This window comes from Parasteatoda tepidariorum, chromosome 7 (assembly GCF_982258835.1).
Source record: "Parasteatoda tepidariorum strain Cologne lab strain chromosome 7, Ptep-v5.0, whole genome shotgun sequence".
NCBI lineage: Eukaryota > Metazoa > Arthropoda > Arachnida > Araneae > Theridiidae > Parasteatoda > Parasteatoda tepidariorum.
The window spans coordinates 80,312,035-80,371,355 of record NC_141761.1 but is presented as its reverse complement, the minus strand read 5'-3'; the positions used below and the strand labels follow the sequence as shown (position 1 = coordinate 80,371,355).

General features: G+C 30.6%; 2 protein-coding genes across 2 annotated transcripts; both read left to right on the top strand.

Moving 5' to 3' along the window:
- Positions 1-4,140: 4,140 nt before the first annotated feature.
- LOC107457095 (uncharacterized) lies at positions 4,141-31,868 on the top strand. Its single transcript, XM_016075157.4, has 7 exons — positions 4,141-4,295; positions 10,308-10,440; positions 12,577-12,704; positions 22,260-22,380; positions 24,470-24,588; positions 28,067-28,214; positions 30,585-31,868. Exons 1-7 carry the CDS (start codon positions 4,259-4,261, stop codon positions 30,748-30,750), a joined length of 852 nt encoding a protein of 283 aa, XP_015930643.2. The 5' UTR covers positions 4,141-4,258; the 3' UTR covers positions 30,751-31,868.
- A 1,693-nt stretch (positions 31,869-33,561) lies between these two features.
- On the top strand, positions 33,562-57,108 carry LOC107457083 (uncharacterized). The gene is made up of 5 exons (XM_016075142.5): positions 33,562-33,757; positions 43,937-44,075; positions 53,383-53,528; positions 54,380-54,515; positions 56,777-57,108. Exons 1-5 carry the CDS (start codon positions 33,643-33,645, stop codon positions 57,027-57,029), a joined length of 789 nt encoding a protein of 262 aa, XP_015930628.2. The 5' UTR covers positions 33,562-33,642; the 3' UTR covers positions 57,030-57,108.
- The last annotated feature ends 2,213 nt before the right edge of the window (positions 57,109-59,321 follow it).

The window sequence follows — 59,321 nt, the reverse complement described above, 5'->3', positions numbered from 1 at the left end:
AAAGAAACTAAGTTCAGTTAAAACACGTTCGAGGGTCTGCTTGGTCGACTGGTTTTGCTGTTCCACCAAACTCTCGCTAGCGCTGCGGTAGCAGGTTCGCATCCCGGCGCCCCCCTAGATTCATATTTGTAGTGTGCCTCTCGTTTCTGCAATCTGTTTTTCAACTCGACGCTGGCTAATAAGCTGTATTTAACACAGAAGCCTGCGTATATCAGTAAATAAAATAAGGAAACTAATAAAATAAATAATTAAAATGAAATATGTTTATTAATTTAAAAATTAAATTAAATTAAATTAAATTAAGTTAAATTAAATTAAATTAAATAATAAAATAAAATAAAATAATGAAATTAAATTAAATAATAAAATTAAATTAAATAATAAAATTAAATTAAATAATAAAATAAAATTAAATAATAACATTAAATTAAATAATAAAATTAAATAAAAAACAACGCATCTTTCATGTTCACTCACAATGAAAAAGCAGTGAGCTCACAATGTCTATTGCAAACAACATTTTTTGAACTGAAATTCGTTAGCCTAGTTAAATATTTAAAATTTTAAGGCTGGAGGATGCAAATTTCCTTAGTGATGCTTTCTATACTGTTCTTAATGTTATAACAAATACTAATTATTATAATTTATAATCGTAAAATTTCAATTTTTTGTAATGCTTTGAAAATATTCATTTGGAAAACTGACTGAAAGTAATCGAAACCAAATAAACGGTATTCGTAATTTATTATCTTAGGCACTTTTTAAAACGCAAAAAGATCGAAATGAAACGGGAATTGGTGTTAGTTTATTCAAAAAGTCTTCATTATAGTGAATTAGTCACAATGCGGGATCCGGGTGTTTCCTTGTTATCTGGGTTGGGTTCAAAATTACAAGACTATGATTTTGAACAGAACATTGATAGCCACAAATCAATTTTGGGTACATTAAAAAAATCATGTAATTATAGATCTTATAATTTAACTAAAGTGCTTATTTTTTAAATCTATTTATTTGTTTATTATTGCAATTTCGTAAAGCTGATGTTCTATGAATATCTTTAGAAGATGGTATCCAGCTGATAGTTAGAGGTTATCCGTATTTTTATAAGAACTACTTTAATCCTAACAACAAAGTAGCAGATACTTAGCATTTTCAATTTAGGGATAAAAATATCTTGAATTCAATAGAACTATCTATTATCAGTAATTTATATATATATATATATATATATATATATATATATATATATATATATATATATATATATATATATATATATATATATATATATATATATATATATATATATATATATATATATATATATATATATATATATATATATATATATATATATATATGTATGTATATATATATATATGTGTGTGTATGCAATCTGTATAACTAAACTTCTGTTCAACTTCAATATAATCAATTTATATTTTTTAATTAAATTTTTTACAGACATTTGAATAATTTATTCAAAATTTTTATTAAAATTTTCGAATCTGCTGAACCGTGAAGTCGCTAAGTGGAACTTTGTTACCGTATTTCTTAAAGCCTGATATTGCTTTCAGTTAGGACGAATGCATGGTTCAATTTAACCTTATTGTTGTTCTGAGGTACCAGTATTACGGTTCAACTCGGAAACAATTTTTTTAGCCTCATGTTTCAGCTTTTTTAATCAATATCTTAATTATAATAGTATGAAGTGTACAATTAGAAAAAAAGTTGGTAAAATAACAGTACTGTATAGTAATAATTTTTATAGTAAAAAATTAATTCTGATCTATGAAACCAAAATATACAGTATTCAAAGCGTTTATTCAGTAATTTTTTCCTTCATATAATAATGGTTTGCTTTAATTTCCAGAGTTCTGATTACGATATATTTAATAAACAATACAGAAAGTAATACATAATAATAAACATTAGTTCCGTATGGTAGAGTTGTGACATTTCTGGTAAAAATAAAATGTACTACCTCACATTTAATGAAAAATACCAAATTAAAAGGTAACTTTCACCGAATAAATGGCTTTTATGCCTTGTTAAAAAATATGATAAACTACATGATAATACCTTATGAGGGTCAATGAAAATGCACTTGTATTTTTATAGTAGCACAATTTAAAGAAAAATACATATCCAAATCTTAACAAATAAAGAAATAGCAATGACTTGGTATTTTTACTGTTTGCTTCAGAGTAATTATTTATCTATATTACCTATCTATGTTAAAAAATCGTAAATGCGCTGCTGTCACTGTTTTTGATATTAATCTTTTGTTGAACATTTTGTTTTACGGCACAAAAACTGTTGAATTTAGAAAGTTATAACAATAAAGGATTGTTTAAAAATGTTTGATGAAATAGACAAATTTAATATTCGATTCCTGGTTCGGAAATTATTAATTGTTAAACTTTTCATTAAACATAACATGCGAGCCACAGTATCGCAGAAATGCAACTGCATAATTTAAATTTTACTTGTTAAAAAAGACATATCTGTCTATGAACTTAACTCAAGTTTTCTTTTTTAAATTTCATTTTGATCGAAATTTATTACAATTTTAAGTGATTTATTTAGAGTTTTTTTTCACTTAGTTATTTATTCACGTTACATTTTGTTTTGCTGTTCAGAAACTGTAAGACTTTAAAATTTCACATAATGATGGAGTCTAGAAAAATGCATAAGATATAAAGCGGAATATAAAAATTTGAAATTTGATTACTTGTTCGAGATTTATTAACAGTTAAACAAGCTTGTAGAAAAGAAATGCTAAACGAGTTGATCAGCTGCGCTCTTAAAATGCAACTACGGAGTTGAAATTTGTCTTGCTAATAGAGCTATTCCTTTTTCTCTTTTTCTTTTCCTTTTTTTCAAAATTCTGTTTTGTTTGAAGGTTACTGAAATTTTAAATACTTTTTTAATGAATTTTTCTTAGTCTTTTTTTCTTTAAATATCAATTATTTATTCAATATTTTAAATTTTGTTTTCATCTTACGAGATTTTTATTTTATAAGTTCACTCTTGAGTTAATGTCAAAAGTAGCAGAAATGGACAGAGAAAGAGAGAAAGAAAGAGATATATTAGTGGTTGTCAGATAAAAATCTTAAAATTCATACTGAAATTTTTTGAAATGAAATATATTTTAATGCAAAAGCGATAACAAAATAGTTCCATATTTAAATATTTGTCTTCTAATTTTTTTCTTCTTATTGAGTCTCACAGTATATATTTCTTAGGTTATTTTATTTTCAAAAACGGATTATTATCTTTCAAATCTAGAAATTGTTTATCGGTGACGATTAACATATTAACGAAATGTACTAACATAAAACAGCAATAAAGTATATTTGGAAAACAATATGTTCTTAGTTGAAGACATTGACTTTAAAGAAAAAAATGAAGGATGACGAAAGAAAAAATATATAATTGTTGGTTACATTAAATATTTTCTTTGAAATTGATGAAATGTAATCATTATTGCTTTTAAACTATATTAAAAATTTAATCTAGATGAAAAGATTATAATTACCAATAATCGTAGATTTTTTTTTAATGTAATTGCAACTTATTATTGCTTTTCTGCTACAACTTATACAGCTTTTCTTAAACCTAAATAAATTAACCTATATTAATATCACTCCAGAATGACACTAACGAATGTTTAGTGAATGAAAAACCGGAAAAAATGTATTGAAACATATATCTTCACATAATTGTAGCTTATTATGGTTTTTCTGCTACAACTTATGCAACTTTAGAAAATTAAGTTTTTTTACACCTAAATAATGTAATTTATATTAATTTCACTCTAATGTGTCACTAACGAATGTTTGGTGAATAGGAAACCGGGAAAAATTCAATGAACTCATATTTCTTTAAGAAATATAAATGATTATTTCTTGCAGCTCGAATTTAAAAAAAATACTAACAATTAAAATAATCAATATGAACAATTATGTACGCAGTTATTAATCAGAAAATGAATAAAATACTTCACTTTATAGGAAGTAGGAAAAAAATGAATTAATTAGTCAAATAAATCAGACAAATCTCAAGGATTAACTTATTTATAATTTAATTGAGGAAGCTTGTTTCCGATGTGATCAAGTGGCCCTAATAATTCCTTGATAATAATATAGCTTCCCGTGGCAAGAAAAAAATGTAAATTGAAAATATTTAAAAAAGCATTTATGTGATAAGAAGTTTTTGCTTAACTACCATAATAAAGCTTCCAAAATTCTACGCTATGTATTCAAAATTTATATTCCTGTTTTTTCTAATTGGTAAGAAACTTTTGAACAATTTCTTTACATAAATTTAAATTATGCTATATAAAAAAATTAATATCTTATTTTAGGTAAATTATCATCAATTCTTTACTTAAGGCAATTCTTTATATTTAAATATTTTCAAATATTGCTTTCATTCATGCAATCAATTAAAATGTGCAATCATTTCTACAGAATTTGTTGCTATTCTGCAAATAACTAAAACAAAAGTACAGAAATGAAAATTCTTAAACTGTTTAAATCTTAACTTGAATTAAAATATTAAATTGAATTAAAATATTAAATTGAATTGAAATATTTAATTGAATTAAAATATTAAATTAAATTAAAATATTAAATTAAATTAAAATATTCAATTTAATTAAAATATTAAATTACTTAATCGGAATGCCATTTTAAATTAATGATATTTAAAATATTTTGGTAGTCATTATCTTTTTTTTTAAAAATGAGTAGCTAATTGGTGCAATATTTCCTGGAAGTGGAAATTTTTACTTCACATAGTACAATCAGGCTGCTATTTAATACTTGAAAATTTATCTAATTAGCGTATAAGCCAAAAACGTTGTACCAATTGACTGATCTAGCTACTTAAAAAAGGAACTATTTGCTTATTAGCACTGTATTTACTGTAATGCCAATATTTATAAGAGAGAAAACATTGCAATCGATTTATTGCGATGTCTCGTTACGCATTCAATTGTTATTTTTTTGATGTTGTTCAATTGATGTTTGTCCTCTCTCTATTAAATGGACAGGTATAATTTTTGATTCCTGCCAATAGATGTTACTGAAGATGTCACAAAATTGATTTCTACCCCTGCCCTTCTGTATACATATTTATATTTAAATCACCGTTAAGGCAGTAATTATGAATAAGCTCATCTTAAAAAGAGCATAAAAATATTTTAAATTAATGTTATCTAAAAACAGGTGAAAAACTATCAGATGAAAACAAAAAGTAAAAGCTCAGTCGTAAAAGCAATTAACTTCAAATTAGAGAGGCCAAATTATCATCCATCTAGGAGCAAAAGCTTTTCCTTTAATAACGAAGAGCTACAAGAACTGACAACTTATCGCTACAAACGACGATAACCTCCACTATGGGATAAAGCGTGCTAAAGAAAAGCGTGTATTGATTAAAATTCTTCTTCGGAGACTTTTTTATGCTTATACAAATTCACTGTAAATTTTATTATCAGTAAAAATTGTGTATGTGCTTCATGCCAATTAGATCAATCTTTTTCATAAGTGATTTCAAAGTAAATTTCGCGCGAAATTTTATATTTCTGTTAGATCTGAGTTTTTCAAATTTTTTTGAACAGAATTAAAATAGGAAAACAACATGTTTTGGCCCGAAATGTTTTTAAGCATGTTTTTACAATCGATAAAATTAAATTTATAAAGTAATATTCTAAATGTAAAAGTCTACAATCATGAAAAGTAATAAATTTTGTTTCAAAATGAAGAATTAATTTCAAATTAGATTTTTCAATTGAGACATTGAATTTCTTTTAAAACATAAAAGGACAAGACGTATTAAGATTTTAAGCCATTATTATTATATAAATAGAATAAATAGAAACAGCAGTTTTATGGGGAGGGGAAGAAACGACGCGTGATAAGTTAATCTATTTAAGTTAACATCTTATTTCAAATCGCATTTTCATAACATTTATTTAAATAAGTAGTACATAAATAAGGAATACAATTTAAGAAATATATCCATATATTATTTATTACTAGATAGAAATAGCTTTTTTAAACATTTTTGGTTCTTTAAATGTTAAAAAAAAATAAGCAAATGGAGAGGAATTAGTAAATTTGTGCTTGGTTTCGATTCAAGCTTATCTAAAATTGATTCAGGTAGAGGACAGCCTATTCCTTTCAGTCATTTTTGAGGAATTTTTAAAGAACATTGAAAATTGGTGGAATAGCATCGGGTCTTAATTTATTGTTACCATATTTTCAATTTATTTCTAATTGAGATTCTTTAAAATGAGCCTGCGAAAATATTTAGAATACTTTTTTTTATTTTCATACTTAAATCAAATCACTTTAAAAAAATTTGGAGCTTTCAATTTTTAAACATACTCCCATGAAATTTTCTAACACCAAAACTAATTATTTCAGCAATTAAACGGGAAAAAAAACAAATATAGATCCAAAAATACATGAAAGATCGCTTATTAAATAGATTTCTTATGTTAAATGTAAACAAATTGCTTAAACTTCAGGCGATATATTACCACAAATAACTAAAAAGCAAGCTTAAATGAGCCAGGATTACTTGATCTTAGTGAAATAAAAAGGAATACGATAAACATATGAACTTTTGAATTATTTGAACGTAATGGTGAAAAAATAACTCTAAATCAAACTTAATAAACAACGAATCAAACATTGATACATAAATTTTACAAGAACTAGAAAAAATTTTGACAGCAATCAGAAATTAAGACATTCTCAACAGTTTTAAAGTTCACTCAGCATTTATAATAATATTTTATATTTCATAAAAGTATATAACGACATTATTAGGAAAAGTAATATCTGTATAAAAGTGTTATGAATAATTATAGATATATTAGGGTATGATTTGCAGCATAAAGCTCTTAATAATTCCGTAATATTTTCCCCAAATAGGTGCAAGACGTACTGAGCAGCTTCCTTATCACTATGTTTCGACAAAAATGGCATTAGCAACTTTTATTACTTTAATGATTAGAAAAGTGATTAAGCCATGTTAATAGTTTCTTTGACAAAGAATTTGACCATTTCAATTCATTAATAATGTTCACAATTAAGTATCTACTACAGCATTATAAAAAGTTACAAGCTTTTAATAAAATTCGGGAGTTTAGAACTGAAAATATCTAGAACACAGGAAACGGTGCAAACTAGACATTTTTTTAGAAGCCACTGGCCTCGAATATATTCGGGTTTATTTAAAAGAGCCTATCAATGCTATACTTTGTAGAGTAATTCTTTTATTATTATTTTTCTGAAAACTCTTAGAATTTTTTTTTTTTGAAAATTATATTGGTTATTTTAAAATGTTTAACTTTTTAGAAAGAAAATTATGATTTTTTGAAACGTATTCAATAGATTTTAAAATTTTTATACTACTCATAAAAGTACAGTGTAACCACGAAAAAGGGTATAGAGTATTAGTTGTGCATTTCAGTGGAAAGAAATGAATTCATATATAAATTTTCCCGAATTCAAAATAGATTTTTCAAAAATCGAACTACACTGCTATACAATTGCTAAGAAATAAATGATTTTTGCAAAGTAGCGTTCTTGACAGCCGACCAATATCAGTAAAATTAAATGTAAAGAACGTGATAGAGCAGTACTTGTTATCTGTATAAGAGGCAGTGCACACAATCTCTTGATTCTTTCGAAAATTCATAATGTTAGGTATTTGACTAAAATAGCACCATAAATAGTTGAACTTATTTCTATGAAATTCAGTGTGGTGCTTCAATAATTGTGTGCTAAATGTTAATAACATATGATTTGAGTTCTTTCGATCGCGGATGAGCAGTTAGTCAAATGGAAGCAGGTCAAAATACCATCACTAAGGTCGCAGTATTGTTTGAAAATATTTAAAAAAGTGTCATCTCACGATTAAAAGAGACCGCAGAAGGTGGAAATGATATGCGATAGCATGCTGGTGGTCATTGTATGAAAACCACACCTCAATAGCATATATCCCCAGTAGTGAAACGGAACAATAATGTCCCTCCTAGTTACATAGCTGCAGACCTTGCATTAACTACCAGTACACACATTTCTGTCAGAACCATTGCAACTATGGTAGATCCAGACTTGCTGTTTATGGAAAAAAATGTGTGACCACACAAGTACACTGAAGGATCGGACACATTAGAAAGTAAAGATTTTGACCCTATGCCATGGCCCGTGTGCTCCTGAAATCTAAATCCCATAGGGTATGCCTAGATTGCCTTTGATAGACGTGCTTCACTAAAAAAACACCCGTTCCAAGCCATGCAATAGCAGAAAACTGCATTGAGGGAGGAGTGGGATACTATCCCGCGAAGACTCTTCGATAGTTTCGCGAGCAGCATGAATAACAGATGCAACATATGCGTTAGTGTCAGAAAAAATAGCACATCTTAGTGAAATACTCATTTCCATTTCATTCTTTCAAGACGACCCATTTTTCATGGTTGTTTGGAAATCCTTCAACAAGCATCTTTTTCGTTTTTAAATGAATTATTTTTTAATATGTCAATATTTGAACTATTTTGCATAATAATAAATTGTATCGAATAAATAGGTACGAAGCATTATTTCATCAACCAACATCTATTATTAATTATCCCGAAAAAAGTAACTAATCCGTAGCAATTGTCAAACAGGGTACTTTCTTATCAATATTGTCCCATCAGTATATCTACATTTTAACAATCATATCAATACTTTCCAATTTTATCAATATTTTCCCATTTATCAATATTCTTCCATCAATCAATTTATTTTTTACCATTGAAAATGCACTGCTAACGGCCTATACCTTATTTTGTGGTTATAGTGTACTTTTTTGAGTGAAATGAAAATTTAAAGAAAAATCTAATGTTCTCGACAAATAATAATATTTTTTAAAAAAAATAATTAAAACATCTATTAAAAAAACTTTTAATTTTTAAAAAAATTCGCTCCAAAAGTGAGGTCAATTTTTTTATTTTATCATCCTTTAAAATTTTATTTTTTGAAACATATGTACCCTCAGATTATCATGCTGAAAGGAAGAATTACATGGAATTATTGTAAAATCAAGCAATTTCATTTTCTTTTGTCCCGCAGTGGACTGATCGTTAAGACTCCGTTCCCAGCAAATCAACGAAGTCAAGCATCACTGGCTGCGGTCAGTGTGCGGGTGGGTGACCACTTGGATCAGTCTGCGTAGGGACCGAGGGTGTGCGGTATTGGTTCTCGTTAAACTGTTCTACCGTAAAGGGCTCGACTTCGAGTGCAGGTCGTCAGGCTACTGAATCAGGGGTGAAAACCGCTCTGCAGAGGATCAAAATTGTGATGGCGTGTCTTCGTATCATTCTCAGGGATGTTTCCCTGACCGTCGCCTATAGCCCATTGTGCAGCTCTAGTGTGACGTAAATGAACTATTACAACAAAATTTTCTTTTATTTAGAATAAAAGATGCTAAATTATTTTCTTTTCCTATACAGAACCATTGCTTCTCGAAACCTTTAAAATTCAAGCCAACCTTATTTTGATCTAATATTATTATTACAATAAATATGTTCCGATTTTTACATTCTCTTTACATTATTTTTTTCGATTCTAAGCTTTCTGCATTCTTTAAGGTTTTTATCGTTAAAAATTTTTCATAAAAAAGTCACTTAAAGGAAAATCATATTTCTCATGGTCTTTTCTTGAAAAAGGGGTGATCAAATGTTTTAGTCCGGCTATTATCTGTAAAATTGAAATTTCAGGCCTTGCTTTAAAATATATATGAAAGCTTGATATAGTGTTAACTTGAGATAAAAAAAAAGTTTCAGAATATTTTGATTCGAAGAGGTATTGAAGCCCGTTTTTAGAGTTTTGGAAATAATACCGTTCTGTTTTATTTAAAATATTTTTCTGACTACTGAAAATTAAAAGTTTCAATTTTATAGTATCGAATAATTAAACAAGAATTTAACTGACAATTTCGCAGGGTTATTCAACATGGATGTCATGCTCAGCGATTTCAAGCATTAATTAAATGATAGTTACTTCACATAAACTAAATATTAAGAGCTTTCTTGCCCAGTTTCTAAATTTCGAGTCAGTTTTGAAGACCAATTTTTATCACAGAATAGTAAATATTAATCTCTATTATTAACATTTAAAATATTTTAATGGATGTAATTTTGTGATACCGAAAAGAGGGACAAATGAATTGGCGATCGATTCTTAAAAGAATCATAGAAGTACAGTTACCTCCATATGATTTATTATTTTCTGTCATTCATCCAGCTGTAGGTAAAACTCAAGCGAGAAAGTGTAGTTCCGAAGTCATTGAAACACGAGGACAAGAATGCACTGAGAGTATGCGCGAACTGATTATTACTTACCATCAAAACTTATCATCAAAAGCTGATGATTGCCAGTAAGTCCTTTTTCTCATCTCTTCATAATTCTTATAAAAATAAAGAGAGTCATTCAAAATATAAAGGGAGTCATTTTCACTTCTCATAAGAAAAACCAAACATAATTAACAGAGAATGGCTTTTTTCAAGAAAAACAATAATCTACTAGACTTCTAGTACTCTTGCTTACAATTGGGTAACTTGCTGTTGACAAATCGACGTATGTTGATTCTTTATTTTACACACGTTTTTCGAAAATTAATTTTACCACGACCAATAAAAAGAAACAATCCATAATTGCCTGAAAAGATTTAGAAAGAAGTTTCTTCTTCATGTAAAAACGACCTGACTTCTAGCACTTGTCATAAGGTTGGAAGACATTTTGTGCGTTTACTTACAGTTGAGGAACTTTCTGTTGACAAATACGCACATGCAGTCTCATTGTTTTACACACGTTTTTCGAAAATTAAATTTACCACGACCAATAAAAAGAAACAATCCATAATTGCCTGAAAAGTTTTAGAAAGAAGTTTCTTCTTCATGTAAAAACGACCTGATTTCTAGCACTTGTCATACAGTTGGATGACGTTTTGTGCTTTTGCTAACAGTTGAGGAACTTGCTGTTGACAAATACACTCATGCTGCTTCTTTATTTTACCAACGTTTTTCGAAAATTAAATTTACCACGACCAATAAAAACACTTGTCATACTGCTGGAAGACTTTTTGTGCTTTTGATTACAGTTGGGTAGCTTGCTGTTGGTAACTTGTTGCTTTATTTTTTGAAAATTAAATTTACGACGACAAATAAAAAGAAACGAAACATAGTTGCTTGAAAAGATTTATTGCAGAAGATACAATAATAGTTTCGCTTCTTCTCAACATAAGAACCAACTAAATAGTAACAGTTGTCATTACATAAAATTAGTTTTCAGTTTATAAGATGTCAGCTGGGAATGGAACCAATGAGTCAAAGTTGGAACCAATGAGTCAAAGTTGGACTTCTTTTCTAAGAAAATAATGACAGGTTAAGAAATTCATCAGATTTAAAAACGGGAACAAAAAGGGCAACTTTGGGTACAAAAATAGGTGTATTGCTTCGTGATGCCAGCAGCATAAAACAAATCCCACATCCATAATCATCCATTTTGTACCCCTGATCATGCTCTTCTTGACTTCTATATGTTCTTGAATGGAAAGAAATCTTCGCCAAGGCATTAGTTTCCTACAGACGAAGACGTGTCGTGACATGCTAGATCCATTCCAAGGTGAACCTCTATGATAAGGACCTCTATGATAGCAGACTTTAAAAACTAATTTTACGGTATTGTAGTTTTAATATGTCGATGATTCCTTTGTTGAGAACAAAAATAGTGCTATATTTCTGTAACAAATATTTTCAGGCAGTTACATTTTATTTATTTCTATGGGTCTTGGTAAATTTATTATCAGAAAAATCTTAATAAAGCAAAGCATCTGTGTGCGTCGATTTACAAAAAAAAAATTTTTCAGACATGAAACTAAATTTCAAATTTATATTTTACGCTTCTTACGTTGTTACGTCTTTTACTTGTTACGTCTTTCTTACGTTGTAAGAAAGAGTGCAGACACATACGAAAAGTGTTTAAAAAAATTAGTCTTCAGTTTAGTGATCGTGCATATTCTTTATTCTGTTAAAAAGAACTCTAGTGATTCGAAGGCAAAAATTTTTATAGGCTTATGATGGAAACATTACTTTCTATTTTTGTTACATTGAGAAATCCTATTAAAATTGAATTATCTCGTTGTACTATATTGATTAAAAACGAAAAAAGTATTTAAAAAAATTTTTTTTATCATATTGCTCAAAAAGTAATCCCAAAAATTGAAATTGCTTTAAAATGATTAGAATTCAATTGTAAAGACAGAAATAGAAACCAATTAAAGACATTTTTTATTAAAAAATATGACTTCCAAAATTAATTAAAGAAAAATTAAACCAATAAATTAGTTTTTATTGGAAGCATAGTGACACTTAAAACCATAATGAGACACCCAGTAATCAATCGATTCCATCTGGAAAAAAATTTATATTTGTTTCTGAAACTTGAAGATTTAGAAAAAAATTGGAAATTAGTATGAAAATATTCAAATTATTTATTTATTTATTATTTTTAGAATAGCGAAGACTACTGAAAACTGTTTGAGATCACTCGCCGATGATTGTCTAGATGAGAGTGAAATAGCTCAACTAGAAAACACATTTCATGCAATAGAAGTCTTAACGCAAAATTGCCCAGAAACAGGTATGGTGTTTCATGACTGTACTTGAGAAAAATTTGTGTCTCATAGATGAGAAAATATACGTCTCATCAGAAAAATATGTGTAGTTTGAAAGATGACTTCATATGACTTCATGTTTGAATGATGACTTCATGTGACTTCATGTTTGAATGATGACTTCTATGAGGCTCCACCCCTGCAAGCTAACGCTCGTTCGCCCCAGAACTGCTTTCGTAGTTCATTTCGAATTGCTTTGCTCGGTCAATTGGATAAATTTTTTTCATCCAGCTTTGCACACTTTTTTGCAGACTTAAGTTTAGAAAAAATAGTTCATAAAACTTTTTTCTCTACAAAACTCAAAATATGTATTAAAAATAATTATTAAAAATTAGTCATGCAAGAAATTATCTTTGTATAAACGAATTTTTTTATTGTGAGCAAAAAATGTTTCAATTCTTTAAAAAAAGTTCTCGAAATATGGTGAATTAAGAAAAAAGCAAAATCAGCATTAACGGATCAAACCTTTGACCATTCTTCTGGCCGAATTCATAGGACCATATTTTCCAGAATGCGGATACCTCTTATACTTTGCCGGTTTGGAAGAGAAAGTATGTTTTTGAGTCTGAATTCGTTTCTTAAAGTATTAATTAGCATATTTGAGGTCCCCCCTCGAACCATTAAGAATGAGTCCTAGAACGAGAAGATCCGATTATTAGCTCAAAATATATTCGGGGTGGTCCATTTTTTCTGGTACATTGCACTGTAAAAATATTTTTACATTGTAATTTGTATTTATTAATATTGAGAACAGAAATCTATGGTACTTATTACGGAGAGAATAATTTTATAATACTGTTGGTAAAAATTTTAGCATTGGAAGATTTTCATGTTTTTCTTATCATGTAACTCAAATGCCGTGTAATTGCTATAAAACAAAAAATACCCAGCATGAAAATGAATTTATATTAAAACTTAAAAAAAGTTAATTTTATTTGCTCTAAAAAGATATCCCATGTGTGAAGGATCATCCCTCATTATTTGTTTTTCTGGTCTTTATTAAAAACCTTAATCATCTCGGCAGCACTGTTTTTTCCTGTAATAATTTATGGCGTTAGTAGAGATCCTGTAATAGTTCACTTTTTTTTATATTATCATAAAAAATTACTTCAGTAGATACTTCATTCACTCAACAAAGAAAACTGATCTCGTGTGATATTTTACACATGATAACTTAAGTTTTTCTTTTCTGTATGTGTAAGATTTTTAAACTTACTTAATCGTTTTGTTTCATTTATAGACTTTAAGTCCCAAATTTATAGTCATGTTGTTCCTAAAGAATTGTTGAACGTGAAAATAGTAAGCTGGAAGCAGATTTTTTTAGTGATTTTGAATACAATACAAGCGTTAATGTGAAAGGCAATGTGAAGGGAAAATAAAGAGATATTCACAGAATGTAGAAAATCAATCACACAATTTAATTGATACTTCACATTTCAGTCTTCTTTATATTTTTGTCACATAAGCATAAAAATTATATTGACTGAGAATAGCAATTTAATTTTTTTAAGAAATCAGTATTATATATATATATATATATATATATATATATATATATATATATATATATATATATATATATATATATATATATATATATATATATATATATATATATATATATATATATATATATATATATATATATATATATATATATATATATATATATATATATATATATATATATATATATATATATATATATATATATATATACATATATATATACATATATATATATATATATATATATATATATATATATATATATATATATATATATATATATATATCAGTTTTTAGAACTCTCCCTCTCTATATCTTAAGGACAAATCGCTTTTCTAATTGAGGTCAAACTTAGGTCAAGAATTTTCTGGAAGAATTTACTGGAACATTTTTTTTGTAACGGACACTTTTGTTTGCTGACCTCTAGAAAGTTTGGAAGCGTACAAACTATAATACCGAAGATTAAAAGATGAAAAAATTAGCTCATAGCTTACATGGCGAGAAAAACTTAAAATTAGGATTGAAATGGAAGTTAAAAAAGTAAAAATGCTCAAATGAGTATTGGGTAACAAAAGTGGTAGAAGGAAAAAATGTGTGATGAAAAACATCACAGAGATAATTCGCGATCTCAACGCTAGAGAATGCCCTCTAGCGGGAGCATAAAAATATCAGGCACTTATTTATTAAGTTTTCCTTTAGTTCCTTCAGAATCAATTTCAGAGTTAGACTCCATTTTCAAGGCGGCAAACAAGAAGCAAAGTTTCTCGAGAGCCAAAGAACTTGATAAACTCTCCAGAACATTTGTTAATATTTCGCAACTTCTGCTGCGGTGGCGTTAGTACGTAAATACCAAAAATTCGGCAGGAATTCAACTATTCTGTTTTTAAGTTACATATCGAAATTCATATTGAGATCTAGCAATTATAAAATTTCATTGCGTGGTAAGTCATCTTAAAGTAATGAAGGGATAATCTGTGTACATATTATTTGAGAAGAAAGTTTACAGATGAAGTAAATATTATTTTGGAATTCTCCGGCTTTATAAAGCGGGTAAGTGTTATAATTAATAAATTGAAAAATTTTACTTGCAAATATTTTTTTTCTTATTTGATGATAATTTTCTGTAGAATGGTTTTCTACTTCCGATTATAAATTTTAAAAAATAAAAAAAAACATGTAAGTTTTTTTTAATGTGAGGAATTTTTAAAATTGTTTTTTTTTTTTCGTAAGCATTCCTTATTTTGCGTTTTTTAGTTTCTAAATAATGATTTTTATTAAAACTTAAAATTTTTTGATAAAAATTTTTATCAAAAAACATTTTTAACAAGATTAAATTATTTAAAATTATGAGGCTTATGTATACTTTTTGCTTATTTTAATGTTTGAAGTAATATGATTATGGAACGTAAAATATTTATAGGCGTTTCAAATTATATTATTAAATTTAGTATAACTATTTCTCAGGCGTTAGGTTTTAACTCTAACAAGGAGATACATATTTTTTTCCATCTATTTACAAATATTTTTCCGATGTGTCTTGGATGTTCTTTCTCTAAAAAAAAAAACGAGATACCATTTTATTTTCGTTGGCATAAGAAAGAATATCAAACATTTTTCACTTTTAAATTTAATACGCCACAATAAATAAGGAAGGTAACAATGCTACACGCTACATTACAGACGTCTCCAGAGTAACTGAATGACTGTTCATGTATAAATCGCGGATATACGTCTCATACAACAAAGCCCCCTATAGTTCGTTGAGATCGCGAATACAGAAAAAGATAAAGAAAACTTAATTGGTAATGGTAGAAAATGCTGAATCTTTGTATGACGGCGAATTGCTTAGCGCCTGCTGGGATAACCATAAAAAGAATTTGTGCTTTAATTTCCAGTTCATCCGAATATTTTCTCACAGTTAACCAATCTTAATGGCACGATTTCATATAATCTGAGGAAAGAAATCTTAAAAATATTTGATAAATAAAGTTTGTTGAAACAGTGTAAATACTTCCATCCACTGTAGGAATGGAAAATTTTTATGAAGGCTGCTCCGTGAAAACTTCCCTTAATAAAAATTTAAGAATCCTTATAGAAATGATAACGAAAAAATATGTCCCTTTAGAGTCTCAAATTACTATTAAAAAAAATAATCGAAATCCCCAATCAAATCGCAGTAAAAGAAAGTGAATGTAATAAACAACAAGTCTGGTTTGATTGCGGCTGGAAGCAAAGAGGATTTGCAAAATGAGTGTTAGTTTCAATTCAAGTTTCAACCTCCATTTAAACCTATTACGATGTTTTGTCACATTCACCTACTTTTACAAAAAATCATCAGATTTAGATCGTGTTTTCGTTTATTCCTAGTTTAAATGTTAATTTGCTATCCCCAATGTATATGTTTTTTTGCTTACATTTTTGTGGATTCTGAAAATAAATATGAGAGATGGTCTTAACGGAAAATCTTGTATGTACAAGGAAAACTGGTAATAAATATATTGCGAAATGCACAATAAGTACCTATTAAATTTGTAAGAGGCCCCGCAATATTATTTAAAATTACTGGAATAATAATAATAATAATAATTTTAATGAAATATGTGTTCGTAACTGTTATTATTCACTTCATCATCTCATTCTTATCTCATTTACATATTTTAAAATAAATATTAGATTTTTTTAAATAAATGTCATTTATTGAATCCACTATGCCGCTCTCTGGAGTTTTTAAGTGGAACCTTTCAAGGGTTAAATAGTTAAAAAGGTTAAATGGATAGCATGGAGTCCTAAATTTAATTCTTGGCCGAAATATATCTATGGAAATGATATAAAATGGACCTTCTATGGAATTTGTTTTCGAGGGAAAGATCTATTTCACGATAGTACTTTAAAGAATTGCGAAGTAAAGACGGGCTTTGATGAAAGGATTAAGTTAAGTCTTATAAATTACGACAAATATCGGCAGTAAAATTTCCTGTACAAACCAAACTGCTACGAAAGATTATTTCTAGTGACAATTTAAACAACTTAGTAGTCGTTGAGTTGAATTTGAGAATTTGAGAGGAATTTTTAGGTTTTTTCTTCCTCTGACTTGTGACTTGTTAATTTTATTCAAGATGACGAGGTAGCATGTTTTTGCTATTAAAAGTTGTTTAGTAGGTTGTAACCATATTACGTAAAATCTTATATAAAAATCTCTTGTCACAGTTTTAGTGGCTGTTTCACATTCCGTCATCGTTCACGGCGCTCCATGCCTCTTATGCCCCATGCCCCATGCCTCCATGCCTCTCACTCATATACCACACTTACAATAAATAAGATAAATTTTCATACTCTAGAAATAATTCATATGGCGAAACAACGTTTGCTCGGTCAGCTAGTCTATATATATAAAAATCTCTTGTCACAGTTTCAGTGTTTATACTCCTTCGAAACGACCTGACCGATTTTGATGAAATTTTGTATGTATATTCAGTAGGTCTGAGAATAAGTTTATAACTAATTTTTTTTAATTTTTTGGTCGGATTTAACGTATATTTTAAATATATCTTTATTTAATCGTCTTTGACTAGACATAGAAACATGATAAATCAGAAACAATATTCACGCACGTTGCAACAAGTCACATCTAACTCTAATACTTATGCTCGCCCTTAAAAGAAGAGTATCAAATATATTTGCAAGTATGTGAATAGAGGCAGTGATATGGCAGTATTTCGAGTTGAAAATACCAATGTGACTGCTCTTCCAGTGAATAACAACGATGAAATAACGCTGTACCTTATTGACCGGTACATCAGCTCCAATAAAGCTGTTTGGCGTATCTTTGGTGTCCCAATTCGTGAACGGGATCCAACCGTTATTCGTTTAGCCGTCCATCTTGAAAACTGTCAGAGCGTATATTTAACGAACTAGACAACGATTGACTGAGCTATAAATCCACCAAAAACTACTCACCGAATTTTTTGAATAGAGTAATCGTGTGGATATTTTGGTGCCTTTGCATAGACATTACTCTACTTAAAAGTACCACACTATTTCACAAGGGATCAAACAAAAAAATGAACACCCTGCAAGCAAGTCACACCGGTTGATGCATGTCCCGGTTTATTCAAATCAAACGCCTTGGGGAGAGTATTTACAGTCAACCCAAGGCAGACTGAGTGCTTTTATTTTCGACTGTTGTTGGTTAATGTCACCGGCTAATTGTCATTTCAAGATATACGTAAAGTCGATGGACATCAGCATCCATCGTATGCATGTCTTGCACTCGGCTTGCTGGAAGACGACAACCAGTGGGAATGTATGCTTGCTGAAACTGTACTGCAAAGCAAATTCGTCTACTATTTGCTATAGTATTAACTACGCGTTTCCCGGCCCGTATAGAAACATTATGGGGTAATCACAAAGATTCGATGACTGATGATATACGGTATCAACATAGCACTCGTTGTAACGATCTAACGATAGCATTCAGTCATGCTATGTACAATGAATATTATTGCCAACTTGCCACTCAGTCATTTCGGTATGCTTTCGCCAAATCGAAGTGCATCTGATTTATTAAACTCTGACATGAGTCGTGAACTTCATTACAATATGATAGAAATGACAGCGATTGTTACTCGCAATGCTCCACTAATGAATGAGGAACAAAGGAACATTTATGACCGCATTATGCTCGCAGTTTCGGCAGGATAGGGTGGATTTCTTTTTCAGATGTACCAGGTGGAACTGGCAAAGCATTTATTATTTTGCTAATTCTTGATGAAATACGATCAAATAATGGCATCACGTTGGCCGTTTCATCATCTGTCATTGCGGCAACTTTATTGGATGTAGGCAGAACAGCTGATTCAGTATTTAAGCTGCCACTAAATATTCAAAACACGCCAGATGCAGTGTGCAACATAAAGAAGCAATCGTCTATGGCCATAGTGTTGAAACACTGCCAAATTATCATCTGGGATGAATGCACTATGGCACACAAACATTCGTTTGAGGCGTTGAACAGGACATTGAAAGATAGGAAAAACAATGGCAAATTATTTGACGGCACTGTGTTACTCCTTTCAGGTAATTTCAGACAAACACTTCCCGTCATTCCGCGTTAAACGTACGCTGATGAGATCAATGCTTGCTTAAAATCATCTCCACTGTGGCGCAATGTTGAAAAACTTCAACTAAAAGTAAATATGCGCGTCCAAATGCTTCAAGATCCATCTGCTGAAGCATTCTCACAACAATTGTTAAATATATCTGTGATGGAAAAGTTACTAAGGATGAGACTGGATGCATAAAATTACCGGACGATTTCTGCACAATCATTGATTCACAAGATGCTCTCATTAACCTAATATTTCTCGATGTACACACGCAATACATTCATCATGAGTGGCTGGCAGAAAGGGCAATTTTAGCAGCAAAAAATGTGGACGTTAACGAATTGAATCTGAAGATACAACAGTTATTGCCAGGTAACTTGGTGACATATAAATCCGTTAATGCAGTTTGCGATCCCATTGAAGATGCAAAACTCATTGGATTTACTAGGCATACCACCGCATAATTTAGTACTCAAAGTTCCGTCTCCGGAAGTCCGTTCCGTTCCGTCAAAGTTGCATCTCCGGTTATTTTGCTCCGTAATTTGAACCCACCACGGCTGTGCAACATCACGCTATTAGTTGTCAAAAAATTAATGAACAACGTTATCGAAGTCATTACTTTTAATGACAAATTCTGGGGTGAAAGTATATTGCTTCCACGAATCTCTATTATACCCTTTGCCAATTTAATTTAAACGCATTCAGTTCCCCATTAGATTGGCATTTTCAATGACAAAGCCAAACAATGTGTTTGTGTGTTAGCTAAAGAAGGCCAAAAAAGATTGTACACTCCATTTCACTAAGAGATTAATATTGTTGATTAATATAATCAGAATTCATTGTATATATAACTTACAAAAAAAAGTTACAATAAATTGAAAAATCTATTATTTGGTGTGTTGTTATTTTCACATTCCGTCATCGTTCTTAGCGCTCCATGCCTCTTCCACTCATATACCACATACGCACACACTTACAATATATAGGATAGGTATATATATATAAGCTGAAATATTGAGAAAATATGGAAAAAAATAAAAAAATAAAGACTAGAGAAGAAAATTATTAAAGATAATTTTTCAAAAGTATTTAAAACAATATAATTTCTGATATCAAAAAAAAAAAAAAAAACGAATTAAAATCAGGAAAACAAAATATGGAAAAGATATCTCTTCATCAGCCCACATGATTTATTGTGCTATATATATATATATATATATATATTATATATTAGAGTTTTGAGAATAATACCTTTCTGTTTTATCTAAAACTAGGGGGCTGCGCCCCCTGCTCGTTAACGCTCGCCAACCCCCGAAAATTGCTACGCAATCTTATATGATTTGCTTCGCAAACCAAGACCGCTTCGCTCGCTACTAACTTAGGTACATTGCAAATGTACAAAATTCTAAGAATTCAAAACAATCATTCAAATTCATATAAAAACTTTTTTTTTAAAAAAATTACATCTTTTTGGTAAATACTAAGTCATTGAAGTAAATTTGATTTCAAATAAATGACATGTAATTCATGAAACCTATTAGAAATGTGCTATAGTATGATTTGTGATATAAATCAAAAATCGTCAAATAAATTCGTAATATATAAATTCGTGAAAAAAAGCGCTTTCGACAAAATACTAAAATAGAGATCTATCGACAAAAACTACTCACTTCTGTCTAGCTTAATATTATGAGTTTGCCGCAGCTGATGCTCTCTGGTTATTTCATTTTTCGTTTTTAAAAGTGCTATATGTTGAGCCACCTCAGCTAGATTTGGCATGTGACATTTTCAGCGGCAATCATTGGTCGATTCGCCGTGTAAGAGAAATAGTAGCGTAAACAAAACAAAGCAAACGTTGCCACAGGCGGAAAAGAAATACAGCCAAAATTTGGGAGCCTAAATTCGTGAAAAAAATCGCTTTCGACAAAATACTAAAATAGAGATCTATCGACAAAGACTACTTACTTCTGCCTAGCTTAATAGTATGAGACTGCCGCAGCTGATGCTCTCTGGTTATTTCATTTTCCGTTTTTAAAAGCGCTATATGTTGAGCCACCTCAGCTAGATTTGGCATGCGACATTTTTAGCGGCAATTATTGGTCGATTCGCCATGTAAGAGAAATAGTAACGTAAACAAAACAAAGCAAACCTTGTTACCGGCGGAAAAGAAATACAGCCAAAATTTGGGAGCCTAAATTCGTGGAAAAAATCGCTTTCGACAAAATACTAAAATAGAGATCTATCAACAAAGACTACTCACTTCTGCCTAGCTTAATAGTATGAGATTGCCGCAGCTGATGCTCTCTGGTTATTTCAGTTTCCGTTTTTAAAAGTGCTATATGTTGAGCCACCTCAGCTAGATTTAGCATGTGACATTTTTAGCGGCAATTATTGGTCGATTCGCCGTGTAAGAGAAATAGTAACGTAAACAAAACAAAGCAAACGTTGTTACCGGCGGAAAAGAAATACCACCAAAATTTGGGAGAAACGTAAGAGAATTATATATATTCGATATTATTCTGACGAAAATTAAAAGCTTCAACTTTATAGTAATAAATAATCAAACTAGAACTTAGCTGACAGTTGCGCAGGGTTATTTTTTTACTTATTCAACATAAATGTTAAAATCAGCGAATTTAAGCATTAATCAAATGACAGTTACTTCAAATAAAATAAATATTAACAGCTTCCTTTACAATTTTCCAAATTTTGAGTCAGTTTTCAAAACCAATTTTCATCATAGAATAGAAAATATTAATCTCTATTATTACTCCAATTGAAACAGCTTAGTGGATGGAATTTTGTAATTCCGAGAAGATGGAAAAATGAATAAGAGATCGAATCTCAAAAGAAACATGGGAATTTAGTTACCTAAATATGATTTATTATTTTCTATCAATTATCTAGCTGTGGGTAAAATTCAAGCAGAAAGGTGCAGTACCGAAGTCATTGAAACACGAAAAGAAGAATGCATTGAAAACATGCTCAAACGGCTTAAAAAAGAACGAACAGAGGCCGAAGTATGCCAGTAAGCTCTCTTTCTCATCTCTATATAATTCTTATAAAAATAAAGAAAGTCATTTTCACTTCTCGTAAGAGAAACCAAATATAATTTCTAGAGAAACACTTTTGGTAAGAGGAGCAATAATCTCATACCTGCCAACTCTTCCGGATTTTCCGGAAGATTTTATTTTCATATTTAAAGTGGTAGTAAGTATATACTATTTTTCCTTTTATAAACTTAATTTTTAGATGATTTTGATCACCACTATTCTTACAAAAATTAAGCACATATATTAATATGCGTTACTATCATGGTTGTTAACATAAGTTTTCTCAAAAACAACGTATTTTTTTACTTAAAATTGAAGTTTTAATTCCATTTTAATACCACTGGGAAAAATGATAATGGAAGGGATTAAAAGTTGGCAGGTATGTAATCTACCAGACTTCTAGCCCTTGTCATACAGTTGGGTAACTTGCTGTTGACAAATCTACGTATGCTGATTCTTTACTTTACGAAAGTTCATCGAAATTTAAATTTACCACGACCAATAAAAAGAAACAAAATTACCTGAAGAGATTTAGAATCAAGTTTCATCTTTATGTAAAAATGACTGGACTTCTAGCACTTGTCATACAATTGGATGACTTTTTTTGCTTTTGCTTACAGTTGGGTAACTTACTGTTGACAAATCGACACAAGCTGATTCTTTATTATACGAAAGTTTATCTAAAATTAAATTTACCACGACCAATAAAAAGAAAGAATCCATAATTGCCAACGAGTCACATTTGACTGTTAGTTTTCGTCCCTAGGAAAATGATGACAGGTTAGGAATTTCATCAGACGCTAAAACAGGAATAAAAAGTGCAACTTCGTGTACAAAAGTAGGTGCACTGCTTCGGGGTAATGTGCTCGGCAGCATAAAACAAATCCCACATCCATAATCATCCATTTTATACCCCTGATCTTTCTCTTCTTGACTTCTATATGTTCTTGAATGGAAAGAAATTTTTGCCAAGGCATCAGTTTTCTACAGACGAAGACGTGTCGTGACATGCTAGATCCATTCCAAGATAGACCTCTATGATAAGAACCTTTATGATAGCGGACGTTAGAAACTAATTCTATGGTATAGTATTTTTAACATGTCGATGATTCCTAAGTTTAGAACAAAAATAGTGCTATATTTTTTGTAATAAATATTTTCAGGCAATTATTTTTTATTTCCTTTTATGGGTCTTGGTAAATTTAATATCCGAAATATCTTAATGAAGCAAAGCATCTGTGTGCGTCAATTTATAAACTAAAACATTTCAAACATGAATCTAAGTTTCAAATGTATAATTTACGTTTCGAAAACTGATTATCGGAAAACATTGTTTTTTTGTTGTTGTTTTTTTTAATGTAAGAATAAAACATATTAAAGAAATAAAATCTGCTGAAGAGAAGGTAGGAAGAGAGTTTACACAAGAATAGTTTGGGGGGGGGGGGGGCATGACGCTTGTGCAGAGAGTCGTAAAAAAGAGTGCAGTCACAAATGATAACTGTTAAAAAAATTTTGTTTTCAATTTAGTGATCGTGCATATTCTCTATTCTATTAAAAAAAACTCTAGTGATTCGAAAGCAAGAAATTTTAAAAGCCTATGCTAGAAACATTGCTTTCTATTTCTTGTTTCTTTGAAGTCGTATTAAAATTGAGTTATCTCGTTGTATATTGATTAAAAACGAAAAAGTAATTTTAATTTTTTTCAATCAAAGTCATTTTGTTCAATCAAATATGTTCCTCAAAAAGTAATTCCAAAAATTGAAATTGTCTTAAAATTATTAGAATTCATTTAAGAAGGCGGAAAAAGAAACTGATTAAAGGCTAATATTTTTTAATAAAAAATATGACTTCTAAACTTAATTAAAGAAAAATTGAACCTATTAAGTAGTTTTTATCTGAAGCATAGTGACATAGTAACACTTAAGGCCATATTGAGACACCCAGTAATCAATCGATTTCATCATTAAAAAAAATTATATTTGTCTTTAAAACTTGAGATTTAGAACAAAATTGGATTTCAGCATGAAAATATTTTAATTTTTTAATTATTTATTATTTTTTTAGAATGGCGAGGACTGGTAATAGCTGTTTGAGATCACTCGCTGAAGATTGTCTAGATGAGAGTGATATAGCTCAACTAGACGACGCACTCCAGAAAATCGACAAAAAATGCCGAAAAACAGGTATGGTGTTAATAACTGTACATGAGTACAGTTTGAATGATGACTTCACGTGTGAATTAACAAATATATGCATTAATACTACGAGGCACCACCATTGCTTGCTAACGCTCGTCCACCCCCAGAACTGCTCTTTCAGTTCCTTTCGGATTGCTTCACTAGGTCATTGGATACATTACTTTCGTCCTGCTTTGTATACTTTTTTAAAGACTAAAGTTTAGAAATTTTAGAAAGAATAATTCATAAAACTTTTTTCTGTTCAAAATTTTAAATATATATAAAATAAAAAATAATTATTGAAAATTAATCATGCAAGAAATTATCTTTAGATAAGCAAAATTTTTAATTTTTACAAAATTTTTTCAATTCATTTAAAGATGTCTCGTAATATGGTGAAACACGAAAAAGGTGAAATTGGCATTAACGGGTCAAACCTTTGACAACTCTCCTAACCAAATTAATTACATATTTCCTAGATAGCAGTTACCTCTTATATTTTGATGGTCTGGAATCCGAATCGGTCGAAAATAAGGTATGTTTATTCAAAGAAAGTACGTTTTTGAGTCTGAATTCGTTTCTTAAAATATCGTCTGTACTTATTAATTAGCATATTTGAGATCATTCCCTCGAACTATTGAGATGAAGTCCTAGTCCTTGATAAACCTTGAATTCAGTGTGGTCCGCCTCTTTTTTACGATCTGTATATACATACGTGATGTTTATATTTAAATAAAATTTATAATAGTTTTAAATAAATGCATGTTTAATGAAATCGCAATTTGAATAGTGTGATATTACTGACAAAAGCATTTTTAGTTGTAGTTGAAATGAGGGTTAGAATCTTATTATCGTTAAGAAATTTTCATTGTTTTCCTTTTATTGATGTGAGGAAGGTGGTTAATTTTTAGAAGTTTTCATTAAAGATAAGTTTGTCTAACTGTTTGTCTGCCGTGCCGAGTTCAAAATTAAGTTAAAGGAATAAAAATTGTGAGGGTGGTACAGACAGGAATACGATAAAATTTCATTCTCTCATGTTACCAATTTATTGTAAGTTGCTAAAATTAAATTATTTGATATTGCAACAAGCGCAATACGTTTCTTTATAAATATGTAAAAATCGTAGAAAAATCGAACATAGACAATAAGATTAAATGCTCTGCCAATTACGAAATATCCAATATTTTGACATTGTAATTTGAAATTATTAATATTGGAACAGAAATCCATGGTACCTATTACGGAGAGTATGTTTTTATAAAACTGTCGGTAAAAATCTTAGCGTTGAAAGATTTTCTTGTTTTTCTCATCATGTAACTCAAATGCGGTGTAAGAAAAATGCTGTGTCAAATGCGGTCAATACGGTGTAAAAACCAAAAAATTACCCAGCATGAAAACAAGTTTATTTTAAAACTCAAATCGAAAGTTAATATTATCTGCTCTAAAAAGGTATTCATGTAAGAAAAATAACCCCTGATTAATTATTTTTCTTGTGTTTATTAAGAAACTTAATGATCTCGACAGCACTGATTTTTCCTGTAATAATTTATGGCGTTAGTAAAGATCCTGTAATAGTTCGCTTTTGTTAAATTATCTTTAAAAAATTACTATATTAAGAACTCCACAAAGAAAACTGATCTAGTGTGATATTTTACTCATGATAATTTAAGTTTTTCTTTTCTGTAAGTGTAAGATTTTTAAACTTGCTTAATCATTTTATCTCATTTATGGACTTGAAGCCGAAATCTATAGCCTTATTGTTCTCAGAGAACTATTGAACGTGAAAAAAATACGCTGGATGGTGATTTGGAATACAATATAAACGTTAATGTAAAAGACAATATAAAAGGAAATGAAAGAGAAGCTAGATTCACAGAATGTAGAAAATCAACCACACAATTTCATTGATACTTTCTACTTCAGTCTTTATATTTTTGTCACATAAGCATAAAAATTAAAATTACTTTGACTGGGAATAGCACATTAATCTTTAAAAAATATCAGTATCAAATATATATATATATTTATATATATATATATATATATATATATATATATATATATATATATATATATATATATATATATATATATATATATATATATATATAGATATATATATATATATATATATATATATATATATATATATATATTCGAGGCCGTTCACTGGAATTAAATGAAACCTTTCAAGGGTTGTTGTTGTTTTTGCCGTTGTTTGTAATGACACTTTCTGCACGAGCAAACCTGCGTGGTGAAGCCGAGTAATTTTAAGACAGAGAGTGCGTTTCTTGTTTTTCAGTGGAGTCATCCTATGGTCAAGAATTCGTCTTCAGTCACATACACGTCACAGCACTTTTTATAGGGCGGACTCATTCACACATCCATTCATTCATCCTCACATCGTAATTTTGACCTGAATCAGAGAATGATCGATCTCCAATCCAGTACCCGAGAGGTTTTGATTTGTTATGGGAACATGGAGGACTTTGAGTCTCGACAGATTTTACGTGCATCAGTCACCGTTTACTACACGGGGAGTCTTCCACCGGTGGGGTTCGAATCCACGAACTCTCGGACATGGGCCCAATGCCCTATCGACAAGACTATCCCTGCCTTTTCAAGGATTAAAAAAGTTAAAACGCTAAATGGAGCATGGCATCCTAAATTTATTACTTGGCCCAAATTTATCTATAGCAATAATATAAAATGGACTTTCGATGAACTTTGTTTACGAGAGAAAGATCTATTTCTGAATAGTACTTATAGAATTGCGAAGCAAAGACAGACAGCTCTTGGTGAAAGGATCAAGTGAAGTTTTATAAATTATGACATATATCGGCAGTAAAATTTCCTGTACAAACCAAACTGCTGTTAAAAAATATTTTCAGTGACAATTTTATCAAACTTAGTCGTCGTTCATCGAATTTAGGATGAATTTTTAGGTTCTTTCTTCCTCTGCACTTAGAGACTTGTTAATTTCATTCAAGATGACAAGGTAGTCTGATTTCGTAATTAAAAGTTGTTTAGTAAGTTGAAACCATATTGCATTAAATAAGGAGGTAAACTTTTATCTGACATAGGTAACAATAAAATAGAATAAGAAAAATCGGACAAATTTTCTTTTTCCTTAAATATTAGTTTAACAGCCATAAATGTGAAGTAATCATGTAGGCTGAAAAGCAAAGCATAGAAAAAGCGGAACCTCCTAGTAAAATATAACTACATAATTGACAAAAAAGTGTGTGACTGGTGTGTCATGCAGGTTAAGTCTCCAGAGTGTCGTGACCAGTTGTATGGTTGTGATAACGTTGTTAGAATTGTAAGCAAACCACCTTTGCTTCTCAGACAAGCTGATACCTATTTGTTCTTTAAGCCGCCATAAGGAATCGTGTCCCATTCCTTCACTATATATTAAAAAAAGGCCTCCAAGTGTATTAAAAAAAGTTTTATATTTATGATGTTGTTTCATTAATTATTTCAGAAACAAATGAGCTTGATGATGAGACAAATAAAGCTTGTTTAGAGGACAAAAAATATTACATACTTGGTTGCCTTGGAGAAAATCAAATGAGAGCATTGTCGCACTTTTCTCCTCAAAAAAATCCAGATGAAAATGATGTCAAGTGCACGTAAGTATACACTATACGCGTATTTGAAAATCCGATTGCTTGTTAGAGATATAAGGGCTATTTTTCTAGAGAACTATTGCTTTCAGAACAGTTAGGAAGATATACTAATAATTAACAACTTCATACTTAGTTTGTCAAAATATGAATGTTTTGAAGATATCGGTTAGTAAAAGTTATAGAACTTAATTTATGACGCACTAAATCTGCTTAATTGGTTATTGGCGAGGGTCTGAAAAATCTATCCTGAAGAACAACCCTGACTGAGGTAACCCAAGGCTAAAGAGAATAGAAGGGCTGGTTCACTCCTTTGAAGAAACTCTCGCCACGCCAATCCTCCGATTTTCTCTAGTGACGTCACTTTGGCGCAAAGCTCGCACTTTTAGTTCAAGAACAAAGCGTTCGGTCTTACTAGCTCTATCTAATATTGGAGCATTTCTTTTTGTGACATATTCTAAGACATTTATTATTTTCTATAATGACTTTCCTCAGTTTTTGTCGTGAATTTACAAAATTTTAAAACTATTAACGAAATGCCAGTTTGCGCGATTGCAACTTGCAAAAATTCTGATAGAAAAACAAAAGGAAAAAATATAATTTTCCGCGTGTTCCCTAAAGTAAATGAACAACTATGTTAAGAATGGATTCCGAAATGACGCAGTTAATATAAAACAGCAATACGTTTTTCTATAGTTAAGAGCTTTTATAAAAATTTGTTATCTAAATAGAAACCGCCTCGTTACTTCAAAAAGAAAGGCATGGGAAAAAAATTAAAAAATGGAAAAATCCAAAGAAAATTAAAACGTAAGTAAAAAGTATAAACAAAATATATAGTGTACAGTTGAAATTCTCCTAATTTCATAACTTATTTTTTTAATGTAGTTATTCTAAATATTTCTGATTCTTTTAAAAATTATATTCTCTTGAATTTAAATATCTATAAATTATATCATCTTAAATTTAAATACTTAAGATGATTAATTCTATATATTTCTATAAACAATTGTAAAATTTCTATAAACAATTGTAAAATTATCTATAAACAATTGTAAAATTTCTAATGTCATTAGGAACCTAAATTATTATTTTGTTTCAGTAATTAGCGTTTAAGGTTGATGTTTCCTAACGATTAAGTGTGAACAATTTGCTATTAACGGCATATTTTAAAATCAAGGATTCTTAATTTAACTCAACTTATTGTTATAAAAGAATATGTAGATAAAAAAAGTGTCGGTATATGCTTTCATTTTTCTTAATAATTAAAGTTAAAACTGAACTTTTTAAAATAAAGTATTTATAGTGTCATTTTCGCCAACTAGCAAAATATTTTTATAAGTTTAAAATGGTATTTTTTTAATATAATGGCCAAGAAAGTATTTTTGAACTATGTTTATGAACGGAAATAATGTGTTAATTACGTGAAGTTTGAAAGCTAATAGCCAGAAAAAGTCTAACTTATTTTTACAAAGAGAAAGATGCTAAGTTATCATAATATCTTTGCTTGCAATCTCCGAGATCTGTGGACACAGTGACGTCACGATGAGGGAAATCGTATCTTCAGCTCTAGGAGCGGAGTGAACTAGCCCTTCTATTCTCTTTAGCCCTGGTCCCAAAAAGCATGCAAATTCGATCACTTTACGGTAGAACAGTTTAAGGAGGACCGATGTCGCATATTCTCTGTCCTTTCCTAAGCTTATCCTAATAGTCATCAACCCGCTTACTGACCGACACCATTGATGCTTGAGCTCGGTAATCACCTGGAGATATTGTCTTACGATCAGTCCACTTTAAGAGGAAGATATTTTTTAATGGTTCAAATTTTATACAGCTAGGTACGACCAGATACATGTAAGAATTGTGTATATATTTAGTACCAATTAAGAGCACTAATTGACATAATACCCTTCACACCTATTACTGAATTCAATAAAACATCATTGGCGTTTGTAATAATAAAGTGATTTTTTATGGTTTTCCTATATGGATAAGTATCTTTTCTGTATTAATTTAGCTTTTTTAGACAAAACTATTTTTATTTAAATTTTTCAAGTTTTAATGTGGAATCATAATCTGTTTAAATGTATGAAACGCATACACAATTCATTTGATTTATTTTTATTTAGATTGAAAAATTAAGACGTATAAAAGAAAGAAAAGGTATATATTTGTGAGAAAAATGCTCATATCTCCACAAATAGAAGTATTTATTTTTCACAAATACTTCAATATTTTTCATGTTATGAATATTTATTTCACAACACATCAGTAAATCTGTTTTGCGCCTACAGTCAGTTGATGCGTTTGAAGTATTTATTCTTATTATGATAAGTATATAGGAGCGAATTGTAAAAGACTTTTTATTTACCTATATAGGGTATACAACTGGATTGCTGATTGTGCGATTGAGCTCGCAATAAAAAAATGTGGTGCTGGCGCAGGTGATGAAATGCTAGAAGAGTTGAACAATCCTCCAACAGAAATAAAAGAAGCTTGTATTGCTGTAAATAGACCTCTCCGAATTCGAGCTCCACGATTTTAAAATGTTCTTTCTTTAGGAAATAGGGAATCGAAGTTAGATCCTTTTGGGTTAATATATGTCATTTTTCTATCGTATCCCTCTTATGTATGAAAAACATTATCTATGTCAACTGTTCAAAACAAACTTTAATGTATAACTAATTTCTAAAACATTAAAAAAATAATTGCACATCATTTCCTTTATATAATATTATAATATATATAAAGGATTATTTGTGGATCTCGATAAATGTACCCGAGTTCCTTTTTCCTTTTTGTGTTATTATATTTTAATACTTTTCTGAATCCATTTGAAATCAACATAATTCAAGGTGAGTTTTCCATTTCCAATATAATTATGACTCAAAAAGCATCTGAAAAATTAAAATTAATGGAAATGCAAGACGATCAAGCTCTACAAGTAAAATATAAGTCGACGTTGATTACTGAATTTTGGAAACTTGTACCAGAATCGAAGTATCCTGAATTAAAAAAGGCTGCTTGTCGAATTACTTCAATATTTGGAACAACTTACTTATGTGAATCATTTTATTTCGCTTTAAAATTTGTGAAATCCAAACATCAATCAGTAACCAGCATCTCAAAGAATTACTGAGAAGTGCTGTCACCAATTATTCACTAAATTTTAATGAAATATCAAGAGAAGTAAAATAAATGCGTTTAATTCTTAATATTTAAATTCAATACACATATTTTGTTATTTTATTTATATGTTTTCAATAAATATAATTTCTGAAAAAAAATTTATAAATTTTTTGCATACCTTTTAAATACGTATTTAATTGCAGTTCCAAAAAAATTTCAAATTTTGAAAAATAGCTCTACTATCAAGGAGCTTGGTCACCCCTGTAATATAATATTATAATAAAATGCCGACCGGCCTGTGTAGGGGTTAGGGAACCGCCCTTGCATCAGAAAGGTTCTGGGTTCGTATCCCGTGCAAGGCATGGATGTTCTTTCTGTCTCTGTACTATCTGTCCTTACTGTGGGAGCAGCGTTGGCCCACCTAATATGGTGCCCTGAAAGAGAGGCCAACTAAATTGCCCTGTATATGCCTGAATTGACGAAAAATGTTAACACAGGTGGACATTGTAAAAAAAATTATTGTAATAAAATATGTCAAAAGTTTAGTTGAGCTGTTTTTATCAATACATTTAAATTAATTTCGTAGTTAAAGTATCTGATATAAATTTTAAAGAATAAGCATAAACATGAGAGAAATAAAAAATAGATACTTGGAATGTACTGACTAATACATTTCTCTTTTAAAAAAGCTTTACAACAATTTCTGATAGATACATGAGGCAAAATAGCAATAAAAAATTGCCGAGAACGAATGAACTTTTCATTGCACCAAATGCCATTGAAACTTAAAGTATCGAAATTAAATGGTCTTGGAAACTAATACTGACGCAAAAAAAGGATAAGAAAAGCGAGAAAAGATCTAAAGGTCGAAAAGGTCTGTGTATCACCATGGTGCAGTGAAATGCGATGAAAGATTAACCACTTTAAGGGTAATATTTTTTTAAAACTTTTATAGGCTCATAACAGCCAAGTCAAATTCTTAAATCAAAAAAAACTCAAACCAACCATTCTCTTGTCGCTTTTTTCCGAGGTTAAGGTGGTTAAGTAAAGAAACATTTAAAACTACATTGGCACATCCTTACAAAAATGTCTGTCGATTTATATTACCGAAAAATTATATCTAAAGACAGATCATAACCAGGTAATGTATCAATTCGATCATTAAGTTGATTCGAATTTTTATTTATTAAATCCAATTTAATTTATAAATTCGACAATTAAGTTGAATATCAATTTTATTTATAAAATGCTGAAACATTATAAAATAATATCTGAAAAGTAATAGCATGTATAGAAAATAATCATAAAATGATTTGAAAAAAGACAAAATTATCATACTGTAGACAAAACTAGAATTTGAAATGTCATTTTTAAACTGTTAATGATTAAAATAAAAAACAGAGAAAAACTGTTTTGTGAAAAATAGCTTTAAACCATCAAATATACGGGGAAAGTCTCTAATTTTTTTACATATCATTAAAGTGAGTACATATTATTATTAAAGTTATTATTAAAGCAAGAATTTTTGCAGTGCGCGGGTAACTTTTAAAAACAGAAAATAAATCTGTATTTCTTTTTAAAAAGTTTTTTTTGTAAAAAAAAAATGTTTCTTTTTTTCTGTATAATTTATACTTATTTTTAACTGTGAAGAAACTCAAAAATACGATTTTCGACTACAATTTTACTGAAAATTTTGACTCAAATTTTTTAGATATTAAAATAATATGCCTTTTTACAAAAAAAAAATCAATTAGCAGCAATCGTATCACACTGCCAAGTTTTGAGTGATGGAGTAAAAGAAAATAAGAATTATGAACACGTCGTTCATAAAGATTAAATTAGAGTAGATCTCACACACGAGAAATTAGGCGTGTAAATTAAAGCTTAAAATAAATGACAAAAGAATTAACTTGCTCTTTTTATTTATTTTACTTTCCAATGACCTATTTGCGAGGGTAGTCTCAATTAGGACAAGACGCCGCGCTCTCTTTTGAAAAGAACAAAAGTGACAAACTAACAATCACCTAGCAATCTTCCTTAGTATAAATAACTACACATCGTACGATTCACCTGTCGTGTATCAGAATTCATCACTGAATATGTTAATTTCAATCAAAACTGTGATATATCGTGCATAGCGGACGTCTTTGAGACAGGGTTTTATATTTATGAATTCTCATCATTTCTGCATCGGATACTTGTCCTATCAAATCATTCTTGAGTATATTAGAATAATAAAGGTAAGAATAATGTTTATAGAAATTATTCAGTGCCGGTCGAAGCATCACGTGACCAGAAACGTCATTTTATGTGGCTAGACGCCAAACTTTCTTCAATTGGCATTAATGTGCAAAGATCTCAGATTAACTCGCATGTAAACATGGACACATGGTGGATAATTTCTAGTATTGTTATGTTGACAGGTAAGTTGAATTTTTTTTTATTAAAACATTGCAGTGTTTTTATATTACTTGCATAAAAGCATTCTCATTTTAGCAAGATCATGGTATTTAATTTATCCGGGGAATTATCAGTTATTGTCCCTAATATATTTCAAATTGCTTGAACTAAAATTTTTAACAACAGAAAGAAAAAGAAAAACGTTTCTAAGTGTAATATTGTTCTGTATATAATAATATTATAATATATATAATATATGTAGCAATATTATATAACAATTAATATTGTTCTGTACATAACAATATGAAAATTTACGAAATTCCAAGCAACAAAAATTTACTGTATCGAAATTTTTACTCCAAATAGAATTACAAAATTTTAAATTGCTTTGCTTCGATTTATTTCGCAAATTTTCAGAATGCATATTAATATTTAATATCAAGATATATTAAAATCTTCCGTTAATCTACCTTTTAATTTGTTCCACTTATATTTTTTTTACAATCTTACTTATTTTGAATAAATTAATAAGCTTAAAATTTACGTCCTAGATTTCAAGAAATGATACATTTATATTCGAAATATATACAAATATTCCCTCATGTGTATAAGTAAAGGGTTAAAAAATGTTTTTAAAATAGGAGCAAAATAGTGACGCTATCAAAATCTGAAGAACCAATAGTGAGGAAAGCAAGACGAACTTGGAAACTTTCATTCCAGATTTAATATGAATGTTATATTTATATTCGAATCACATAAAAATATTTAATCACGCATATAAATTAAGAATTGCAACATATTACTTAAATGCGGAAATAATAACAACGCTACAGGAATCTAAAAAGTCAAAAGTCAGGACAGCGGGTCTGAAATCCTAAAGTTTTGCTCGGGAATCAAACTGATTTTAGAAAGAGAGAGAGAGGAAAAAAACTTATTAAAATTTTTAAAACAAGTAAATTAATATTAGAAAATGCAACAACAAAAGGCCATAATCTCGTCATCAGCTCATACGGTTATAACCGCAAAAATAGTGCTTTCTGATATTGTATTATTATAGACAAGACAAAATATACCAAAACAATAGTGTGAGAGAAAAAAATAGATACCGATTCATGCACAAAAATTTTTATCAAGTAAAAGTATCACAAGCATAGAAAAATTCAAGATAAAACACAAATGAGAACACATAAAGCGAGAAAGGATATCATATACAACTAACAAAAATGATTTAAAAATATTTTTATAACACAGTTGCTAGGTTACAAAATATGAAATTAATGTGTAAATAGAGGGTAGAGAGAGATATTTTTGAGGCTCGTTCATACTGGAGATTTAACAAGTTATTCATATACTATACATGCCGGCCAGGTTGCCGAGCGGTTAGCGCGTCTGACTGCGAAGCCAATGGCCATGGGTTCGAATCCCGCTCTGGGCATGGATGTTTCTCTCTCTTGTGCTGTCCTCTGTTGTGTGTGAATGTGGCCCACCCTATGAACGAGTTTGTGGCAGTGGGGTGTGGGCAATGTTACTCGCCGGCGTGACTTTGGTTCACAGGTGCCCACTGGTTAACGCGAAATGAGCAACACCTCTGGCATCTTCTAAGGCGAAGCGATTAAAGTTCAGTGCCTGCCATTCGAGAAAAAATAATGTACTGAATAGTTTAAAGTTTATAACTAATAAAAGGCCCCATTTTAAAAAAAACATTTTAATTCGAAGATTTTTAAAGAAATTCTTCTTGTAAAAAAATTATTATTATAAAAAATTATTATTAAATAATTTTAATTATTTAATTTAATATTGAAAGAAGTTGTCAGTTAATTATAGAATTTTGACCACGTATTTGCACGAATTAAATTTGCATATGGCAAATAAAATATCAATGCAGATAACTAAAAGACTTTTATTGAATCATATACATACAGAAGAGAAACATGAATTACTCGTTTTGCACAGATTTTTAGGCTCGGATTTGATCTGAACGGATTTGCACAAGGTAAAAATGTATAATAGCAAAGCCTTTAGGAAACTTATTTATAATAACATACAACTAACTCAATGATTTTATATAGAATTTAATTACTTTAGTTGAGTATCCATTATTTTGAATACCAAAATCCGGGCTAAAAATCTGTGCAAAGCAGGCATTTCATTTTTCATTCTCTCTCTTTTTTTTCTTAAATAAATGTTAATTTTCTAAAATCTTTAAAATTTTATAATTAAATATCAATTTTATTAATTATAAGCTTCTTTAAATTGCTCAGTATCATATTACCGTATCATATTAAAGAGCTATTTCATTATTCTGAGCTATTTCATATTAATTTTTTCCATGTTTTCCATGAGAGGGAGAGAGAGAGAGAGAGATTTTGAGTATGAGTCCTGAAAATCAAGCGCAGGTCTTTGGGCTATCACAGCAGGGGAGTCATCCCCTCTGCGATTACTTCGAATACACCTAATGCACACTCGTCTTTTGAGGCTACACAGTTAATAAAAGTCAGAAGCTTATGTAGGAACAGATCTTATACTTACTTCCTCTTGGTGACAAATGACGCTAGATCTCAAAATCTATACAGCAAAAAATAAAAAAAAATAAAAAAAACATAAAGATTGGTTGCAGTAATTTTTCTCTGAATCTCTGACTCTATCTATTTTACGTTAACCTCTGATCTGTAAATGAAACTATCAACTTTATCAAATTTATACAGTCCAATTTCTAAGTTAAGGAAATGTAAAGGTCCTATTTGGTATAAACCATAAATTTAGTTTTTTTTTTTTTATTATTATTAGGTTTGCTTTCTTTAGTTCTCTTTCTAAGTTCGTAAGTTTAACCTTATTTAAGTTGATCCTTAATTATAAGTTATACTTTATTTAATTATTGGGCACCAGGTAAGATTTTTCAGGTGCCGTGGTCACTGGACTGTCGAATATCACTGATATAAATATTTAATTTCAAATAAACTAGGTTATAATTTACCACTTTCATGTGAATATTTGTTCCGCAGTGGACTGATCGTTAAGACACGGTTCCCAGCAGATCACCGAAGTTAAGCATCACTGGCTGCGGTCAGTGTGCGGGTGGGTGACCACTTGGATCAGTCTGCGTAGGGACCGAGGGTGTAAGTATTGGTCCTCGTTAAACTGTGCCACCGTAAAGTGCTCGATTTCGCGCGCAGGTCGTCGGGCTACCGAAGCGGGGGTGCCATCCCCTCCGCAGAGTATCAAAATCGTGATGGCATGTCTTCGGATCATCCTCCGGGATGTTTCCCAGACCGTCGCCAATAGCCCATTGTGCAGCTCTAGTGCGACGTAAATTAGCAACAACATCAATCATGTGCATATTTAATTTTTATTTTATAACCGTTGTTGAACAGTTGATCCAATTTCGGATTTACGACTACTGATGTTTAACTCCGTAACTTTTTAATTTTGAACCCAATCCAGAAGACAAGGGAACTCCTGAATCAAGCATTCGGAGTTACCTTACTGGAGGACTTTTTGATGGAACTAAACAGCATTTTTGTGTCACATGAAGAAAAAAACATCCAAAACCTCCCACGGTTAGCCTGAGGAAAAGGGGATTCTAACCCATGATTCGTCTACCACTGAGGACAGTTTACGTCACATTATGGTCAGTGCAAGCGGGATTCGGAATTCGTATAGACCAGTTGGATTCGAAACCGGGTCACCTCATTAGAAGATGAACGTTCTATCCTCTTAACCACTGTGGCTCCTCATTTGTGTATTCAAATAACATCTTCCAGAATACTAAAAAGTTTTAATTTGCTTTTAATAACTTAAGTAATTATTTGTGCACCTTTATCAAAATTAAATTCTTAGTTTTATCTATTAGAAATGAATGATTTAGAACTAGTTTGAATTGGAACTTGTTGAAAGAAAAAATATAAAATATATAGTTGTGTTCGTATAAATGTGATTAAATAAGCAGTGATCAATATTTAAGAAAAAAATCAAAAAACATTTACTAAATCTGTAAATAATAATTCAGAACAGTAATGGAGCTTATATATTGTGGCGTTCCGATTAATTTCCAGAAAGCTAAAGAGCAAATTTCCTATTTCCTTCCTTTTCCGGGACAATTTAGATTTTTTCCCTTCTGTGCACAGTGCGTGCATCTTCACAAGTGCGTGCATCTATTAAATTCATGACATGAATATATTCCATGATTTTCTTAATTCATTTACGCTTCGTTTTTTCCTTTTACTTTGGTAACTGAACAATTAATCAACTAAAAAAATCATTCACAATTACAAGCTTTGTTTTCCAATGATTTCAAATTTTCTTTTTAATTTCTTTGTGATTTAAGTGTCCCTAATCAGGAAGTTTAAAGAAAAAATCTTTATATTTTTAACCATTAGTTTCAAGTTTCAACGCTTGAATAATTTGGATATATATATATATATATATATATATATATATATATTTATTTGTAATTTAGGTATTAATAATAGTCAGTATATTAGTTAAACTTCGCTTTCGGGATGTTCGCTTTCGCTAAGTAAACACTGGTTCTAAGATCCCGAGGAGCCTCAATACCAAGGTCTACTCTATTTTTATATTTTTTTCTCAGACATAGTATGTAATATGTTTAAATCAGTTTTGGGGTTTGGTGCAGTATAACCAATGCCGACTCTTGAGAAATTAATTTCAACTTTTAACTCGAATTGCTTAAAATTTGTACAGTTTGGAGACTTCTGGTTTTTGCGAAATGTCATTACATCAGATAATCCAGTTCACTAACTATAAATAAAGCAAAGTTCAGTCATAACAACCATTTTGGATATTTGTGACTAACAGTACTATTGTCAGCAAAGAGAGTTCTTTATAACATCAAACTTTTATTGCTGTTAAAAATTTCGCTCTTAATGTTTAAAGCGAACCAGAATAATTTTAACTATAGCTCATTTTTACTTACATATCACTCACTGCATTATGCTTAATTCAAACTCACGCATGCAAATACAGCCCATTTGAAATGGGCTGTATTTGCATGCTTATTCTGGTATGTAAAGAAAAACAATCCGAAAGATGTGGTCAACAAAATATCTTTATTCTTCATTTCGTGTTTTTTTAAATTCGACTTGTGATTTTTCACTATAAGCTCTCTCATTATTGGCAAATGTTGTCTTTGCGTGTTCTCGCTCTTTAAAGAATTCATTTTACGATCTGCCGTAGAATAAATACTAGAAGAATGTCGTGGAATATGAAATCTAATATTGTATTATTTCGCATAGTTGAACACACTTGCTCTTTTGGGGCTAGATCTTTGTGTACTCTCAGTTATAAGACTTCCACATTTGACGATTTAGCAATCCGTGAATTGTATTTCCTTAATTTTGAGAATAATTTCGTCACCATCACGAAATCACGCGATTCGTGACGAAACGCGAACTCTCAAATTGATGATGAAAATGTTTCCTCATTTCCGAAACCTCATCGTACTGCATTGTAGGAGATTAACTAGAATGTAGACTAGGTGATCGAAAAAAAAGTGACGATGAAACCGAATGGTCTTGTATGTTTGTTGTTCAAAGAGTTGGCCTCGAGCCTCGAAGACCCCGGGTTCAAATCCCGCTGCGGGCATGGACTTTCCTGTGTTGCTTGAGCGACAGTGATCCACTTATATGGTGCCTACGGTAAAGTGATTATTAGGAAAGTTCAATAAATTAGGAATTATGAGTTTTTTATCTTTTATTTTTGGAAAAAAAACTGGACTGACGAAATATTTCCTTAATTTTGTCTGAATTTGGTTCCTCGAAGAAGGGACGATAGTTATTTCTACCGTTTGGCGAAATGTTTGCTCGAAGCATATACCAGGAAGCTCTTTCGTCAAAAGCAAAGACAATTTCGTTAAATATGAGTATCCATTATTTACAATATATATGAATTACCGGTTTTATCAAATAAATTATGAGTTCTTATAGTCTTTGTAAATAAAATAGTCATTTCCATTCTATATAGCTTTCCCGCTCTTTACACTTTACCACTCTCCATTACCATGATATCCCCAAATCTCATTTTTCCCAACGTCAGAAAGTTGTTATAAATAATACCATAATAAAATTCTGTCATTATTACTATCATAAAATTTTACTAACTATACATTTTTATTATTATTAACATTATAATTATATATCATTAAAAATATTAGAACATTATAATAACAATATACAGTTATGAGTTATAGATACACCTTAACTGTCGAGTGAATAAAAAAAGTAGTGTTGCTGCCTGTTACATCACTACCAAAGCTACGAAGATAAAAAATGTGACCTAAGAGGCTAATTTTAATTACAATGATTAAAATAGTTATTAATGAATGATTGTTAGAATAAGTTTTTGTGATGCTTTTCCTATGCTATGCAGTTTTTCTAAAACTAAAAACATTTATAAGGTACTTTTTATACATTTTAAAGTTGCAACTAGACTGATGCTCAAAAAAAAAATATGAAACTTGAGAATTATTCATTGATTTAAATAACTTTCATCTAGGCAAAAAGGCTAGCCAAACTAATGTCATTTAAAAAAAAATTTCCTTTCAATTTTTTAAAAAAATATGTCTGTATTAAAGCTCAGTCAATTCCTTTCTGATAATATATATGAATATATATTTGCCGTTTCGTTTCAAGTCATTTTTTTTGTATTTACTTTAAAAGTTTATCTTACTGCTTTTTATTTTCCTTGGTAAATGAACTTCCAAAATATCTATGTGTGTTCTTAAGTTTCGTAAAGCACTTGTCATACGAAACAATTTTACTTTTCACTCTTTGTACTCAAAAGAATTTTCAAAGCCTCAAAATACTACACAATTTTTCTAACAATTTATTTAGAGCAAAGTACTTCACAAGTTATGCTACATTTTCTAAGTTTATTTTTTCATCGCTATCGTATTTGAAAAAAAAAGAACATTTTCAATGAAAGTAAATGATGCATTTAACACTTATTCAGACATTTTTTTTCTGGAAATCATTCGTTTGTAACTGGTTCAGATGCGGTCAACACCTTTTTCTTTTCTTAAATTCCTCAAATAAGATATGTGGAATAAAAATGGGCATAATTTTTTCAAGGATGCTGTTCTAATAGTATCATAAAGTTGAGTATGAGATTGGCTTGAAGTAATTGAACACCCAAGGAAAGAACGACCACCTGCTGATTCAGTATACAATGTTTAATACCATACTGTCTTAGTCAGATATGTGTTCCTTCCGGTTTAATATGAAAGATAAAAACGTGTTTGTTGTACTATGTTATCAAGTAATGATTACTTAATATGGGCTTTTGAAGCTCGCTCACCAAAACATAAATAAATAAATCACAGTTTAAACGCTTTAAATTCGAAGCAAAAATATTATTTATCAAGGTGGAAAAATTAATTTATAAAATATTATTATTAATTCCAAAACTAACTTTTTTCGATTAACTTTTTTTCAGTACAAGATATTGCTTCAGATTTTTTTTTCGCAGAATATTTACATAGGTGATATACTGCGATAACTGTTAATACATATCTTGGGAAGAATTTTCTTTTTAAATTATGAACTGAGAACTTTTATTTTTTAAAAAAAGGTTCATCCTTTAAGAGCAATTATCTTTCATAACTCAAGCAATATTCCTGCTAATGCTGATATGTTATCACAGTATACAAATGATATAATCTGAAATGTCCCCAAAAAACTTCAAAGCATAGTTTCTTAGAAAAGGTCAGTTTTATCATTCATATATATATTTCTCTTACACGGAGACAAAAAAAGCCTCATTACAACTCCCCGAATGGCAACGCTAGAAAATCGACCAATGATTGCTGCTAAGAATGTCACATGCCAAATCTAGTTGAGGCGGCTCAACATATAGCGCTTTTAAAAACGAAAACGGAAATAACCAGAGAGAGCATCAGCTGCGGCAATCTCATACTATTAAGCTTGGCAGAATTGAGTAGTCTTTGTCGATGGATCTCTATTTTAGTATTTTGTCGAAAGCGCTTTTTTTCACGAATTTATATGTTACGAATTTATTTGACGATTTTTGATTTATATCACGAATTTATTTGTTTTATTATTGTTATTAGTTATTCATTGAAAAATGAGTCTCAGTTGTGCTGTTACGCTTTAAGATTTTATACTATAGCAGATTTCTAATAGGTTTAACGAATTACATGTCATTTATTTGAATTCAAATTTATTTTAATGACTTAGTATTTACTAAAAAGATGTAATTTTTTTATTAAAAAAAGTTGTTACAGGGATTTGAATGATTGTTTTGAATTCTTAGGTACATTACAAATGCACAAAATTCTAAGTTAGTAGCGAGCAAAGCAAGCTTGGTTTGCGTAGCAAACTATATAAGATTGCACAGCAATTTTCGGGGGCTGGCGAGCGTCAGCGAGCAGGGGGCGCAGCCCACTAGTTATTGCTGTATGTGTTAAAACACGAACTAGAACTGATTAAAAACACGACTGAAAATATTAAAGCATGAACTAGAACATAATTAAAACACAACTCTGTTTGAAAAACTACCAATACTATTGTTAAAAACTTAACAACTCTTAATAATCTTAAACCCAACAGTTCTACCCCAAAAAAAAATATCATACTCAAGAACAAATCAAAAACTGAAAAACATCGGTGGCGTAACTAGATCTCTTAAAAAAATACAACAATAACGAAGGCGCTACTAGATCACCCATCGTTTTGTAATTTATTATCGTTTTCCAATGCCAGAAAAATAAATGATCTAGTTCATCGCTTTTAACATCATGCCCACCTACTGCCCGTAAAATGAACAACGAATGAATTATTTATGTTGTTTTTTTGTAGTTTCTGCGATTGTTTTTTGTCTTGCATATTTTTTTGAATTGTTTCTTCCTTATATAAATTTACAAATATATAAATGTTTCCAGATAGTAGGGAACATTTCAAACTGATCTAACACAGCAAGCTTGGTTCAAAAAGTAAACCAAAAAAAATTGCTTGGTTATCTTCGGGGACAGATGAGCGTTAACGAGTACTGTAAGTCCCCTGAAGCTCTTTTTAAATTGCTAATTTGATGAAATGTTTCCCTCTAGATAAAAATGATTAAAATAAATTAATAATTGGGCACATGCAACTAATCACATGGTTGGGTCTAATCGCGAGGTTGTGCATGATATTTTAATATTACAGTCTTAAAACTAGGATTTATTATCACGCTAATTCAGTTTAGGATTAGATTTAATTTGATACTTGCAAGCGATATCACACGCGTATGTCGAACCTGATTGGCTGACCCACACATGACGTCTTTTGCAAAATCCAATCCACCATTTTTTTAAACATTATTTATGAGCCCGGATAATATAGAATTGGCACAACTTTTCAATTAAATATTTTATCTTCGCAAAATTGTGGTTTTTCTTCAGATTGACATTATGCGTGCTATTCATTGCTGTCACACAGCGTGCTTTCTAAAAGCAAGCAAAATTCAACCCATTATTCATGAATAACTGTTACAAACTAAAAACAATCTAAAATGGTATACTATTCAGTAAAAAATATTATTTATTACTACAGAACCTTAAAAAAGAAATTAGCTTGCAATGTGCTAAAAAAATCACCCAGAATTACTTTTTATTAATGATCGCCGGATTTTCAGGAATTAAGTGCCTAAGTGCCAAATAAACTAATTAGTGAAAACTTGTTCATGCTTTCTATTTTCTGTATCTTATAATAATTTTTGGCTTATTTTTTCCGATTAATAACAGCAGCATTTAGATTTAATTATCTGGTTTTGGTTCTTTGTCAAGTTTTAAATGTTATGTCACCTTATGTTCTGTAGCGTCGTTTCCTAGATTGGCTGATACTCCATGTGTCCTTTCGAGTAGGATTATGTACACTGAATAGTAAGAGCAGAGAAGAAATCTCCTCAACTAATGTTATTTTTTTCTCATTTTTCTTATTAAGAATACTAATTAATTTACTAATTTTCTAAAGAAATTTATTTCTCTTTAGATAATGAATTTTTCCTTTGCAGTATACCCTTTTCTATAGTATATTTATATTATGCCAAATGTAATGCTTATTAACACTGAAAGTTTTAAATATTTAAATCTGTTGCATTAAATAAATGAAAATGGAATTAAGTATTGTTACGTATAGTAGTTTCAAACCCCAAACATTGTAATCGACATTAATTCAAATTTTTTTTGACAGAATGGCTACAGACTGTTGATGGACACGATTGCAATTCCAGTGAATCTATTGCTTGTCGAGATGAGCTGGACAATTTGATGTTATTCGGGAGACAAAAAAATTACATAGAAGATGAGAAGCACTTGGATGAGCAATGCAGGTGATTCTTCAAATTTTCTTTGCATTGGATTTAATTTCTTTAAAAAAAAGTAACAATGCGATTAAGTTTTAAATTCAGAAAAAAGAAGCTTAGAATAACAATGGCAGTTTCCAACTAAAGCCCAGTTTCAGTAAAATAACGTATGATTTGTAATAAAAGTTATAAGTACGGGTAGTACTCTTTGTATAGACTAATTAAATTTTACGACTTAGAGCCGTTGATTTTTCCCGAATAATTAGAATGGTAACAAAATATATACTTTAAAATATCTAAAAGTCTTAAAAAAATTGAAAAATGTATATACAAGGCGTATTGGGATATTAAGTACCGTGTCGTTCAATTGCCTTCCTAGCAGTAGAGCCTTAGTTCCACCCATGCTCACACTTATCTCTATTTGATTGTCTGTAGCCATTATTGAAGATGAATTTTCTTACATCCGTATTTGTTAACGAGCTTAATGCTAGAAAACACTGGATGCTTAACACAAAATGCTGAACGCTAGAAAGACTGAATATTACTATATACTTAGAAAGACTGAAAAGGCTAGTCCCTTCCCAAATAGCTTGTGCGTAGATCAATTAGGAGTTCCAAAATCTTAAAATAATAATACTTAATTCAATAGAAACATGTTATAGACTTAATCATCGAAAATTTTAACTTGTAATGTTGCTTCAGGTTCTAAACAACAATCAATTGAGTGTAGTCCCTCACGGTCCCTTATAAAACCAAAATTCAAAGCAACGTTGTCAGCACATAAAATCATCTGCTCTATGTTCTGGGACAAACAGGATATTCTGCTTAAGTACTTTACATAGGTGAAATCATCAGTGTTACCCAAATATTGTGAAACATCAAGGAGTGCAATTCAAAACTAAAGACGTGGAATGCTCAGTCAAGGCATCAAGGTATACATCATGACATCGCACATACCCATTGCGCTTGCGTCATTCAAAATTTTACTCATAAGTTCTGTTGTTGACAGAGTCATGGTGGCTCAGGGGATAGAAGGCTCGCCACCTATGGAGATGACCCGAGTTCGAATTCCAGCGAAAGCTGGTTGATACGAATTCTGCACTCAGCTCTCACCGACTGCAGGGTTGAATTAAAACATCCTCAGTGGCAGATGGATCATGAGTTAATCCCTTTGACGTCGAACTAACCGTGGGAGGTTCTCGGGATTTTCCTCACAATGTAACACAAATGCAAGTCAGTTTCATCAAAAAGTCCTCCACGAAGGCAAATTTCGGTACTTGATCCAGGAGTTCCCTCGTATTCTGGATTGGGTTCAAAATTACAAGGATACTGAGTTGAATATTGGTTGCGGTAAACTCAAAATTGGGTTAGCTGTTCAAGGATGGTTATATAATAAAATAATACTGTTAGTAGAAATTCGATCACTCTTCGTAGAGTACCGACCTCGCACTTCTGACTACTAATTGTTCGTAAATTTAAAACACTATATTGGAAGCGGTTAGACAGCGATGACTACGCTAAAAATGATGTCCATCGATGGTTGTCATTCTTGGCGGTATCTTTCTTTGAAGAGGGTGTAAGCAAGTCTGTTTCTCACAAGGAAAAATGTCTGAATATTGATGATCATCATGTAGAAAAATAGTTTCCAGAATGCTCTTAAATTTGTTTCTAATTTTGAATTATAATATTTTGTCTTGAAAAAATATTTTGATGCTAATTTCTGTGAAACAGTAGGGGAGAGTGGGGTCAATTGTAACAGGGTACGATTGTAACAGAGAAGAAATTTCGAGTGTCGGGTTCTTGATTTGGTTCCTAGGTGGCGCACAAGGTGTATTTAATAAATCTACATGTACACCCCTGCTGGCAACCATTTTTATGTACTTTTGAAAGAGTTGCATCACAAAAGATATTTTCACGCTACGTAAGTACTTTTTTTGGTATTAGAATATTATATTGTAACAAAATAATTTTGTTTAAACAAATAAAAATTATTAACCGAATATGAAAGTGGACACCTTAATTAACATTTCAAAAAAAAAGATTAGTTTTGTTAATTAACTAGCATTGTTTTTAACAAATGAAGCTGAAATGGCGTCTTGGGGCCGATTGTAACAATAAGTAAAGGGACGATTGTAGCAGCTGAAAATAAAATTCATAATTTCGCTGTGGTCTTTAAGAACCACCAATAGTTTCCTATGTCATTTATATTATGTTGCATGTGCATTATTTTATTTGTCACCTTTCACAGCATAAATTAAAATTTTTGAACCCTTAATGTTAAAAGTTTAACCCTTTAGGTCTCTGCTCATTATTATTTTTACTCCTAAAATATCACTACTGTTTTGATCAATAAAAAAATATATCACAACTATGATAATATGTATAATTAACTATGTTTTAGTTGAATTTATGAACTGTTACAATTGAGCCCGTAAGTGGGGACAATTGTAACAAGTGCACGACTGTCAAAAATTGTTAATAACTAATATAATAACATTTATAATAAGGTGTTTATTTTTTTTCTAGTAGAGGATAGTCTACTTTACTCGTCTGTCAATTAATGCTAATAATATATCTGATTTTTTGTTAGTTAAAAATAGTTAAGTAAAAAATGTTACAATTGACCCCACTCTCTCCTACTTATTTCACATCATCGATAATAAATTCATTAGAATCATTTTTGGAAATGTTAATTGTTCTTTTTTACATAACAGTTGATTAAAATTTATTAAGAATTTATATTTTCGAAAAAAAAAAGTTTCAGATATGCAGCCTACTAAGTTTAAAACAAATTTCCCGACTTAATTTGAGATGCTAAAGTGACCTTTCTGAGCAAAACACAGTTTGAAATAGTATTATCCAATCAGTTTTGTCTGATTGTCTCTTTATTATTTCTAGAAGTTCAGTCCCTCATTTGCAGAACTCAAAAAATGTGAATATTTTTTTCATATTTTTAACACGTTATTTTTATTACTTTTTAACATGTTTTATTTTACATTTAAACCACAAAAACATTTAAATCCATACCCTTCATTTCAAAAATTGCTTTTATGTTCCCAAACTAATGATTTTATTAAAATGAATTGAAAGGAATTCAATCATTAAAAAATGTTAGTATTGCTTGCTAGTACGCTTTTTTTAAAATTTATAATCATTGTTGAACAACCGACCCAACTTTGAGTTTACGACTATAGATGCCCAAATCCAGAATCTTATAATTTATCCAATCCAAAAAACAAGGAGCTCCTAGATCAAACATTGAGAGAAACTTGCCTTCATGGAGGACTTTTTGATGGAACTAACCCACATTTGCGATACATGAAGAGAAAAATCACGAAAATCTACCTCGGTTAGCCTGACGGCAAGGGGATTCTAACCAATGATCCGTCTACAACTGACTATATTTTTCTTCAGCACTGTGCGAGTCTAGTAAGGAATTCGTATCCACGACCCAACGGTCAGATTCGAACCCGCGTCACCTCATTGGAAGGCGAGTGCTCTATCTTTTAGTCACTTTTCGTTAAATTGAATAACTGTGAATGTTTTTATTTGCTAGTTGTTGGATACACGGAGTAGTACTGAAATGTCGCAATTCAGACAGTTTCCTGCGCACAATATACTTCCTTGAGTAATTTTCATTTGTACGTAGTTGCAAATTCTAATTCATATTGATCAGTGGATAAAAACAGGCCTAAGAGAATACAAGGGCTAGTTCACTCCGCTGTTAGAGCTGAAGCTACGATTTCCCTCCTCATGACGTCACTGTGTCCACAGATCTCGGAGATCGCAAGAAAAGATATGATAACTTTGCATCTTTCTCTTTGTAAAAATAAGTTAGACTTTTTCTGGTTATTAGCCTTCAAACTTTACGTAATTAACACATTATTTCCGTTCATAAACTTAGTTTAAAAAAAACTTTATTGCTTATTATATTAAAAAAAATACCATTTTAAACTTATAAAAATGTTTTGCTAGTTGGTGAAAATGACACTATAAATACTTTATTTTAAAAAGTTCAGTTTTAACTTTAACTATTAAGAAAAATGAAGGCATATATCGACACTTTTTATATCTACATATTCTTTTATAAAGATAAGTAAAGCTAAATTTAGAATCCCTGATTTTAAAATATGTCGTTAATAGCAATTTGTTCATACTTAATCATTAGGAAACATCAACCTTAAACGCTAATTACTGAAACAAAATAATAATTTAGGTTCATAATGACATTAGAAATTTTACAATTGTTTATAGATAATTTTACAATTGTTTATAGAAATTTTACAATTGTTTATAGAAATATATAGAATTAATCATCTTAAGTATTTAAATTTAAGATGATATAATTTATAGATATTTAAATTCAAGAGAATATAATTTTTAAAAGAATCAGAAATATTTAGAATAACTACATTAAAAAAATAAGTTATGAAATTAGGAGAATTTCAACTGTACACTATATATTTTGTTTATACTTTTTACTTACGTTTTAATTTTCTTTGGATTTTTCCATTTTTTAATTTTTTTCCCATGCCTTTCTTTTTGAAGTAACGAGGAACCAAAACCAAAAGCATATCGGGTCAGAAACCAAAAGCATATCGGGCCAAATTCTCTTGGCGGAAGCAATGACTTGTGAAATTCCAAATGACAGTTATCTAACCTGGAATGAGGAAATCACGCCTATGAAGTGTCGAAGGGAAAGCCATTTGGAACCTTCGATGCGGAAGAAGTCATTGATGAAACCTAAACACAAGTTACGAATTGGTGCTTGGAATGTAAGAACTATGTACCAATGTGGGAAAAGTAGACAGGTATCAATGGAAATGGATAGATACCAATTGGATATCTTGGGAATATCAGAACTTAGATGGACAGGTTTTGGCAAGATTAAAACTGGAAGTGAACAAATCATTTTGTACTCAGGAGCTGAAGAAAAGCACGAAAGAGGCGTGGCGCTAATCATTAATAAAGAAACAGCGAAGAGTCTTTTGGAATGGGAACCAATCAGTGAAAGAATTTTAAGAGCACGATTTTATTCAAAATATATTAAACTATCAATTATTCAAGTGTATGCACCAACGAATGATGCTGATGAGGAGGAAAAGGAGACATTTTATGATCAACTACAATGTGTTTTAAATCGAGTTCCAAAACATGACATGATAATTCTTATGGGAGACCTCAATGCTAAGGTTGGAAAACGGATTAGTGATGATGAAACCTCCATGGGAAACGAATCACCGGGTGAGAGGAACGAAAATGGAGAACTGTTTGTTTCCCTGTGCGAACTAAATAGTTTAAACATAGGTGGGAGTAGATTCAAGCATAGAGAGATACATAAATGTACATGGACCTCACCAGACGGAAGAACAAAGAATCAAATAGATCATATTGCAATTAATAACAAGTTCAGGAGCTCACTAAGAGACGTAAGAGCGATGAGAGGTGCCGATGTTGGATCAGATCACTACTTGATTCTTGCAATATTAAAACTAAAATTAAGAAAATCACCAAAGAAGACGGGACATAAAAGAATAAGCTATGACATTGCTAAGTTAAAAGCCAAAGAGTGCAGACAAGAATTTTCAATCGAGTTGAAAAACAGATTTGAGCTGTTAAAGGAAGAAGAAAATCATGGCAACACTAAGCAATCAGAAAATGAGGTAAAAGAAAAAGTTGAAGAGACTTGGGAACATATCAAAAACATTTATTGCGACGTAGCAGAAAAAGTGTTGGGTGAAAAGAAAGGAAAGAAAAGCAAAGAATGGATTACGGGTGAAACATTAATACTAATTGAAAGCAGAAGGAAAAAGAAAATACAGATGGAAACTACAAAGTCTGAAAGATTATTTAATCGGTATAGACAGCAGTATAGTCAAATTGATAGAGAAGTAAAGAAGTCGGCCAGAAAAGACAAAAGGAAATATTTCACAGACCTTGCCAATGAGGCTCAAGATGCAGCGCAAAAAGGACAAATAAGTACTTTCTATCAGAAAGTGAAACAAATAAAAGGAAATAAACGAAATTCGCAATGTGCAGTACGAGACAAAAACAATAAGTTACTTACTACGGATAAGAGGATCGAAGAAAGATGGAGAGAATATTTTGAAGATACGCTTAACACACACCATGTTGAAAATTCTGAGCAACTCCCAAATGTTACATTAAATGTAGCATCTACTGTAGATTTTTCTTTGAAAGATATCTCGCTGGATGAGGTACAGAGTGCCCTGAGGGCCACAAAACCAAAGAAGGCTGCAGGGAGAGACGGAATCGTGGCAGAGATGCTTAAGGCAGATTTTGAAACCGCTACAAGACAGTTGCAAAAGCTCTTCAATGAAATCTGGAGAAATGAAAGAATACCAGAACAATGGAAAGAAGCAGTAATAGTGAAAATTCCCAAGAAAGGCGATCTAACAAAATGCGAAAATTGGAGGGGCATTAGCCTACTTTCCATACCAGGAAAAATATTTGGAAGAATAGTTTTGAATAGACTAAAACATGAAATTTATGGAATTTTAAGAGAAGAACAGGCAGGTTTCCGCAGTGGAAGTGGAACAATGCAGCAAATCTTCACACTTAGAAATATCATTGAGCAAAGCTTAGAATTTAACACCTCTTTATATTTAAACTTTATTGATTTCAGTAAAGCCTTTGATTCAGTTAAGAGAGAGAAATTATGGGAAATTTTATCACTTTATAATATACCAGAAAAATATATTAACATAATCAAAGATATGTATGATAACAGCAAAGCATGTATAGAAGTAAATGGAGAATTAACTGAATTCTTTTTAGTAAAAACTGGCGTAAGACAGGGATGTGTTTTATCGGGATTTTTATTTATACTGGTGATAGACTGGATTATGCGAAACAGCTTGAAAGATGAAAAAAGAGGAATAAGGTGGAATTTCACAACTACTTTAGAAGACCTTGATTTTGCTGATGACATCGTACTTATTTCATCCAAATGTACAGACCTTCAACTTAAAACAGACAAATTCAACAAATATTCAAATAGTGTAGGTTTATTCATGAACAAGAAGAAAACTAAAGTAATGAGAATAAATCAAAAGAAAAATGACAAAATTAAAATCGAAAATCACGAAATAGATGACATAGAATCATTTAGCTATTTAGGTTCTATTGTAGATAAAAAAGGTGGAAGTAGCGAAGATATTAGACAGAGAATAATCAAAGCAAGAACATGTTTTAAGGGATTACATAAATTTTGGAGAGAGTCAAATATTGAAATAAAGACAAAAATAGTTGTTTACAAAGCTATTGTTAGAGCAGTACTATTATATGGCGCAGAAACCTGGAAACAGACTAAGATCGAAATACAAAAATTAGAAACCTTTCAAAACAAATGTTTAAGATTTATTTTTAAAATTTTCTGGCCTTACAAAGTATCAAATCAAAATCTATTAAAGAAAGCTAAAATAAAAACAATCGAAGATGAAATTAAAAAACGAAGATGGAGCTGGCTCGGACATATCCTTAGAATGCCCAAAGAAAAAATTTCATCTGTTGCGCTTACATGGGCCCCTGATGGTAAGAGAACAAGAGGAAGACCCAGACTTACCATCCAGCGCATGTTTTTGGGCGAATTAAAAGAATGTGGAATATCTGGCTGGGAGGAAGCAAGATCTATTGCTAAGGACAGGAGGCGTTGGAGGGATATGCTGGAGGCCTTAAGTGCCCAAGGCACGTAGAGGATAATTATAATTATATATTATAATGACATTAGAAATTTTACAATTGTTTATAGACATTTAAATTTACGATGATATAATTTATAGATATTTATATTGAAGAGAATATAATTTTTAAAAAAAATCATAAATATTTAGAATAACTACATTAAAAAATATGTTATGAAATTAGGAGAATTTCAACTATATACTATATATTTTATTTATACTTTTTACTTACATTTTAATTTTCTTTGACTTTATCTATTTTTTAATTCTTTTCACCTGCCTTTCTTTATGAAGTAACGAGGCGGTTTCTATTTAGATAATGAATTTTTATAAAAGTTCTTTACGACAGAATAAACGTATTGCTGTTTTATATTAACTGTGTCATTTCGGAATCCATTCTTTACATAGTTGTTCATTTACTTTAGGGAACACGCGAAAAATTATACTTTTTCCTTTTGTTTTTATATCAGAATTTTTGCAAGTTGCAATCGCGTAAACTGGCATTTCGATAATAGTTTTAAATTCTTGTAAATTCACTGCAAAATCTGAGGAAAGTCATCATAGAAAATAACAAATGTCTTAGAATATCTCGCAAAAAGAAATGATCCAATATTAGTTAGAGCTAGTAAGGCCAAACGCTCCGTTCTTGAGGTAAAAGTGCGAGCTTTGCGCCAAAGTGACGTCACTAGAGTGACGTCGGAGGATCGGCGCGGCGCGAGATACTTCAAAGGAGTGAACCAGCCCTTCTATTCTCTTTAGCCCTGGGATAAAAACGGAAACACATCTATTTTTTCAGCTCTTGGATAAGACTCACACAAATTTTGTATTTGATTTCTCTTCATACATGTCTTTTGCTTAGGAACCCATTTTGAGTTCTTGAGTTCAGGGACTTCACTATAGTCAAACATCAATAGCCAAGATCTGATATCTCTTTCTGCAATTCTGAGATAAGATTCACATATTAGAAGCCAAATTCTGTTCTTAATTTCGCTTCAAGCACGTCTTTAGTTTGAGAATCCTCCATCTTTCGCTCAACGAATCCTTCTTGCCAAGCATCAGGAAATATTTTAACTGATAAACTTAAATGGATTTTGTGCTTAATTTAAGTCCTCATCACAGAGTTTTGCATTATATCCCCCAAACATACAGTTGGGTCGACGAAAACAGGGATTATTGTACAATCTTAATTCTGCCTTGAAACTAAGAAATCTCCCGGATAGAAACAATACATATTTTGACAACATTATGATTGCTTTGAATCCATCTAAAGCAGGGGTATGCAACGCGGCGCCAGCGGGCGCCATGACGCCCCCAATCGATTTTTAATGCGCCCTCGCTGGACTAATGTAAATGTATGATATCCAGAGCGATTTACTTAATTCTTGTCAAACGGCGATATACAGCAAGTAGTCAGTTGAGTTTAGGATTGTACATGATTATCTGTAAAATATGCGCCCTAGGTGATTTTCAAATTTAGTATTGCGCCCTTAAGGACAAACAGGTTGCCGACCCCTGATCTAAAGAATGTGCTAACTTTCTTTAAAATTCTCTGGTGTTTACACAAAAATAGAAACTTCCAATTCTTACAGGTTCATCATAATTATTTGTCTTATGTATGTTATATGTTTTAGAAAACAGCTCATGGCAGTACAATGTATAAAAACCTATGCTGAAAGCTGTTTGCCAGGGAAACAGCAGGAAATATTTAATATTCTTACAAAAGGTGCCGATCAGTTCTTTCATGATTTCTGTAATGAAGAGAGTGAAGTAAGAAAAGGTAAGTAAAACCGATAACTTTTTTGTGAAATTTGTAACTAAATATACATTTTTATATCTAAACACATACGTATATTGTCTATCAACGATTTAAATTGAATTTCATTAAAAGTAATGTATTTGATATTTTGTATTTTTCTTATATATTTCTATAAGAAACTATGCTTATTATTTTCTTGGCTTTTGGCAACTTATGTACAAATTACAAACGATATAGATTGTAAAATGATAAATTATAGATTGTAAAGATTAAGTGTACAGACTGTTAAATCTTTTAAGACATTGCAATGTTTTAAAATCTTGCAGAACATTGTCAGAAATTAAAGTAATTTATATCTGATTCTTGGTGAATTTGTCATTAAGCTAAAAATCAGACATAAATTCAATCCGTAACCATTTTCAATACACCAAGAGGTAAGATCGTAGTACACCTTGCACGCTAATCCCAATTTTGAATAATGTTGCCAGCGCTGAAATGATGCATTGACGCTTGTCGCCAAATTGATTTTACACCGGGCAGTGACACTTTAAAATAACATCAGTATACAGAGAACCTGGCAAATGCTCACCGGGCAGTGGCATTGAAAGAGAGTAAAACTAAAACTCAACTGTTTAAAAGAAATAAATGCCGAGCCAAGTCCACAATTACAGATTCCAAACTTTATCACTTTCGCTAGTGTCGCCAAATCAACCGTGTAACGTGTACAAGGATTCAGCCACCCCAGGATGTGAAGCCATGTGATCAACTAATAAAGAACTTATGTTTCATGAGGGGCAACACTATGAAATTTTGGTAATTTTTATTTACTTTTAATTTTATATTTTAATCTTAATTTTATAATTTAATTTCAGAATATTTGAAGCATTCAGCTTGTATCAACACCGTAGCACCTGAATTGGATCAATGCACTGAACAATATCAGACTTCTCAAAAATTCCTAGATGAACAAGAGTTCGATGTCCGAACACTAAAGAAGCAAACATGCTGGTAAAGTTTTTTTTTGTATGCAAATAGTACGGGACGCGTGTATGGGACGATATACGTTAAATTCTCTAAAATTTTTGTTATAAATCTACATAACTGTTGCTCATTAATTCGAATACTAATTTTATTAGCTAGTGCAAATTACTACAAAGCAACAATTGCTGTTATTAAAATGTGTTCCATTTAAATGGAGCAACCTTGAAGTTTTGTTGTAAATGATCCAATAAGAATAGAAAACCAATAAGAATGGAACTTAGACGTAAAAGAATATTTTCCTACAATTATATATTTACGAAGAGCAACTCGCTTCTGCCCAACCTCGGCAAAAAAATAAACCGAAACTGTCGAAAGAGAGGAAAAAATTCTCTCCCTGAAAAAAAAAACACTTCTGTTAACATGTGGTTTGTGTTGTGTAGTGTGGCAGATATATTGGAATATGTGGTGGATATATTTAAATAAACTACTATCATTATATCGATCACATATATATGACTTGAAATAGACGATGAGGCATTTTTTACTAATCTCTGGATTACTGTATCATTCATATTATTCCAGACATCCATGATTGCAGTCTACAATTCTGGTATAGACTGAAACTGGCAATGTCATATACCAGTTCTACAGAGGAAAACTTCTCCTATCAAGTCGTATGTAACCATGACAGATATATATGTTATAAACAGTAATGACTTTGTTTCAACGGAAAAATGTTTTTTTTTCCTCTTTTATGCATAAACTATATATGTCTAACTGTATACAATGTACAGGGCTATTCATAATTTCCTCCGGAGTTTCGAAGCGTTATAGTAAAAAAACGAAGACGAATATGGCAAAAAAGAACATATGAATTATTCCGAAAGTATTCAAGTTTTAATTTAAGCAGTTGCCGGTAGATGGCAGTAACATGTACCACTGAAGCCAGTTGTAGTAAAGGAAAATGGCGTTTACAGGCGGAGGGAATTATGAATAATCCTGTATATTAAATTAAAATAGCAAACAGTATATAACAATTTTGTCTGGTTTATACCAGGGATTTAAAATACTGCATCAGGGCTCAAAAATGAATATTACCCGACTGGCCAGATTCATGTAAATATTCCGATTGTGTGATTTTTTTTAATCCTACATGCATGAACAGTTATGTAAATATTTGATCATACATATTGTAAAATACAGAGGACTCCCTCAAATCTTTTATTATATTTCATAATTCTCACAATAATACTTTGTTAATGACAATGCTCTGTACCTATTCCATCAATACTTCATGTTTAATACTTCTATTTTTTTAATGGCTTCTTCATTTTAATGTTAATTAACATTTCTGAGTTAAAATTAAGATTATATACGTTGATGCAGTTGCAAATGCTATTCTTTTTTCAAAAAGTTTCACTGGGGAACATTTTTTTTCTTTTTTATTCTTTTGCATTAAAGTTTTGATTAGATCTTTTACATTTTTGGATCACTCATTTCACATTTGAAGTCGGTACCTCTTCTTAAACTACAGATTTTTTTAAATATTATTTTTAGACTATTTTTATCAAAATGTTTAAGTTTGAAAATATAGATAAAAAGGGGTCTCATAAATGTAGTTACAAACCTCTAGGGGAGTTAGGGCGAATCATCAGGATGAAAATTGCATAGTAACCCATGTCCTGAAGTGTCGTAATGTGCCTAAAAGGTCACTTCCCTATTATGACAAAGTTCTTTCTATTGCTTTTGTACAGGTCACAATAGGGAAGTACCCCTAGCCGTGAACGACGACATTTCCTGGCATAGGTTCCTGTGCAATTTTACCCCCGATGATGCTCCCGAACTCACTCAAAAAGTCTGTCGCAACATTTATGCAACCTCTTCTCATGTATAACATATCTTAGCCTAAATGCTTAGACAAGATATAGACTAAAAATATCATTTTTAAAAAAATCTGTAACATTAGAAACAAAGCTAATTTAAATTTGAAGTTCTCGAAACTGAGTTAGGCAAGCTCAAGTATTTGTATTAATGCAACAATAAATTCCTCAGAGTAATTAGTAAATCTATTCATATGCTTCCATTTATAACTGCTTTCCCGTTATATTTTTTTAAAATTTTTTAGTACACCTTGTAGAAATTTTTTTATATATTACTAAAGCTTTTACATGCAACTAATATGTCCTTTTTTCTGACTTTTAATATTATAACGTTGAAGTTATTTTGTAATAACATCAAAGTTTATTTACTAAGAAAAATATTTTAACAATCTCTACTCTCATATCTAGCATTTATTTCGAACACATACAATGTTCCGCAAATGCAACTGCGAGTACTTGCGGTGAGGTAGCTGCTCAAGTCGTGACGAAGTTATGGAAATTGCTGGGAGGAACCTATTTGAATGATGAGTGCGAACCTTTTGAAGATGATCAATCTGGGGGCTGTAGTCCTGTCTCAAAAGGATCTAGTTTGAGACATTCGACAAACACTTTGTATTTAGTGTTTCTAACTTTGTATAGCACATTGTCATATTTCAGATAGCCCTATCTTAGAATTATTTATTAATATTTGCTGTTTCTTAATAAATTATTTTTCCTATGGAAAAGAAAATAATTCTAAAGTTACTTTTTGTTTCTTTTTCCTAAAATTGTTTGCATTTGTTATTTTTTTAAAGGTTAATAATTTGAGAAACTTGGTTGCATAGTAGCTCTCAGCCATAAATTAACATTGAGAATCTAAAAAAAAAATTACAACCACTGAAGGTTAAGGTTAATATTACTTTCAGAGTACTCCGCATAACTTTAGAACTGGACAAAAAAATATAAAACACGTTTATGCAAAGAAATTTACCATTAAATAATAATTTTTAAATTCATTGTTTGATTCATACAATGAATAATAACAAAAATCTTTTTATTGTTATGACATATGTACGCTGTATACTAAATTGGGTGTGGATCTGTTAAGAATTTCGGATTTGTATACGGTGAGTACACACATACATATAAACAGTGTTTTATTTACTAGACTTGAAAAATCTGATTCAAAGACCAACTATCACATTAGAAATATTTTTAATACTTTTTTTTTAATTTTAATTAAATGGATTTCGATACTAAATATTAACTGAAACAGAGTTTGTTACTCATGTGACCTAAATAAGTGAACAAAGTTTGTATTATTAGTGTTTTAAAAAAAAATAATAAAATTCATTTTATTAGTGATTCAAAAAATATAATAAAATTCAACCGATAATCAACTTAAAATCAACTAAAAAGAGAAATTTTCCTAAATTTTTCCTTGTTCAGAAATATTTCAAATAAAATAACAGCCTAAAATATTGCAGAAAAAAATCATGAAAAAATGAATTACTTTTCAAAATTTGCTTAATATAGCAAATACTTTCCCCTCTTACTAATTAACCCTCATTAACATTGAAAGCTCAACAATATGTTCGAGTACCCTAGGACTATTTATCCACTCTAGCCTTATGGAATCATTTACTAAAGTCTATTATTTCTCAATTAAAAAAATTCACGTCAAAAGTCAAACTTAAAATATGCAATTTGTATATTAATGATTAATATAATATCTCACTTTACTGGAAGGTTAGAGAGTCTGGTTCCGCTAAGACCCACCGTTGCATGTATTAGAGGGAGCGTTACATGTATTGATACGTGGTCGTAAAATCTGTGTAACCGAAAGATCTGAGGTGGATCGCAGAGCAGTACCACAGTTACAGATATCTGGAGAAAATTTCCTTCCCCTTCAGATGTCTAAATTGAAGCGTCTTCTCAAATTGTGATGGCATGTCTTCGCATAATCCTCAAGGATATTCCCCAGACCGCGTCGTGTTGCTCATAGAAAACTACTGTGTGGCGTAAATAAAGTACCTACCTACATCAATCTACTGAAAAAATTAATATTGTAATCAAAAATAAAAGTAAAGCATTCCTACCACAACCCGTTGTGGCCCAGGAGGGGTCATGTAGTTAAGAATCCACTATTTCGTGCAATGTGGTCAGCACTGTGCAAATTTCGTTTTTACTTCCCAGACAAGCTGGTACTCATAAATCTGAAGCTGGGAGGGCTTCGAGCCTCCACTTTAGATCTAACCCAAGTTCTTCACGATGATAGTTTAGTGCCTTAACCACTGAGCCCTCGTGGCTCTATAGTCTAAAATAGAAAAAAAATTACAAATTTGTTTTTCCTCCGTTTGATTTAATTTTATATTTCATTGCTTAACATTCAAGTATCGTATTCAACTGTGTTTGACAATATAAAACAGTAAAGTGATTCTGTCAAAACTTTCTAAATAATATTTACTGATAAATAACAGAACTGTTACAGCCGCTGACTTGAGTCATATGTTAATACTATCCCCTTTTACCTAACGTTTCCACAAAAAACTGCCTGATTTTTGAATTTTTTAAAAAAGAAAAATAATAATTTACACCCACATAACAATGGTTCGAGTCTAATTCATTTCATTATAAGTGAGAAATCCTCACCTGCTAACAGAGTAACCTTAAAAAACAGTAACAACTCAACGGTAAAGCAATAAATAATACAATTTCGCATTATACCCAATGAATCAGCTAAAATGGCAGTTCGTTGAACCGTTTTATACGCAGTTGTTATAGTATCGTGGAACGCATAAATGGAATAATGACGTGCTGTATTCCCGTATGTTTAATAAGTTTCTTGAAAGATGAGAATGGAAATAGGAATTAATTTTTGACTCGCAGAAAGTGACACGAATGGCACAGATTTTCACCCTCGATAGTTCGTTTTGAAAAGGTCACGAATAGGTTAATATTCCATTATAAGTTA

Excerpts from the sequence above, each read along its gene's own strand:
- LOC107457083 (XM_016075142.5), top strand. The coding sequence starts at position 33,643 with ATGTGGCTAGACGCCAAACTTTCTTCAATTGGCATTAATGTGCAAAGA. Across the intron at positions 44,076-53,382 it reads CACTTGGATGAGCAATGCAG|AAAACAGCTCATGGCAGTAC; the intron begins GTGATTCTTCAA and ends TATATGTTTTAG. Across the intron at positions 53,529-54,379 it reads AGAGAGTGAAGTAAGAAAAG|AATATTTGAAGCATTCAGCT; the intron begins GTAAGTAAAACC and ends ATTTAATTTCAG.
- LOC107457095 (XM_016075157.4), top strand. The coding sequence starts at position 4,259 with ATGTATTCAAAATTTATATTCCTGTTTTTTCTAATTG. Across the intron at positions 4,296-10,307 it reads ATTCCTGTTTTTTCTAATTG|CTGTAGGTAAAACTCAAGCG; the intron begins GTAAGAAACTTT and ends TCATTCATCCAG. Across the intron at positions 24,589-28,066 it reads CAAAAAATGCCGAAAAACAG|AAACAAATGAGCTTGATGAT; the intron begins GTATGGTGTTAA and ends TAATTATTTCAG.